At 37.3% G+C, this 72089-nt stretch overlaps 2 protein-coding genes across 2 annotated transcripts; one reads left to right on the top strand and one right to left on the bottom strand.

The window, feature by feature from the left end:
* Positions 1–17825: 17825 nt before the first annotated feature.
* Positions 17826–21849, top strand: LOC110877800 (probable pectate lyase 8). The gene is made up of 7 exons (XM_022126011.2): positions 17826–18055; positions 18577–18636; positions 19032–19103; positions 20117–20759; positions 20839–20942; positions 21021–21159; positions 21256–21849. Exons 1-7 carry the CDS (start codon positions 17937–17939, stop codon positions 21475–21477), a joined length of 1359 nt encoding a protein of 452 aa, XP_021981703.1. The 5' UTR covers positions 17826–17936; the 3' UTR covers positions 21478–21849.
* A 2328-nt stretch (positions 21850–24177) lies between these two features.
* Positions 24178–27972, bottom strand: LOC110877811 (inosine triphosphate pyrophosphatase). The gene is made up of 8 exons (XM_022126021.2): positions 27779–27972; positions 27630–27694; positions 27482–27545; positions 27386–27395; positions 25353–25384; positions 25151–25263; positions 24912–24988; positions 24178–24431 (listed from the first exon to the last, which is right to left on the bottom strand). Exons 1-8 carry the CDS (start codon positions 27918–27920, stop codon positions 24323–24325), a joined length of 612 nt encoding a protein of 203 aa, XP_021981713.1. The 5' UTR covers positions 27921–27972; the 3' UTR covers positions 24178–24322.
* Between the last annotated feature and the right edge of the window lie 44117 nt (positions 27973–72089).

Raw genomic sequence — 72089 nt, forward strand, 5'->3', positions numbered from 1 at the left:
AGCATCCTAGACTCGAGTATTCATCATCTTGAGTCTTGAAAAATACTCCTTGACTGCAACAAAGAGCACACTAAAACGTTGATGATTTTGGTTGAGGCACGTGTTCAACACGATTCCCTTAAAACAGATTTCGCGCATCTACTAAAGATGACGCGTCTGTCTCCCAGGGTACAACAGCCGAAGCAGTCTGTACTGCCGGAGATGGCTCACCGGCCCAAGGTTACATCCGGTAATTGTAGTGTTTGAACTCATGTGGTGGAAACAAGTAGAGAGTACTCATCTCTCTAGTTGGTGTTCAAGTGTTTATACTACTTCTAGTATTCTTCATGTATCAAGCAATACCCTATTCTTGTTGTAACAAAAAGAAGGGCACATAGCCTACTATTTGAACAAGACTAGTAAAAGGATTCACATAATTATTCATTTAATTAGTCACTTAATTAGAGACTTAAAACTCTAATAAAACTAATTAAATACTCAAGAGTCACCCTTTTATTTACCACATGAATATTCTAATTAATATTTATAATTTCATTAAATTATAAATATATTTAATATACATTCACCAAATTTCCAACAGGTATTTATAAGCGACCAAGAGCTTACTCTGTTCCAACTATAAATGGTTCGATTGTGTGGTTTCTAGCCTGACTATCCATGAAAATAGGCATGGTTCGTGTCAAATAACATAACGAAAAACAATTTACTAAAAATGGAGAACATGTCTATAGATTTACAAATGATGAAATGAACTATAAAACACGAAAAATCTTGATTAGTTTATAGAAATATAAAATATGTTTTATATAAAAAATAATGGTTAAGATTTTCTAACCTGATTAACAAGTAACATTAAATATTTCAAGCTATTGAAAAAGTTAAAATATAATGTTTACCAACTTGAAATTGTTATGGAGATGCACTTAATCAAAATTTGTTAATTCGGTTATGAAAAATTGTTTAACCCTAACCATAATTTGTTATGGAGATGCACTTAGTCATAACTGATTGATTTGATCGATTTTCTGCTAATTTTTTTCGGTTATTCGGTTCTTATGCACCTACTAATATGTCATGCAGAAAAAATTGAAGTTAGTGCAACATAATTAAATAATCTATAATATTTTTTTTTCCTTAAATTTGTCTTGACTTATTATAGCAACACATACCGCCCATTTATAAATTATTTTACCACCTCTAACTTAAAAAAATTGTTTAAAAACATATCGTTTTTCTTTATTTGGCATCTTTTTTTACCACCTCTAACTTAAAAATTATTGTTTAAAAACATATAGTTTTTCTTTATTTGGTATCTTTCTATTTGTTTCTGGGTTTGACCATATTGTTTGACTTGACTGATTTTTATCTTTAAATAAAGGTAAAACCAAAATAAGACCCGCCAAATTTGTTTGTTACCAAACACAACCCTACAAGATCTTTTCATTATGCGGAAGATGCAATTGAGTACAAGGTACAACATCCCATGCATAAAGTACAACATATCAATCATGCCCCACTCTTCTCTCTCTCCGACCAACCCATTGTTGCTTCAATTTAAAGGTAACATGAAAAAAGTCACTCCCAAAACAAAATAATGCAAACTCATGGGTAGTTAATCAAAAGCAAAAGCTTAGGAAGCTTGCACCTTTTCATCATTTACAGCCACAAGCATATTAGGTTTACTGCTCTTACTTTGAATAATTAGAAGCAAGTGGACTTGTTTAAAATGACAGTTTACGCCAATTAAAACCAATGGTCGAATAAAAAATGATCAGATATGTAAAATTACGACGATGGTTGTACTGGGTTGGAATGCATCAACTATAGGCAGACCTAGGTGCAGGATATGGGAGGTCTTCCGCACCCAATGAATTTTATTTTATTGTTTGTAGTATGTAGTACTTTATTGTTTATATAGCCAAGACACTAATATGTCATATTTTGTGTAGGATTTTAAATATCTCTTAATCATAAATAATAATCATATAAGTAACTTTCTCAAGCCCGGGAAGCAATCTCGGATGATAAACTAGTATAGTATATGCACGATTTAATACCGAGTGACCCTCAAGAAATTTTGATACCGACCCTCACAATTTTTTTATAACCAACGACATCAAAAGAATACAAATGTAACCCCATTATAATCTAATTACTTATATGGTTAATTGGAGTATTGGACCATTACCTATTTATCCTTTTACATTCACCAAACAAGATCCAATAAGGCATAACAATAACCATTTAACTTACTAATCATTTTTTTTACAATGGCTAACTCATACACTCACTAACCATACTCATAATCTACACTTTTTGTCTAATATGAAATTCAGTTTGATCCAAATAAATGTTGAATCCAAAACCTTAGATTTACACTCAATAACACAAACAAATTTGGCAATCTGACTCAAACCAGTAAAAAAATTTCAATGATCTGATCTGAAAACAAATCCTTCTTGATAGACATTCAAACATCAAAAATTATTGATTCCATGAAAAAATTTCCTAGTCCACTCCTATATGCATCGACGTATAATGTTTTGGCCTATTTTTTTATAAATAATAACCGAGATAAAAAAAATATTAGAAACACTATGTTATTAGTGATCAGCCTTTGGAATAAATGATTTATAAATCACTCATTTGACAAGTTATGTTATGTCCTTAAAGGGATAGCCTCGTGGTAAAGTCGTGTATTCTCCAACTAAATAGTTGTGGATCTAAATCATGCAAATGATATTTGTGGTAATTTTACTCGCTAAAAAAAACTGACAAATGCTTATTCTACTAGGTTTTTAACTTTAGCTACATTATAAGTAGAGTAAAGTACAGTTTCAGTCCCTGAGGTTTACACCCAATCACACTTTCAGCCCTTATTTAAAAAAAATTCAACAGTCCAGTCCCTGTGGTTGTTAATTGCTCGCAATCAAGTCCCCGATGTTAAGTGGCCATTTGAATTTATGTGAAAAGACTAAAATACCCTACAACTTTACTTACCATTTCAGTCCATGCAGTTATACCCAATATATTCCCTCCAATTTCAAAAGTAATTCCTAAATCTAGTAATTAAAGACAAATGGCAATTAATCCCCCTAATATGATTCCTAATGATGTTAATAATAACAGCAACTGAATCTAAATTTGAATTTAGGCTGGGTTTGACTTTTAGAAATTTAACTAGGTTTGACCTTTAGAAGTTGCATTAGGTTTGACTTATCGAACTTGAAGTAAACTAATCCTATGCTCCATGTACCCTAACCAAACAAACAATGTTTTATACAATAGACTAATCTTATGCTCCCTGCACCCTTAGCAAACACTTAAATTATATTATAAAACCAGCAAAAGGCTTATGTGCAGCAAACATCTCATGGTGAAATCCATGTACACTGATGTCATTTGATCCTAAGCATATCAAAGTCATAGTCAAATGTTTCAATTGGTCCTAATGTGCAAACATCATCAATCACGATTAGTATGAGCCTCAGGGGCCTCGTTCCATTAATAGAGTTGTTGTCCAAGGCCGCCACCTCCGCCTCATCGTCACTACCGAAGCCAGACATATACCATCCGAGGGAAAACAACCATCTTCCACGGAATCCATGCTTTAGGATCTCTTTTAGGGACCACGTCCGCCATAAGCTTCGCAACAGACGCGAGGTTGTCATTCTCATCACGTGAGTCAGGGGTAATAATAGAATTCATAGTCTGGGGTATTTTCGTTCTTGGCAAATATTCCATACAACATATATACAAATACATTATATATATAATCACTAAATCTCATGTTGTCTTTGTTCTCATGTTTCACATGTAAGCCTTAGTGTTTTCAAGTCTATTCCTTATAGACTAAACATGCATTGAACCATATCAGTTACTTATGATTGAGCCCGTGTGATAGATCCTCAGGTTATAGTGACACAATGAAAACCTTTTGTCATTTTGTCATACTTTTTGAAATCATCTTTGTAATTTTATCAACTTTGTTTTCATGTGAGAGCCCTTGGTGATTGTAGACCAAACTTTATAAAAGTTTGTCCCCGGTTCACTACAATCGGAGCTCTGATACCAATCTGTCACACCCTGCTAGTTGCGGAAGCGTGTTGCGTGTGACGTAAGAAAGGTAATCATTGCATCCAATCATGTATCACCGGCTCAAGACTTGTTTCCTGAAATACATGTAGTTTTAAAAAGTCAACAAAAGTTGAGCGAGTTCATGCGTTTTGTATGAGTTCCAATAAACTTGTAAACATTTGAGAGATTCCTTTGAAAACAAGTATGTAAAGCGTCTATGAATAGATCAATTAATGTTTTGCAAGGACATTAATATATGTGAAAACATAGGGAGTACCCAACCCAAGTGGGCTATTATTAGTGTCGAATCCCCTCTTACCTAATGTGCATCACTCAGTGTCATTTAATCCTAAGCACATTAAAGTCAAAGTCAAATGCTTCAATTGATCCTAATGTGCAGCAGTGAAAGTTAATTGATCCTAAGCATATCAAAGTCATTTGAACCTAAGCCAAGTGTTTAACATGATATTGACACCCAAACACAGTTAATCAAATGCTACAATTTATCCTTAACATGTCACACCCTAACCGATGGCGGAAACACCGGAGTGAGACGAAAACAAGATTGCTCGTAGCATCATAACGCTAATTATGACAATACTTAAATAATCAAAATTTCATAATTACTAAAATGGCATACATTGTTCAAAAACCAAATACAATCAAACTGTAGCAAACATGAAACATGAATAATTGTTTATTATTAAGGTGTGTATCTAAGTCCACCCTAAACTTGTTTCTTCATGTGGTCATCTATCAACCTGCAGCATGTATTAAAATATGATCAACAAAAATGTTGGCGAGTATACAAGTTTGAATACATAGCATAATAGTAAAAATGTTTAATGGTGCTCATATCCAACATGATAAAATGTATACAATGTTATTAACATACTACACAAGTGTAAGCTATATGTCAAACCAGAGTTTAACGCAATCGTGATTACCCAACATCCTCCAAACGAAGAAGGTGTAATGGTGTTTTACTTAACAATACCACAAGAATACGGGCGGGGCGTTAGTCTTATAACGCTATAATTGTTAAGCTAGGCTTGCAAAGTTAATGAGCATATAGACACGTGTAAACATAGCATGCGAGATTAACAAGTATAACAAGTCTCATGTTTAATAGCGGATAGAGTGTGATTTGTAAACATGTTTAATAGTGCTGCGGGTTTTGTATAGTTGTACATGTTGCACCCAAAGTGAATAAAATGAAAAAGGGATCGAGTATACTCACAGTTTTGCATAGATTTCCACGAAAACTGAGAGTGGATTAGACAGGAGCTGGTACACCGAAGTCACCCTGAAATCGGTAAATGAAGGTGTGAGTATTCTAATGTGAAAATGGTTCGGATCAGACTTTAAAATACGAAAAAGTACGAAACATATCAAGTAACAGATCCTTCGTGCGAATGGGGTCCTTTCGTGCGAAAGGCAGTAGCCTTTCATGCGAATGGGAGTCTATTCGTGCGACTGGTCTGTTTAAACGCGAATTCATGTGTAAAATTTAATTGTAAACTTTTTTAATATAACACAGTAACAGTATTTGTTATACAAAATGAAAAAAGAAAATAAAACGGCCAAGCAGTCATGTAAGGACAACCCAGGTGTGCCAACTCAACATAGAAGGTATGAACCAAGTGTTGGAGGCTGGACGGGGTTGACTTACTTTGTGACTAGCAAACTGTTTGGTGTTTATCCATGATACCGATGAACTAAAGTCGAACAAAAATGAAATCGAAAACAAAAACATGTGAAACAATCCCTTTCGTGCGAAAGGGATACCCATTCGTGCGAAAGGGATACCCATTTGTGCGAAAGGTGTCAGTTTTGTCGAAAATGTTTGTTTGATCTGTTCGAAACAGATCGGTTCTTGATGGAAATTAACCCTAATGCAAACCCACAACTATGAACTGAGTTGTGAGTCTGGTAGTACCAGATTCCATCAAGTTTGTAACAGAAAGTAAAACGAAATGTAAGAACATGTTCGTAAAAATTCAAGTTTGTAAATCTTGATTTGAATCTCATATGTGGTGAGGTTTCAACATCAGTTTGCCCAAGCAAACTCGTGAAAACCATCCATGAGGTTGTTCAATCAAGAGGATTTGTGAGAAAAGTTAAAGAAATGGAACAAAATGTAAGAAAATGCAATGGAAAATGAAAGGAAATGGGGGAAATATTACTAAAGTGTGTCTGGTCGCCAAGAGAGTTTCAAAGCGTATGAGAGTAAGTCTGAGCAACTGAGAGGGGGAAATGAGTGAAGTAGCGTGCTTATTTGTAGGTTTAGGGTGAGTTTGGGATGAGAAGGAGCGTTCGGGCGATAGGGAGTTTGGGGCGACAGGCCCCTTCGCACGAAAGGAGGTCCTTTCGTGCGAAGGGCACTTCCCTTCCTCTCGAAGGTCCAAGTTCGATTTTGTTGTGCGTTTTAGTCAGTTTTACGGGTAACAAACATAAACGTGTATTGTACAAATATGAAACATGTATAATGGTGTTTAAAACATCGATTTTGAGTATGAACATGCAACAAGTCTAATATGTATAACATAAATGTGAATAAAATGCTTAAATTTCATTATGATCAATAGTCTCGGATTACAAAGTGAAACGAAATAGAATACAATACAAGTACATGTTTCCAAAAATAGAAATTACACAATGTTTTCTAAATAAGGAAAGTAAAAATATGTGAATCGTTACATAACACATAAAAGTAATATTGATCCTAAACACTGTCAAGTAGCAGTCAAAGTAATATTGATCCTAAACACAATGCAGTAACAGTCAAAGGCAAAGTCATTTAATGCTAAAATTAGTTTAATAACTTCAAATAAAACACAGTTTAATAAGGCTCATTAACACTTAAATATCAACATTAAAGACCACCATTCATACATAATAGTTTAATATCATCCTAATGACCATACATACATAACAGTTAGATAACAATACAAGGGTAATCCTGATCATTAACTTCAAAAACCTAAAAAATGATCAGTTGCCAAAATAACCCTTTTACACTGTTATACATAAGCTAATAGTTAGGCATAGGGCTGTAAATGAACCTACCATGTTCGTGTTCATTTGTTAAGAAAATGCAGATGTTTGTGAACTATTCGCAAACACATGTGGAACAGAATTTTATGTTCGTGTTCATTTGTTAAGAAATTTTAGTTGTTCGTGAACACTAGTCACGAACACAAAGGAATATTAAACTTGAAATTAAAAAAAAACACACAATTACCTTAAACATTCGACACAAGTAATACAACCACTAAGTGATAAATCAAAAATTCAAGACACAAGAAATCTATACAAGCACCATACGATATATAAAGTTTAGCTAACTTAAGACATAATTATCTAAAAATGTCTTCAGTGTCCAACTTTAGATAACGATTTACATTTTACTATTTTTTTAAATATAATTATTAGCTAATGCATGGGAGAGAAATTAAAACTTAAGAGGAAAAGTGAAATATTAAAAAACATTAAACTTTTAACAAATTAACATAAAAAACGAACACGAACGAATATGAACGAATGTAAACATACATATTACCGAACGTTCACGAATGCAGTTGAACGAACGAGACCTTTGTCGTGTTCGTTCATTTAGTTCATCGAACGAAATATCTTGTTCTTGTTCGAACGAACATAAACGAACTTCTCGCTGAATGGTTCACGAATTGTTCGCTGAACGTTCGGTTCGTTTACAGCCCTAGTTAGGCCTCTTACGTACACCCATGCAAACCCCCCCCCCCCCCCCCCGAATCTTCATGCTCGATGTCTAAAACAGAGTTCAATCTTGAACCCCTTTCCCATCCTCAGTAGGACCCGATATTGGATCCGGACAAGGCGTCGGGTGACCTGCACCCTAATTCCAACTATAATTCCATGAAACAAATACCATATTTCAGATTATATACATGGCACATATAACGAAAATTAACAATTTAAGAAAAAAATTAATACAATGTCATACCAACAACGTGGAAAGTAAACAAAATGATAGCGTATTGGTGCATTTTCAAGACGGTCGCAGTTGGATGGCCGGAGAAGGAAGATAACCGGAGTTGTTGATGCCGTGGAGCGTTTGGGAGATAAGGGATTAAAATTTAGCTTCTAAAGGAATATGAGGAATTAAAAAGGTGTGAAAGGTGTCAACTTTGATGAAATGACCATATTTCCCTTCATACCGTTAAATAATTAACCGGTTAACTAATGGCAGTCTGCACTAGGGACTTGATTGCGAGCAATCAACAACCACAGGGGCCGGACTGTTGAATTTTATCACATGAGGACTGAAAGTGTGATTGGCTGTAAACCCGTATGACTGAAACTGTACTTAACTCTAATAAATATGTACAACTTGAGTACTTGACATTTAATCACTTCTAGACAAATAAATTGAAATTGTTGCTCTCTATGTAGAATAGGGATGGCAATGAGCCAAGTTCAGGCTGTGGATATTGATAAATCCATATTCATAGCCAGTTGTAAAATCGTGTCCCGTACCTAGCCCAATACTCATCGGGTATTTGTCGGGTAATTATTTGTCGGGGTTTGGGCATACCTGCGGGTATCAAATATACCCTTTAATTTGTTATAAGATACTAATTGAGATTTCTAAATATATTTCTTTTTTTACTATTATTAATTATTGTATAATTTTTAATTATACAACAATTATTATAAATTAAAATGTAGATTATATACATATAAGTTTTATCGTAAATAATTATTAACACTATAATTTTTATATAGTTTTATTTATATACTTCACAACACACAAAAATATAAATAATATTATCAAATACATATTAAAAAAATATTTTTTTCTTATAAAATGAACCTACTAAAATAAGTTACCAAAAGATAAGGGTTAAGGGAAAATATAAATATAAATAAAAAAATCCAGGTAAATGATCGAGTATGTAGTTCGGGTAAACAGGTATGTGATTTCGGGTAATCGAATCGGGCATCACCTAATCCCATACCTACGGATTTTTTTTAAATTAACCCCATACCCGACCCATACCCATTGGGCTTCGGATATACTCGTCTCATATGTATCATGTTTCAGCGAGCTCGGTTTTTTTTTTCTTTTTTTTTTGCCATCCCTAATGTACAACCATTGCTTTTCGACCTAAATTGCATCATTAGAATCTTTTAAGCCTAATGTCCGTGGGTTTGAAACACCCAATTGGTTACTAAGGTTGTGTGTTACGGGCAAAGACAACTCAATTATTTTAAGGGTTCTAGGGTCATTATTAATTTTTAAAAATAAAAAAATTAGGATTTAAGATGTAAATTTTAAGATTTAAATTCCTTATGAATGGAATAGACACTATGATTTCTTCTAATTGGTTAGTTATTAATCTTTTTCACAAATGTTGGTGATATTAAAGTTGCGCCTTCTTTTTTTTTTTTTAACAGAAAATTTCATTAACCACAAAAAACCACTCGAAACCGAGCGGCCAACCCCAAAACAACACCACCACAACTAAATTACATAATTACACCAATCCTTCCAAGAAATACCACTATCTTTCGCTCTATTTCTATACAACACAAAACCAAAAGATCTAATGTCACTGAAAACTTCGTTGATCCTGAAAGGCTTCCCCGAAAAAACCAGATTGTTCCTAGCTTTCCAAATCAGCCAGCAGGAAAGAATGGCAATACTTTGGAACACTTCCTTCCTTCGACCGTCTAAGCCGACCCACTTATGCACCTCAAGAATATCCCGAAACGAAAAAGCGAACAGATTAGGCGTCTTACACCAAGCCTGGATCTTCAGCCAGATAACCGAGGAGACCCCACACGAAGTAAAGAGATGATCGACCGACTCAACCCCCATGCTACAAAGCGGGCATCTAACGTCATCAATATGTATACCTCTTCTTTGCAACGCATCCCTCGTAGGAATCCTATCTTGTTCGGCCCGCCATGCAAAAATATTACACTTCCTCGGAAGCCATTTACACCAATCCCACACAAACCGAGAGCTAAAGTCATAATTCAAATCAAATAACCTCTTAACCGCCCCAACTGAGAAACCATTAGATCCGACGCCGAGCCACGACCACTTATCACTGCAATCCGAGAGGTTAACCGTAAGCAACAGACAACAAAGCCGACTCCACTCAGCTAACTCCACGTTAGTGCTAGGCACAGACTTCCACTCCCAACGACCAATCGGATTAGACACGGGACGCACTATCCGATCAATGACCTTACACTGCTTATGAGCCTCCAACCGGAACAGGCTGGGCAACTCATCTTTCAAAGGGTTCGGAAGCAACCAAGGATCCAACCAAAACAAAATCTCCCTCCCACTGCCTAAGGCACCGCGCATAAAACTCCAGAGAGAACGGTTATCCCCAACTTGATTCGAGCAAACCTTAACGATATTGCTCCAAACCCCATTCAGCGAAGACCTAATAGGCAGAAAATCCCAACTAAACTTATGCCAATGAATCGCGTTGATTACTTTAACCCAAAAACTGCTACTCTCATTTTTAAATCTCCACCCCCATTTCGCTAGAAGAGCATTGTTTATTCTCCAAAGACTGCACAAACCAAGCCCCCCTGCCCAAACCGGCGAAGCGACACGATCCCAAGCAACCCAATGGAGTTTTGCGCCCTCGCTAGAACCTCCCCACAGAAACCTTCTTATCAACTTCTCTAAATCCTTAATCACACGCACAGGCGCCTTATAAAGCGAGAAGAAATAATTCGGAAGACTTTCCAAGACCGCCTTTATTAACGTAACTCTCCCCCCAAGCGAAAGCATAGACGCTTTCCAAAGAGATAACCTAGATTCGAACACTTCGAACACCAGCCTCCAGTTGCAGATCCTATTCATATTAGCTCCCACGGTGATACCTAAATATTTGAATGGGAAGTCTCCAGCTAAACACCCAACCGAATTAGCCATCAACTCCACATCACTCCGATCCATCCCTATACCAAATAAGTTGGACTTCTTAACATTCATCTTTAAACCCGAACAAATATGGAAGCATCTTAAGACCCGAATAACGTTACACACATTTTCAACCGACCACTCGCCCATAATAATAGCATTATCAGCGTAGAAGAGATGAGAGACACAAGGCCCACCATTAGGAAGGTTGATCCCCTTCACAACCCCCAACCCTACCGCTTTCCCAACTAAAAAAGAAAGCGCCTCCATGACAACTAGAAAAAGAAAAGGAGACAACGGGTCCCCTTGCCTCATACCTTTAGAGCAAGGGAAATCGAACGTCGGGGAGCCATTCACAAGAACCGAAGCTCTAGCCGAAGATAAAATACCACGAACCCACATACACCATCTAGCCGGGAAACCTAACTGATCCAAAACTCCAATCAAAAAGTTCCAGTTCACGTTGTCGTAAGCCTTCTCGAAATCGATTTTAAGCACAAAAGCTTTGCTCTTACTTTTCTTCAACCAAGAGTGAATCTCGTTAACCACAAGAGGACCATCTAAGATAAATTTATCTTTCAAGAAGGCAGATTGAGACTCCGAAATCACCTTCCCAAGGGCAAACTTCATGCGATTAGCCAAAATCTTAGATATAACCTTATTAACAACCCCAACCAAGCTGATTGGCCTATAGTCTCCCAACCCACTAGGATCTTTACTTTTGGGAATAAGAGCAATAAATGAAGCCGCACAACCCCGATTAATACAACCCGTACGATGGAACTCCTCCAAAATTTTCACAAAGTCCGACTCGAATAACCTCCAAAAATGTTTAAGGAATCTGAAATTAAAGTCGTCAGGACCAGGGGCCTTATCCGCACCACACTCAAACACCGCCTTTTTAATTTCAACCTGACTAAATTCCTCAGTTAGAACTGCCCCGTCCTCGGCCGAGAGGGTCTTGCAATTATCCAAAAACATTTTTTATATTGTGGGTCTCGGGTGAGCATTGTAAGATGGCAATATTCCTTCAAAAACATTTTTTAAAACGTTCAAAAAATGTTCTCTCCTAATCTCTCCAATTTGGGAGGATGAATATATGATCATATTTGGTCATATTTTCTTCCCTTTTCCTTCCCCTCCCCCTGTTAAATGAAACTCGGGAACATGGTTTTTTATATTTTCATCTCTTTTCCCTCCCCTCCCCCTGTTAAATGAGTCTCGGGAACAGAGTGTTAGGTTGATGTGTCACCCCTTCGTTAAATAATCACTAACTCATTTTGTTTTTTAATCCTACGTTGCAAGGAACTTGTGAGGTGGACAGGCTACGTGGACTCACCATCATCTATCTCTGTAAACATAAATAAAAACCCTAAATCACTTGCCAGTTCAACCCAAACACAAATTGCAGAGAAAATCAATCGGAACTCCTACCACCACAACCACCTCCGTCAGGACCGTCACACACAACCCAACCGTCTCCGCCTCCTTTCAGATTGGAACGACGAACCCGAAAGAGAGAGAGATGGGAGAGAGGACATCACCGTTGCTAGCCAAGATTGAAGCACAATCTCACCGGAGATTTGGACCAAGCCGTCGCCGCCTCCCTTCAGGTCTGTTCTCGTTCGATGATAAAGAAGAACCGGAGATTTGGACTTGAGAAGCCATGGTATGTTCTCGTTTCAGATCTAGGAGACGAAGCCGCCGTCGTCCCTATTTCAGATCTGACATTCATTTGGTTGTGGGTTGGAGGGTGATGGCTGAAGGTGGTTGTTGGTGGTGGCTGGAGAGGTAGAGAGAGAAGAAAAGTTGGATTTGGCGGCTGCGGTTAGGGTTTTGAGGGTGGATAAGATGTTTTTGAAGGGGAGGCGTGTGATGGTGGTGTCGTCGTCGGAGTCAAAGTCTGCTCGTCGGCGTTTTCCCATTTTTTTCTATGTTCTGTGTGAAGTGAGTAATATTTATGTTGATAGTTTATGGTCTTAGGAGTGAAGATGGTGGAGATGTGTGTGGCTGTTGAGTGGATGAAGTTGGAGATGTTGTTTAGGTGGTGGTGGTGGTTGTGGTGACGGTGGTCAGTTGTGGTGGTCATCGGAAAGCTTTGTTGTTGTCGCCGGTGAGTTAGAGAGATTAGGTTTTATAAAGTGACTATACTGTGTTTATATATATTTATATTAATTATAATTAAAAAAAGCCACATCACCTTGTCACATCAGATAAAAAGCCACATCAGCAAAATAAACAAACAGAGTTAGTGTTTGGTTAACGTCGGGGTGACAGGTACACCAAAGTGTTAAGTAGAGGGTGGTGGGAGCCAACTTGAAAGTTGGGCGTGGTATTAACCAATTTTGCATAGTTTAAGATGATACAGTCCATTTCCCCTTTCTATAATCTTAAATAGTACCCAACAACAACTTTTAATTTAGAATTTGAGTAAATTATATGGATGGTAAGGTCAAATTTTTTTTTTTTGTTTTAAGTTTTCACAAACTATTATTTCGGTTCTAACTTTTTACTCATTCATAACCATTCTGGTTCATGGAATGAATGTAAAATCTTATTGTTAACTTTATGTAAATTTATCATTTTATCCTTATTATAAGAAAAAAAAAAAACACCAAAACTGAATAACACCTAAATATTAAAAAAAAAAGTTGAAACAAAACTTATTTGATTGCTTAGAACTTCCAACGACCAACCCCCTAAAGGATTGTTTCACCAAACCACCCACACAACAAAAGAAAACAACCCATTGTAACCAAATCCAGGAGTCTAACCCTATGTATCTCTCACTCTAATGATCCGCCATGGATTTTGCCAAACCCATTTTTCGGTCACATCCACAGACGACTAAACATCAAACCCATCTTCCAACAACCTCGAAGACCACTTCATACCCGTTGGAAGATCCATCATCCAACCATGTTTTAAAGTTTGGAATGTAGGCTGTCAATGACAAATTTTGATGAAAAGGTTCGATGTGAGAGTCAAAGCCTTAATCAATGCTGAGATTCATGACTAGTGGTAATTTAGGTCATCGAAAAAACGAGAAAATTTGTCATAAAAGAAAGGGGAGGGTGGTTGGTAATATATTTTTTTAACTAAAATACTAAATGATAAATAGTCATTTTAAAAAACTTAAGGGGCAAAGTGGTTACTTTGAAAAGTTGAAACAAAAAGTGAAAATTTTAGCTCATAATTCATAAATGTAATTTACTCATAGAATTTATATGAACCATCAGTCAATCAAGGACTTACAAAAATCTCCCATGTTACAATAATTTCTAAACCTAAAAGTAACTAGCATATATTAAATAAAAATTAAAATGCCAACGGAGCATTTGAAAAAAAAAAGTAGTAGCAAAGTGAAAACCCCTCAAAATTCCCATTGGAGCCCCTTTACGCTACATTGCCCTTACGCCACCATTGTGGTCATTGAATCCGAAAAATAGATGATTAGATGTGACAATGATAGCTTATTGAACAAGTAATATGTGATGACTGATAATCAATGTTGATGTTAGATGTAAATAAACTCCATGCAATATGGCGATTTTGGATTAGCAATGATCGAGTACTATGATGTAGTACGATTAATTACACGACCCATGATGGATCCATCTGATCATTCATTGCTTGAAAAACGTTGACTTGATATATAAACTTCTTACCATACATAAGGGTGAACGGGCGGTAGAGTGAACTCCATGTGGTGAAGGAGTTTGCCACAAGTGGATCCGCCGCCAACACCCAAATTCCATGCGGTGAACTCCAAAATCGGTAAGTTCGGTAAGTTGTTACCGCTTGCGGGAAGAGGAGAGAGGGGGTAGTGGTGGGCCCCACTCTCTTTCATTTTTTTTAAATGGTTTCCGTGAAATCACTCCTTGTGATTAAGGATAAGAGGGAAGTTGGAGAGGGGAATTGACATGACAAAAGATCATTAGTGAGAATTTACTCTCATGAGGACTGCACTCCTTTTACCCTAATATCCATGATTCAAATATATATACAATTATGGCCATGTTAACCATTCAATTTGCTTAAATAGCTCCTAAGGATGATTTAAGGGGGAGTAAAATAAAGTAAAGGCTTTAGACCTGCTTCTATAAGGCCCAAAATTCTAAGAGAAAAAAAGTTTATATGTGTACACAAAAATAGGATTAGGATCAAATACAAAGGATCCTTATTGTAAGAAGTGTAAGAAGGATTTATAAAGTGACAAGTGTCCAATAACCTAAAAAAACCCACTACACAAAAAATAAAATAAAATAAACATCCACCAAAAACCTAAACCCCCCTCCCCCATCACCCACCTTTTTTTTTACGGGGGTGGGGGGTGGGGGTTTAGGTTTTTGGGTGGGGGTGGGTGTTTAGTTTTTTTAGATTTTTTTTTAGGTTTTGGGGGGGGGGGTTAGGTTTTTAAAGGGTTTTTTTTGTGAGGTATAGTTTTTTTTTTTTTTTGCCCGGGGAGGGGGGGGGGGTTTAGGTTTTTGGGTGGTGGTGGGGTGGGGTGGGGGTGGGTGTTTAGGTTTTGGGTGGCGTTGTAGTAGGGCTGTAAACGAACCGAACGAACACGAACAAGGCCTTGTTCGTGTTCGTTCGTTAAGGAAATAAATGTGTTCACGAACGGTTCATGAACACTTACCAAACGGGATTTTATGTTCGTGTTCGTTCATTAAGGAAATGAGCGTGTTCGCGAACGGTTCATGAACACAAACGAACACAAATAAATTTGGCGAACGCGACGAAGGATAAAGATAGATGGCCCAGAGAGTAGCACTCGAACTTGAATCCCTTATTGTGGAACGGAGGTCGATTGTATTCGCGGATGTAAATAATGAGAAATGAAAGGGAAATGATGCATAAATAAGGTGAAAGTGGGTTGCCTAGTTTAACTGTTAGGGAGATAAAATAAATAAAAGTTTAATAATATAAAAAGTACAAATAAAATATAAGAAAGTACAAAGATCTTTAATTAAACACAAACATACGAACATAAACGAACGCAAATCAACGAATGTTCATCAACACGTTCACGAACACGTTCACGAACACCTTACCGAACGTTCACGAACACAATCGAACGAACGAGACCTATGTTCATGTTTGTTCATTTAAGTAACCGAACGAAATTTCTTGTTCATGTTCGTTTGTTTATTAAACGAACGAACATAAACGAACTTCCCCCCGAACGGTTCACGAACTGTTCGCTGAACGTTCGGTTTGTTTACAGCCCTACGTTGTAGTGTGTTTAGTTTAGGTTATTGGACACTTGTCACTCTATAAATCCTTCTTACACTTCTTACAACTAGAAGTTTTTGTAGAATAACTTAACCCCACCAAAATGATAATTGAATTATAAGAATGAAACAATTTTTGTGACAAAAAGACCTTTGTATTCAAAATTCGCTTTGAGCCCTCAATAAACTTGAGAGAGCCCTGATTATAACCCCTTGATTGAATATTCAACCTATTGATTCACAAAAGTGTTCATTCTCAGTAAAAATACATATATAGTGATTGAATCATATACAAACTTTATTTTGTGTAAAAACAAAATAAAAGATATTTGTTACACCTATGTTATAAAATAGTAATTAAAAATCTCTATATTCTTGGATTCTACACTTTGATGGGTGTATTTTTATTCATGTAATATCATGAAACATAAACATTATACATAAAATAAAACAAATTATTGACCTTTTACTCTTTTTTTTTTTGGGCAAACAAAAAATTAAGGGCGTGTGAAATGTAAAGTGAGCCTGAAAAATCCATCAATGATGGAGGCCGATTAATGTTGGGACCGGCTGGCAACCGATTATGGATCAAAATCATTTTAAAAAATTCATTACAGATTCTTGTTCCAAAAAAATATAAATTTTCATTATCGCAAGGTTTGTTACAAATATGCTTTAATTTTTAATGCGATGTAGGAATATATGAGTCCTTTCAAAAGAAACATATAAACAAAATATTAAGTTATGTTAACATTGCATAATAAGAAAGTTCTCGTGACTTAAAAAAAAAGTTATGTTAATAATATATTCATGTATTAAATTAAATTAAATTAAATTTTACTTAGATTTCGTTAACCCATATGAAAATGTGTGCATGTTAAAAAAAATCTTTAACATAAGTATAAAAATATTTAACATTTAACCGTTTGCCTTGTTCTTTTTAATGAGATCAGAACGTTAATAATATCCCAGCATCGATTTATTGAAAATATTTTATAAATATTTTTCAAATATTATCACTTGTTAAAGATTTTTTTTAAATATATATGTTACTTAAACGTAAATATATTTAAAAACAATAGCTCTTTAAAATAAATATCACACCCTATAGCTAATAGTGTCTTCCATTAAAAGTTTTTAAAACACAATTTTCTTTTTTATGAACTTAAAACATATTATATTTATCACGATAAATAGTTCACATTTTAAAGATATACAACTACAAACTAGATTATTTATAAGCTCCCACTATTCCTATATCTTATTCTCATACGAGAAGAAATTTGTGAATATTAACCCTCTTATTTATATTTTTTATAGTTATATATAATAACTTGTTTTCATTATAATGAAGCTTCTTATATTGAAAATATAATAAAAAGTTTATAAAAAACGCGTTTTCTTTTTCATTGTATAGATTATTTGCCATTACGAAAATATAATAAAAAGCTATATAAACTCAAGAAATAATTGTACATTTTAACGATGGAGAAAAAGCAAGCCACGTGGGTGCCGGTGAGTTAACGGGAATAAACATTTAACGGCCGTTAACTTTTAACAACTTCTGCTTCAAGTCTATAAATCGACTGCTTCTCTGACTTCCCGCTTCCTCCATCCCCACATTGTCAGACTCTGCACCGGAAAAACGCACAAACACACACACACACACACTGCGTGACTGGAGGCTGACAATGGCGGTACCTAACAAACTGTTCGCACTAACTTCATTTCTGCTTCTCATGCTGCTGCTTGCGACGGTGGTCGCCGCCGCCGTCGCCGTCGTGCACAAAAACGACGCCTCAAATCCTAGGTATCGGTTTCTGTTTACGAATAGTTACTGTTTCTTCGTTTTTGTTGAACTTACGGTGCGGAATTGCTAGTTTTAGGTCGGTTTGTGTAAGTTTTTATGAAAAATGTTGCAAATGAACGCGTATATAGTGAAATTTGACGTTTCTGAGCTAATTTCAGCTCGATTTTGTGAATTCGCAACGTATGTTTTCGATTTTTATGAGAAATGTTGCGAAACGAACGCATAACTGGTGAAATTTGACGTTTCTGAGCTGGATTTAGATCGAAGTTGCAGATTGTTGCTTTTTGTTAGATGTTAATTGCTAATTTCAGCTCGATTTTGTGTATTTGCAATGTATATTTTCTGTTTTTATGAAAAATATTGCAAAAATGAGCGCAAATCTGGTGAAATTTGACATTTCAGAGCTGATTTAGGTCGAGTTTGCAGATTTTTTTCTTTCGTTAGATGTGCTCATTAGGCTCAGAGTTGTTATTTAGATAAATAAGAAGCTTATATTCGAATGAAATGAATATATTATACAGCACTGCGGAAACGGAGAAGATGCAGAAACAGAGCATCTACAACTCATCAATGGAAGCAAGGTAAAAACAATCAACACTGACTCACTGAGTCGACTCGGTTTCCTGCTTTAAATGTACTGGTTATGCACTTTTTAACTCATGAACACACCTCAAACGAAACAAAATCACAACCGTTGAGATTCCAAATTTCTAGATCTGGACGGTTTATTTTCGTTGTTAATCTCGGATTCCTCTTATTCATTGAATCATTAGTTCATACCCTATTGCATTTCTCTTTGTTCAGATTCGGATAACCGTTTTCAGTTTGTTTTTTTTTTTTTTTTTTACTTTTCACTTTTTGACGGTTATAACTGTAGAAAAGTAACACCATTGTATTTCTCTCTCACACACTAAGAACACACACATCCTCATTGTTTTTGTTTTCAAAATATACATTGAGTTTTCTGTTAATGCAGATTAAAGGAGATTGAAGCTTTGAATGACAATGCTGTTCAAGATCCTGAAGAGATCGTCTCCCTCGTTGAAATGTAAGGATCTCTATGTATTAATCTGTTTACAAACGTGTAGAAATTTAGTGATCATTGGGATAAATGAATTTCTTTTTAAAATAATAAAATCACAACAAATTAGCCCGGATTCACTCGACAACATTATTAAGAATATTTAAAATTGGTTTTTAGTGACATGGGGATAGCAGCAGACCTAAGCAAATGATTTGAAGAATTGTCTTACTATTTTCGGCGTCACACATTACAAGATCTTTTGCTTAATTATATTATTTATCAGAAAAATAAAAAAAATAATTATTTGTTGGTAATGCTTAACTTATGGTAATGAAATACGTGTACAACATTTTTATATTTGTGTATCATGAGAAATGTTATCACATATAGATATAATTTTTTTAATGACAAGTTAAAAAGATTCACATATTTCATTGCTACCTAAGGTGAATAGGTGAAAACTTGTGTGACATGATTACCGGCATATATTAAGTTTATTTAAAGATAATAATTTTTATTTTTGTTATTTTCTGAAATACGTTTTTATTGGTTTTACCTATTTCCTAACCATATTTCTTTTATTGGGTATATATTGTTTAAACCAACCACTACTTTACCCCTTTGTCAAATTTGCCATAACAGAGGAATCAACCCATGTGACCCTACTCTTTATAAACTGTCTACATAACTTTACACATGGTTTGCTGATTGATTTTGACGTCTTTACAACCGGAGCTCCGAATAATATTACCCTTGCTCCGGTTAAACTTTAGTGTGTGTGTGTTAACAACTGATTTTACTTTTATCTATTAATCTATTTCCCAAGATATTCGTTTCGTATGCTATATGCATTCCTCCATGTGAAATTGTTTTCATTTAAGTTATCCAAAATCTCCAATAATTTGGCATGTGACACACCATTCCCCCATGTGCTTCTAAATAGTGATGGCACAGTGATAAAACATGTTTAAAAATCTTGACAAAAATCTATATAGTTATAAAAGTTATATTATTTTAACACTAATGATGTTGTTTAGGAGCATGAGGAACAATACTGAGAGGAGGAAGCTAGGGTATTTCTCATGTGGGACCGGTAACCCTATCGATGACTGTTGGCGATGCGACCCGAATTGGCATCGCAACCGTAAGCGCCTTGCCAATTGCGGTATTGGGTTCGGGCGGAACGCGATAGGAGGCCGTGACGGTCGGTTTTACGTGGTGACTGATTCCCGAGACGATGACCCAGTCAACCCGCGACCTGGCACCCTGCGTCACGCTGTCATACAAACCGCTCCACTCTGGATCGTGTTCAAACGTGACATGGTGATCCAACTAAAGCAAGAACTTATCATGAACAGTTTTAAAACCATCGATGCGCGTGGAGTAAACGTCCACATAGCTAATGGAGCTTGCTTAACTCTTCAGTTCATTACTAATGTTATTATCCATGGTTTACATATTCATGACTGTAAGCCCACCGGTAACGCGCTGGTTAGAAGCTCACCATCCCACTACGGTTGGAGATCAATGGCTGATGGTGATGCCATTTCAATATTCGGCTCGAGCCATATTTGGATCGACCACAACTCTCTTTCTAACTGTGCCGATGGACTCGTTGACGCAGTCATGGGCTCAACCGCTATCACCATTTCCAACAACCACTTTGCTCATCACAACGAGGTCCGTAAATTTTATATATAATTTTTTTATAAAACTAGTCTACAGTTAAAGAGTTGTAATAATTAGTTTTGTAAAACAGGTGATGTTATTGGGCCATAGTGACTCGTACGTAAGAGACAAGATGATGCAAGTGACTATTGCGTATAACCATTTTGGTAAAGGTTTAATTCAGAGAATGCCAAGGTATTAATACCAAATGACCTATTTAATTCACTGTTTGTATACAATGAGAATTTGATCTGACACGTGTCAATTTTGCAGATGTAGACACGGGTATTTCCATGTAGTGAACAATGACTACACTCATTGGGAGATGTATGCCATTGGTGGAAGTGCAAACCCCACAATCAACAGTCAAGGAAACAGATATCTTGCACCTGTTAATCCTTTTGCAAAAGAGGTATCATACTCTACTCTAGTTCTATGTAACACTTAGTTTTTATGGGGTGTTTGGATGTTAATTTTGGAATGGGAATGGGAATGGGTATGGGTATAGGTTACAAAGAGGGTGAATACAGATGCAAGTAAATGGCATGGATGGAACTGGAGGTCAGAAGGTGATTTACTTCTCAACGGGGCGTATTTCACCCCATCGGGGGCTGGTGCATCGGCAAGCTACGCCAGAGCCTCGAGTTTAGGGGCGAAATCGTCTAACATGGTTGCTTCCATTACTGCCAATGCTGGTGTTCTTAGCTGTCGTAGGGGTCGCCAATGCTAGCCTCTTGTCATTTCTTTTTTTTTTTTTTTTTTTTTTTTTTTATGTTTTTAGTGTGTTGGTTTCACTTTCCACATATCTGTCCGTTTTGATCCATTTCCGTTGCCATATTACGGGCAAGTTTACGAGGAGTGTGTTTTATTCACACACTCCTTTCGTCACCATGTTGTTGTGTGTCGTGCAACCTCGGCCAAGACCGAAGTGTTGTTCACAGTGTGGTTTGTGTTTTAGATCTAACTAGCCACTAGGTATATTGGTTTTAGGTCACAAAATTGGATTTCTTCGGCTTTCTTTTTATTTTTTCAAGTGTAATTTTGGGTTCTTGAGTCAGATACAAGTTGTAATGTCGAAGCTACTTGGTTCACTAAATGGAAAGACAGGTTTTACTTTTTATGATTTGGAATTTAGAGACGCGCTCAATACAAAAGCAGTTTTTAAGCAGTGAACTGCGAGAACCATATAAATAATTAATTATTCGTAGTGTATGAAAGAAATTACCTATACTGAGACATAAATGGAATCCGCTAAAACCCCGTATCATATATCACATTTAAAATTTAGAGCATTATATATAGAAACTATTGCCAAGTAAATAGAGGGGAAAAACATAAGCATTACAAAATGATGGAAGCGTTGGCTTGTCGTGTGCCAAGACAAGAATCGTCTTGTTCCAGCTTTTCCTCTTTGAAACAGAGGTTGGTGTGGTCATGATTTTGGTTTCTTGAATAATCATGTCTTCTTTACTACCACCAAAAGGGTTCAAACACTTCTATTAATTTATATATTATTACTTTTTTTTTGTCAAAACTTGTAATGATCTTGTCTCAAAAACATTAAAGAGCATTGGATCCTCCTTCCAGGTTTTGTAATTTAAATAGTAGCCACTTTAATACTTTATAGTACAAAGTTCTCCCTCCAAAAATCTGAGTGGGTCAACAAGAATTTTAACCCCAAACTGTTTTTACATGTTATTCTACTTGTCGGTGAGACTTGTATATCCAGCCAATTCTCCGCATAGATCTTGAAAAGAAACTTGAAAGTACTATTATTTTAAAACAATTGTACATGAGTGTTTGGTATTTCGAATATGTGAAGTCAATTAGTTTTAGATCGAGTTTCAAGGTATGAGAATCACAACTCAATTTTTAACCATCTAACCTATAAAGGGGGATCTCCAATACATTAGCGAAATCAGCGAACCGAACAAGTTTACATAATCAAGCACTCCTGCCAATGGTTGTAAAAATCCCAACTACCCTCCGATTAGTCGCTGATTAATCGCTAGTCCTAGGTTCACCGAGTAATTTTTATCTAATCGGTCGATTAATCAGTAGGCGGTCAACAGTGGTCAAATACACTCCTAATTGGTCAAAAATCGGTGATAGTTTAGCGATTCCGGCCAAATTCTTGACCAAACCCTGTAAATTCCGGCAATTAATCCTATATACTTGAAAGTATGTGTCAAATAAGGTGTTAAAACATGTCAACTTAAAAAATACATAAAAATGTGTGTATATACATATAAAATCCCAATCCGATAATCGGTATCTCACCGGCTGACCGGCGCCAAGTGATTCTTACAACCTTGCTCTTGCCTCGACAGGCATTATATTTAAGAAAAAGCCATCCCTAAATTGGTGTGCAAGGAAAATTCCAATACCAATTCCTAAATCCGTAGTCATTTTTGGCAACAAACCAAACACCATATGATAATAGACTGCTCACATGAATTTCCAATGGGGTGTTACTATGAATGAAATAAGGTGTGGCCCTCCATGTGAAGTTTCTCATGATTTAGGCCTTCTGACTTTAGGGTGTTTACATTTAACATATAAACAGTCCATCTGCCCCATTGAACAACTCACTCATGCACAAGGTACTAGTCGAACTGATCCAGATGCCAATCACAACCAGTGGCGGATTTAAAAAAATCTTTACAAGGGCAACGTTTCATATAAAAAGGGATAACGAAATCGAAAAAACGTCAAAATTTTCCAAAATTTATACTACCGTACCGCCGGAGCGTCAAGGGGTAGCGGGGGCTACCCCTAGTAACATGCTAGGTCCGCCCTTGATCACAACCACAAATGTGGCTCAAAATGTGACTCTAAAGACTAGTACAACACAGTTAATTTTAGTCCTTTGGGTGCCTAGAAGATATAGACAAAGTTGCAACTTTGTCCAGCCAATGTACAACTCACCAATGATAAGGTGCCAAATGAGTCACACCAAAACCGGGGTGTCGGTGGTATATAATTATGACAATATAATAATATATATTAAGCTATATATAAATATAATAAATAATAAGTCAAGCTCGACTTTGTAAAATTAGTCACATTTGTAAAAATTACACACGAGCCAAGCTCAAGGTTAGTCTAGCTCAGGTCCGGCTCGGCTCTTCAAAGACTGTTGCATGTTTCTTTTTACTAACGGCAATTTCAACTTAGGTTATCCTTTGATTCTAACAGCTCGATTACAAGAAACTAAAAACACTAGCTACGACATCGAAAGTATTCAAAATGTATAAAAAACCTCATGGTGTTATTTCAGTTTTCACACACACGATTAATATTGTAATAATACGGTTATCTTATTATATATAAAGCATCAAGGGTTTTTTTTTTTTTTTTTTTTTTTTTTTAAATTTTTTTTTTTTTTTTTTTTTTTTTGAAATTTAAGAAAAGAGAAGGCAAAGTCAGGTGTTTCCAAAGTAACATATTAAAATCTTTCAACTTCAGGTAATGCAAATTGATAAGAGACACCCACAAACTACCATCTAGAGTTACAATGTTAAATGTAGAATATGAATCCAAAATGAGATACACCGATCGATATAACTTCTGACTTATATATCGAACACATACCCGGCCTCTGCAAAGTGGGATTTTACCAATGCAAGAGCTCTTGAGCGATGAGATATCTTATTCTTTTCTTCCTTGGGCATTTCAGCATAACTGAAACAACAAACGGCATAATATTAATTCAATATTCGGTCATATGATCAATAATTATGCATGCAAGCAGAAATATCATGGGATTAGAGGTGGCAATATGCCCAAGTAAAGCAAGCTGGCTAACGGGTCAAAACAGGCTCTAGTTCAAATGGACCTTTTTTAGTATGGGTCAAAAGTCGTAACAGTCCATGCCATGTTTCCTGCAAACAACTTCGTACATTTTTTAAAAATTTATAAACGATATACGTGTTAATTATGCTTGCAAAAACTGTATTATTACATGAAATTATCTATATCTATAAACAAAAACAATTTAGGAGGTTGTACGCATTACAAATAGAGTCAGAGTGTCTTTCAACTTATTTGACATGTTTGAAATGACAAAAACAACAGAAACCAACCCGTTGATAAGTAAATTGGTCAATATTGCCAACTCCAATGAAGATTATACTTTAAAAATAAACACAGATACGGGATTACGTTTGTTCGTAGCCATCAGGTTGGAAGACGGGATCCCATCCAAAGTCGTTCGGTCCTCTTGCAGGAACAATCTTCCCCTAAAAGAGTACAAAAGTGCGTTAAATTATGTAAAATACGAATCAAGTGACAACACCTACAAGGACCATTCATAAATATACGTAAATCGCATTTCAAACCACAAAAGATCAATTAAAACTGTCTAATACCGTAAAACACAACATGAATAAAATTAACCGTACCGGGGTCTTTCCCACAAATGTAAGGGGTTCAGAATCCGGCCCTATAGCAAGAGAAAATATACAGAGAGCATACGCAGATTTATCTTCATAAGCCATCAACATATTGTTTAGACCTACAAAAGCGATTAAAGTATATAGCAAACATGATATTAATAGAGCTCAAGAATGAGATTTAATTTGGAATAAAAGTTAGTTCAAGTACCTTCGTGACCAAGCTTTTGGAGAAACCATTTGCTATGGATCGGCCGTAACACCAGCAACAAAGTATAAACGTTAATGAAAGAATGGTCCAAATTTGATCAAAATCTAGAGATTTTGTATAAATACATAAAAAATCACTTATCTTAACAAAAATCTTAAATATATAATTTTCATAATTACTTTAATCTTCTAATGATGAATGATGAGTCCTTCTAAATAGCATGTAAATTGTGAAGGATGATAGTTCAAAACGCCGCGAGAAAACAAATTACCAACGACCCAAAAAATGTAAAAGCCAAAGGTACAATAATTATTGTCTTAGTAAGTCAAAACTCTAAATGCCTTGGTCGTAGGAAATTAAAAAAAACAAACCAAGTAACATAATATTACATCCATAGTTATTAAAGGCGTTAGGCGCACTCAAGGCGCATAGGTCTCGCCTATGGCCTAGGCGCAAGGCGCAAAAAAAGCGCGGGCCTGAGAAAAAAAAAAGCGCACAACAAAAAAACTTAAAATATTTTTATATAATAGAAAGTTAATACTATTCTTCAAATAAAATAAAACTAAAGCTATTATATAACATTTTATATCGTCTATTTAGTACCCAAAGTTATAAATGCTTGTTTATAAGTGTAGAAAAATAGTTTTCGTTAGATAAAAGTAGGAAATCTAGCTGGAATCTTGCCAGAATTTAAAGAATTTGGCTAGAAACTCTCTAGAATCTAGGAATCTCACTGGAATATGCGCATGAACCATCACTTGGAGAATTAAAGCGCAATTGCCTTGACTTAAGGCGCAATCGCCTCGCCTTGCTAGGAAATTGGGCCTAGGCGCAAGAGGCGTTGGCTTTTAATAACTATGATTACATCAATAATCTACTTTAAGAAGTAACTGGATTGTAGGTTAACATAATTGATCATTTATTACATCATTGTTTGGTTAGTGCTTGTTATTTATCATTATAGTTCTCTTGTTTATCCATCCATTAGGGTTGGCTCAAATTGTGATTTTGTTCATTTTTTTAGAATCTTAGCGACATATTTCTAGGGACATCAAGCAATCAAGAGCAAAGAAATCTAGAGTATTTAGGGAACTTTCATTTATTAAACGTAACTAGTTATTTATTAAAGTCTTTTGGTTTTCTTTGGATGTTTTAGTTGTTGAACCTTACGGAGTTATTCATGGATTATTTATTCTTTTCTTCAACTATTCAAAGCATTTCTCTCGTTCCAAAAACATTCCAACCTTTACCTTAGCAATTGCATAATGGGTAAGGTGATCAGGGGCGTAGGTTAGAAGGGGGCGGGGGGGCGCCCGACCCCCCGAACTTTTCGCTTAGTAGTGTTATGTATGTAGCTTTTATATAGAATTTTTTGGGTATATACGTTTTCGACCCCCCGGTTCTATATAGAAATAGGTCCCGGAGCCAAGAGCCCAAGGTTAGATGTAAAGGTACTTGCCTCACGTACGTGAAAGAGAAAGAACACAGAATCTCACTCTATGTTGTCAAAAGCACACAAGGCACGCGCCTAGGCGCAGAAGCGCAGTGCGGCACAGCAAATGGGTTGCGCAAGAAAGGCGCAGATTCAGGCCAAAAGTTGTCTAAAACCCCTAAATAAGCCTGAAGTCAACCTAAAACATCCTAAACTATCCGTTAAAAGCCTAAACCCTAAAAATGGTATTTTATACTATGCACCTGGTTTAAAAAACCCAAGCGCCTAGGCTCCGGACTCGGCCCATGTGCCTTGGGCTTTTGACAACATAGATCACACTATGTGCTTTGGTTTTCTATCAATCTACACGCGCCTCCGTCTGAATGCTTCAAGGCTCATAGCCTCATGTACAGATCTCATCCCTTCGCCTTGGCACGCTTTTTACAACACAGAATTGGTCAAACCCAAAAAAATCTCAACTACATAATCGATGGGATTATGATTTATGTCTTAACGCTTTTATAAACGACAGGAAGCCATAAAACATCTCACCTTAAGAAGAACCAAAACAAATAAACAAGTGCAGCCAATGGAGACTTACATGTAAGGCCCTGCAAACAAACAAAACAACAAATGATATTTTATCAGTTAATTGATCTTCAGATCAACTCTAATAATTTGAATGTATGTAACTAACCAGGGAGTCCCTTAAGAGCATTAAAACAAAGACAAGTGTCCTCAACCAGCACTGGCCCTTTCACCTACAAACACACACACATTCCATATTATAAAAACTAAAACTTTGATGAATAATTATTAATAGAAATTATAGAATAAGAGTGGACCTGATTAGCAGCCAAACGAGCTTTCTCTTTGGCAATATCTTCTGGGTCGCCTTGCAATTCCGGCACTGTTATCAATCAACCATAACATAAACAAAAAATGTTGGGTTGGGTTGGGTTGGGTGATGATTATAAGTGAACAATATACGTACAGTCGAGTTTAAGGGACTGAAAGGGGATTGATTGCCCTAAAATAACTTTAACTTCTTCGAGCTTTTTGGCGTTTCCGGTCACGAAAGTCACCGGAGGTAACTTCACCAGTCCACTCCCCGCCACCACACGCGCCGCAGCCATTTTCCGGTCACCCTACAGCCCTTTACAATTGACGATTTCTCAGAGAAAGAGTCGGTCCCGAAAGCTTCTTTTGATTGCAAATTATGGGCCTAAAATTCTGAACTGCTTGTTTAGGCTAAGCCCATAATGTACTGGGTCAAGGTCGCATAAACATGTTGGCATATTGAGTCCAAAATTGCATTATAGATTTATAGGAATTAAATAACTCAAAGTGTTTATTTATAAAAAAAGAGGGGGGGGGGGGGGGGTCTATTAATTTATATAGTTAATTCAGATTTTGTTATCTTTCAACAAATGGACTTCAATAACAAAATAATCAATTGGTTTTCTAAATGTTCACCATGAACATGTGCTACTACTTACACAGAGGGTCAAATCAATTAAAAAGCTGATTTTCTCTAACTAGGATAAAAATGAATCTTATAATCTTCCATTTTTTAAATCAATGGTTAAGATAAAAATATAGGAAAAAAAAGATGGGTGTAAGACTATTTTTGTAATAGCAGACTTTCTCTCTACACATGCAAGACATATGCATATTCCTCTTATTTTTTTAAACATTCATAACTTTTTCATACAACATTATTTTTACAAAGAAAATTGCACTATTAAATCAAACATCTTTTTATCTTTAACTTGAGCACCATATTGCTATATAAATATAAGATCTAAAAAAACCAAAAAAATGCCCTAGATTCCTATGTTGTATAACATTTTTGTGCTACATTTTTGGGGTATTGGATTTTAATAATCCTAAGTTTCACTAATTGGCCGGTAATAATCCCAACTTCAAAAATTGCATACAACAGTCCCAACTTGTAAGATTTTGGCCACCAATGATCCTTGTCTAACTGGGTTATAACCTTGTTGGGCTGGTGACCTGCAACTTATTCCGGCGACCCGTTTTACCTCTGAAACCACCAAATGAGACCACCACCAATCATCCCCGACCTCCTGTAATCTTCTCCGCTTCTCAAAAGTTTAAAATTTCCACCATCTACGCAACTCCGGTGACCTGCAACTTATTCCGACGACCTTCTTTACCCCTGAAACCACCAAAGGAGACCACCACTTGTCATCTCCAACCTCTAGTGACCTTCTCCGCCGCTCAAAACTTCAAAAAACTAACTGGGTTATAACCCAGTTAGACAAAGATCATTGGTGGCTAAAATCTTATAAGTTGGGACTGTTGTAGGCAATTTTTGAAGTTGGGATTATTACCGGCCAATCAGTGAAACTTGGGATTATTAAAATCCAATACCCCTACATTTTTTTGTGTTAAATTTTTTATACTGATTTTTTGTGCTATATTTTTTGAGCTGGGTTTATTTTGTGCTTTATTTTTTGTACTGGATTTTTTTTTTTTTTTTGCTAATATTTTTGTACTAAATTTCTATGCTAATATTTTTTGTACAATTTATTTTGAGAAAACAAAAGGGTGGTAGTTTGCGTTTTAGGATCAAAATACTCTTTCATTCTATCTATAAGGAGTGTCACATGTTATCTCCACAATCATTTTTATGCTACTTAACCCCTACTTACACTTAAAGAAATATGTCTGTTAGACCATGCGTAGTCATTGAGGTGAATAATGCCCCACCTTAGGGCGTTTTGCGCCATGTGGCAGCCCAGTCAGCAATGGAGCATTATTGGGTGTTTTTACAAAAGGGGTGTAGTGGGGCATTATGTTTGTAATAAAATAAAATAAAAAAAACATTTAAAAAATCTTATTGGCAAAAAAAGGAAGCTCAAATATGATTGGCCAAGAAAAAGCCCCACCAGCATGATTTATAACACGCCATAACAAAAAAATCGCCAAACACGCCCATACGTAGTGGCCCTTTGGCGTGATTGGGCAATATTGAGCACAAAAAACCCCTTTTAGGCATCCATTACGGGTGGTCTTATAATGTATCCATAGGATGCTTGCACATCATCCCTTGCACCTGATAAAAACTACGTCGGTAAAATTGTTTTTTATGTTCCATATAAGCCTTACACTATATAATATATATTTTCATCATTTTACATATAATTTAAAAGAACTTCATAAAAACTTTTTTTTGATAAGCTGTAACTCAAAAATATCATTCTCATTATAAATTATTAAGATAAAGATTTTAAAATAAATAATGTTTTACTCGGCCAGGTAGACGACGGTTTAGGGCCAAAAACCTAAGGAAACACAAAATTTCTAAATTTTATATTAAAAAAGCTGTATATTTAGTTTTAACTAGCCAATATTTTGTAATATTTGGATATAAAACCATTTTCTAAGACCCAAAATTTAAACCCAAATTAAATAACTAATAGTAAAATGACTCACTTAATTTTAAAAGGTTCAAACTTCAAACAATCAAACACAAATTAAGTATTATGGGTTTTTACTTTTTTTTATCTCGTCAGGGGGCTCAAATTTTTTTAACATTCTTGAATATAGAGCTAATGTTTTTGTTTTATGATATTAATCTATTTAAAAATTACAATAAATCAATTTTAACTTAAACCAATTTTTTTAGAGATAATATGATATTGACACGTGACATTCTTTGGAATCATTTAGTAAAAAATTACAATAAATCAATTTTAACTTAAACCAATTTTTTGAGAGATTATATGATATTGACACATGACTTTCTTTGGAACCATTTAGTATAATAACGATTAGGATTAAGATTATTATGAGCTTGAATATATTGATGCATGACATTCTTTAGAATCATTTATGTAGGATCGGTTCGTGACCCAAACGAGTCGTTCAGAGAAGTTTTAATCTGTTTCAGAGGCGGAAACTATGAAACAGACTTCGAAACAGCTTGCAAATCACTTTAAACTTCTATCTGATTGATATAACACTGATTACAATCACAGGATAAACCGGCAGCACCACGGTATCCAAATTCTCAAAACATTACAACTGATTTCGCTTGAATGACCTATTTATAGAGTTGGGATTCCGCTTGACCATGCTTCAAGCGGAATAAGAATTGTTGTGATTCCGCTTGAAAGTGACAAATGTCATTTCAAGTGAAATTACTTCCTTCAAGCAAAATCACCTTTAAATCACACTTAAATCTCCTATTTTCTCGAACAATGTGCCCTGATCTAACACTCTAGTACAAGACTCGATACAAGACGAAGTCGACATATGTATGCACCAACAGACTCCCCCCCAGATGTTGACGAGTTTTCAGTGTCGAGTCTTCTCATCTTCAATCTTTATCAGTCTTTGGGTTTAACTCTTTCAATCAGCACCAACATGCTCCCTTCGATCTAATCTTTCTCTCGAATGACTTCAGACTCCCCCTTTCGATGTGCTAGCATCATCAGCTTCAGGATCATAATCTGGTTCTCATTATACTCAGGTATCGAAACCTGGCTCTCTTCAATCACAAGCTTCTCAGGATCGATTAACCCAGCTCTTACTCAAACCTGCACAGTCTCTTCCATAAACATAAGTTCCATAAATTTTAACAATTTAATATTAAGATGTATGCACCAACACAGACTCTCCTATTCAAAACAACTAGAATATCTGTGACCACTTGCAGAAGAATATTCAAACATTTTTAGATTTAAACAGACTCCCCCTCACAAAATAGTCATCATGTTTAGCACTTGGAATTTTGAAAATCAGCTTTTCAATATCAGCTGTCGAAAATCTTTTTAAATTTTACAAAATTTATGCTAAAACACACTGAAAATCTTTTTGGATTTTTGAGTTTAACTGAAATGCAGTAAAGAAAATATTTACAGACAATATTTTTGTGAGTTTGTGTAAGAGGATCATATCAGTTTATGAGACAAATCATCAACACCGTTAAGCTTCATTTCATTTTAAGTTCTAAACAATTCACTTAGATTGTCAGTATACTGGTCCACTTAAATTTTCACAAAAGTTTAACTATTTCGAGATACGATATTAATGTTTTAATGACTTAAACTTATCCACGTGTCCCACCACTTGAATATACTCCCGTATCCAGATCCCAATATTCAGTCTTACAGGTGAGTATACCTAGATGATATATGTAAGGGGTTAGGTGCGAAACCCTGAGAGCTCAGGTCAGAACTTCCGTTCAGCAGAGAGATGATGGTTCGACTTTTGGTGTGTCCCCTTTAGAGGATCTTTTCTTCAACAACACATGATTAGTATTTTTCAATGTTTCATCATTTTTTTATGCTGAGGGCGACGCTATATTTCAAGCAATTTCAGAAAGTATTGTACGGGGACTAGGCCATTGCTTCCGCAAAATCAGAAGTCCCGGAATAATACCCCAGATATCACTGAGTATAAAGACCTAGTATCTCAGAAAGAGGGACCTTTTAAACAAGATTTCAGGGGTTACCCATATATCCAAGAAATGTTACCCACGAGATAAGCAAGTTTGAATTTAGGTTTATATCTCGTCACAATCTACTAAATGTGCAAAAGCCTACTTGCATATCATCAGTGAGACCGTTTATCACATTTTAACTATCCAATTCTTTAGCATGTTGTGATAGTCCACTGATGTACTATCATTTCCTCTTTTGTACAACAAAACTCATTTTGAATTTTATCATGTTTTTGGATTTTTCAAATTTTCTAATGTTTTTGGATTTTCTGAAATTTCTTACTCCCCCTAAAATGCAAACACATTTAAAGAAATTTGAAAACAAACTATACAAAAAATATGACAACTGATATCGAATCGCTTCAATTCGCCATCCACTTGGCATAAACAATCAGAACTCCCCTTTTCAACAAACTATTTTCCCATTTAGATTTCAAAACACTTAAGTTTGTTTTAATCAAAATGGTTTTTATGAGCTGGATTTAGATCGAAGTTGCAAAACACTTAAATAATTACCTACGCAGAGGTTTATAGAGAAACAAGTCCACGCAGGGACCAATACAAGATAGATGTCCGCGCAGGGACTAAAAGATAAGTCCACGTAGGGACTGAAATACGATAAATGTCCACGCAGGGACTAAATTGTAATAGTAATACAACAATACATCAGGAGACTAATGATCTCGTTTCTTCCTCCCTTTTAGCAGGTTCACTAGTCCCTTGAGAAATCCACGATTACTCTTTCGTTTTTGTTCGAAGTCTCGTTCCACACGATTTAAACGGTGGAGTATTGCTTCTTGCTCCGGTGGAGAAAAACGTGGCTGCTGCGACGGTTGTTGAACCGGAGCCTAGGAGGTATTAGATACCCATGAGCTGAGTAATCTGGTCTCCAAGAGGTTCCATGAAGAGCATTGTAATTAGCCACTACCACATATGGATCGGCATCATAATTATAGTTGTAGTGCGTGTGAGTCGGCTGCTCAAACAGATTGTACGCCGTGGAAGCGTCGTACGCTGGTATCGGATTGTCATATCCGAATGGTGGCGGAGGTGGTGCAACTGGTGTAGAATTCACCTCTGCAGGGTGACCAGAAGGTTCCCCTAAATGTGGTTCTTCTTCAGGTACTGACGGAAAGTGACTAGCACTCGAGTGGCGGGGAGCGCTGAAATGGAATTCCCCTCCTCGGGTAGACATCCGTGCGCCTGATCTTCTACGCCTTGGCGGATCTGGAATTACTGGTTGAACCGGTGGCGGCGGCGGTGGCGTGACTGCCACGAACCGCGAATCCTCAGAAGGATCTTGTTGTTGCTGTTGCTGATGTTGTGATGTCTGATGGGAGGGCGTAAAGTACCACTCATGCTGGTTGAATAACGCCTGGAAGCTATCTAGTCCTTGATAAGGTGTACCATGAAAAGAAGATCCATCAGAGATCTCGATAGGGTGCGTGGGAGTACCGCGCGCAGGCTCTATGGGATCCGTATCCTCGTCCATATCTTCTGCATTATCCTCGGAGAAGTGATCTCCTGGCCCCAACGGGTTAAAGCCCGCTGGTTCTTGAATATAGTCAGCCGGGTTGAACTGACCCTGGAAGTAAGGAGTAGGATTGCCAAAGGCACGGTGCGATACCGAACGCTGGAGAGGTATATAGGAAGGTTGAGGGTTATTGGGGTTATTTTCCGAATCTGGTCCAAATGAATGACGGTATGAGGGTGTTGAGCTATGCGAGGTAGAATGTCTCGCAGGCTCAAAGAGGTTTCTTCTTCGTCTCTGTGGTTCTTCACTCCTTGTACTGGAAGGAGCCTGCATGTTCGAAGGTCCAGCCTCGTGATCATTGTGAGTAATGATCGTCCCCTTTCCTCTTCCTCCTCTTCCTCGTCTGATTGCAGGTGGCATATTCCTGCTTTCAAAACTTTAAATAACAATAAACAATAAAAAGACAAACTGGAATAACAAATTCGAATTTGTCCTATGTTCTTTTCTAGACTCAAGTATGTACAATTGTGTAACTGAGATTAAACACAAAGGCTAGTGTTTAATTCACTCAGTGTTGGCTCTGATACCAACCTGTCACACCCCGATTTCCATGTGTCTCACCGGTGGGCCCGGTGGGGGATTATCATGACGTAGTTGGCAACAAAATAGTCAAACCACACAATTATATGAATGCACAGCGGAAGCATAAAGATAAATATATTTCAACATTTATTGTAATATCGAAGTATCACCATTGTTGAAATAAAATCCACAGGGGATCAATAATAATAATAAAAGTATTGTTCGACAGACGAAGGCATCCTTAAGCTTGCGAGACTCTTTAAGATGCTAAGGAGACATAGCCAGCCAATTACGTTTAGTACCTGCATTTAATCTTTTTGGGAAAATACGTCAGTTTACACTGGTAAATACATTCAACCGACACTTTGGTAAAATGTTTAATAAAATTGATTTGAATGCACAAGGCACAAACTCTTTATAACTTGGGATAATTTATAATTAAATCTTGTAAAGAATTACATGTTTACTATGCGTTTGGTCGCCCGGGTCGTGCCGGGTTAAAGTTTAATAGACACACCACATAGTATAAAACCGTGGCGGGAAAACCAACAGCTATACCTTTATAGTCATGGACATAATGCCGGGTGTACGCCTACACCCGGATGTCGGGGTCATGGCCATTTCGTAAAATGCTGCCAAGGATATCCAGGACATGGTCATTAAGCCCCCAAAGGCGTAAAGCCAACAAAACAAATTTTTAAACGGGTCACATTGATAATACCCAACTACTAACGAGTTGGGGTCAATTGCCCGACCAAGCGGTATTTTAAATACCGTAACCCAAGCCCGTATAACGGAAAATAAGTCAAAAGTATTTACCTGAGCAAAGTATATATCACAATAAGCAAATTGCAAGTAGCTTTTACTGGTCCTCCTAATCTGGAACGAAGGTTTTTATAATAACCTATTAGAATCCTAACGGGTCTTTAATTAAGCTTAAGCTTAGACCGGCTAGTTTCAAAGATACGGTTCGTACGCACGATTAAGCGAAGACCGGATAGAATGTGATTTAGACCCGACAAGTTTGAAGACTTGTTCAATATGGGTTTATTATTCACATTCTGGATTTTGAGACAAAACGTTAAGGGTTGACCCGTCTCGGCCAATTTATGTAAACTTGTTACATAACCCGAACCGTACGCGTAATAAGCGTGAAAGGTATTCATGAGAGCTATAGACAGGTCTCCTAAGTTAATTATGCATTAAATATGTTGTGACATCAGTAAGATGCCTTTCATTATGGCCGAAACGTGTTTAAACACCAACTAGGCCCCGTAGGGGTATTTTGGTAATTTCACATAAGCCGAAAAGCTCAAAACTGGAGTCTGAGTTTATCAACCTTTGCTTACTGTTAAAATATTATAATTTGCTTCTTATATCAGTAGGTATTAACCCGGGTATGTCCAACATAATTTTGTCACATACTTTGCGTTAAAAACGCTTAATAAGGCGATTTAAGGCCATTTTCCGGGTTCTATACTTAAATCTGATATTTTTATATTTCCAGAAGGCTTAAAATAATCTATTTATCATATGTGATTAGTAGCAAAAGGTTTGAAGTCGTTTAGATATGTAAAACTCATTTTATGGTCCGTAAGGGCAAAACCGACAATTATCGGATTAAGCCTACGACTACTAGTTATGCTCAGTCTAAAATTAATTAAAAATATTTAAAAATCCCAAAATAATATATTACATCAGTGGGTATTAAGTTTGATACCAAAAAGTAGGCTTAACTAGGCTATACGCTAATTACGCCATTTTATTAACATAAAACATTCATTTTGCGATGATGAGCATAACTCTTAATCTACAATTCAAATTGATGTAAAACTTTGCATACACGTTTATATATCAGTAATTAAAGTTTCTACTCTTTTACATTTCCAAAAATCATGTTTTAAGGCAATAAGGGCATAATGGTCAACATATGGGTAATTAACGGAAATCATGCATTTTAATTGGATAACTCATGATCCGAGGTGTATAATCACAGAGGGTTATACTAGCATGTAATCTGGTCCAAATAAGGCTCTACGGTATTTTTGAAACATACCATAACGGGTCAGAACTGAAAGTCCAACTAAGTGACTTTCGGTTCCGAACCGGGTCCTTATAATAAATTGTCGAGCTGAACATGTTTAGACATGTCCTTACACTAATTACCAAGTTATATTAATGATAAAACAGGTTATAAGTGTTCTACATTGTTAATCTTGCATAAATCGTATTTTAAACTTCCTGTTGACTTTTTAAGTACACGTTTGACTCGACTTTTGACCTAGTTAGTGTGGTGATCAGGGGGAAACCCTTTTAAGGGTTTATTACCCACATAAATACCAACTTATAACTACTTTTAGTTCGAGATATGACTGAGCCATTGTTGACTAGTCTCGAAGTCAAACCGTAATTACGACGGTTTGATTTTTAGCTAAATAACTAAGCCAAACTCAATTTAGAAAGGATTAGAACACTTACTGAAGTCCTAAGCTTGATTAGGGAACACTTGAGAGGAAGTTGAGCTCCAGAAGTGGTCCTCAAATGCAGATGAAGGTGTGTGGAATACTTGTTGCACAATGTGGCCTTTTATAGGCAATGAAGATCATTAAGATCATCACAACAAGGTCTACAAGGGCTCCTTGATGATCAACAACTGTCCCTTAGTTCTAGGAGATGATTAGGGGTCGCCCATATCTTTGGAAAGATCCTTACATTAATGTTTTACCGTTTACAACAGCCAACAGCCAACTTTCTGTCGCTGGGCGTCGCTTACGGACCGTATGGCATGGCCCTTGCGGTCTGTAAGCCTATGGCGGAAACATTTTTACCCCTTCACCCCCTTACGGTCCGTAAGGCAGGACCCTTACAGTCCGTAAGCGCTTAACAGTGGCAAAAAAAATAACCTTTCAAGGATTGAATGGTCAACTTGCATTATATAATTTCTGAGGCTTGCCTTTAACCCATACTTGATCAGATGTCTACCCCATTATGCAGTGTAAAGAGATTGATCAAGGGTAGGATACATGAACCTAGATTTAAATTGTATTATTTTCTTAGGATCCAATATTAGTAAACTTGGGCATCCATTATTATTAGTAATTACCGGATTAAGATATATTAGATGCTTATTAATTTTTGCTTAGGGTCTTGGGATTTAAAATGACGAAGTCGCTCAGAGGTATAAAATTAACATGTCGACATATTCGAAAATCCTATCGTATATCTTTAATTAAATCCGGGTTTACAATACTTTTGTCGTATGCGACACGTGTCATTTATTTATTGGACACAAAATTTCGAGGTGTTACAGCCATCCACTTGGCATAAACAATCAGAACTCCCCTTTTCAACAAACTATTTTCCCATTTAGATTTCAAAACACTTAAGTTTGTTTTAATCAAAATGGTTTTTCCGGGAAAAAAAACTTTGTTTTAACAACTTGTAGGTTCGGGGATCAATTCATCACCTTGTTTTTCAACCACTTATATGAGGATTACATCAAGTTCAAATTAATGACCTTGAGTAATCACTTTGTCAGAACAAACCTCTGTACCACTTGTAAGAAAATTAAGTACAAATTAATGTCCCTGATTTACCACTTGCAGGAATACCACATCTAAACAAAATCATTTTACCAATAAAGATGCGATTCCTGCTTCACACTTATCAACCTGGAAGCTCCGGCAAATCAGATTTTTTAAGGGAAAAGAATTTCCACCCAAGTCTGACCAACCTTGGGTGATTTCAACTCTGATTCAATTGGGTTATAAGTTGCTTTCTTTGTAGCATAAAAATCTTTAACCCCTTTGGCCTTTCCCTCGACCATTTTCTCAAAAATCTTTTTCACATTGCCATTAAAAGCTTTCTCAACATCAAATTCCTTCTTATCATAATAGAATTGATTTGAGATCTCAACCTTACCAAGTTTTTGTTTAACATTTTCATCCTTCAAAGATGGAAAATTAACATCATCTACTGAAGGCAATGAATTCTCTTCTTTAATCTCAACTTGTGGCTCTTCTGGCTTTGTGGAACCAGAATCACTGCCAGTTTTCTCATCAAACTTCTTAACAACCCACATTTGGTTGTCCTTGGCTCTCTTTTTGTAAAAAATTTTCTTGGAACACTGACCAACTTCATAGGTTGAATTTTCAAAAATTTTGAACCTTTCAGTTGGTGGTTCAACATCGACAATTTTTTCTTTTAGTTTTTCAGAGACTCCCTGTTTTATCTTTGTAGCTTAAGTGCAGTTCCATGCAATGTGACCAACTTCATTGCACTTGTAACAGGTTCTAGTCTCCTTTCGATGAAAAACTCCAGTCCCTATTCTCTTCTTCTCAGCAAGAAACTCCTGGTTCGATTGTCTACAGAATGGTTTCTTCTGTTCTTCGTCAGCATTTCCTCCTGAAACAAATTTTGTATTTGTTTTAGAAATTTTTCCATTTTTATCATTTTCTGATGGAATAAAACCAAGACCTTTCTTTTTGAAATTACCATTATGGTTTGGTTTCTTTTGAAAACCAGAACCAGAATTGTAACCCTTTTTCTTGTTTAATCGTTGTTGAACCCTTGAAGTATATTTTTTAGGTTTTCCAGTAAGATTTAAATCTTTTATTTCAGAAATATTGATTTCTGTCATTTTGAAAACCTTTTTGATCATTTCAAATCTAACACTTCTTATTGGAAACTCTTTGTCAGAATATAATTTGTCAGAATCATTCAAAGTATATGCTACTTCGAATGTTTCATCATTCAAATTTGATTTTGATAACAAAAAATCTTTACTGTAAGCCCGTTTAACCGACGATTTTGGACTGTTGACTGACGAACTTGAACCTCCAGACTCAGACTTTGACTCAGACACCTCATCTGTATCTAACACCTGATCGACCACCTTTTTTATTAACTCAGACTCATGACCAGTGTCAGACGATGTGAAAGTGACATCAATGTTTTCTGGTAATTCATCGGTTATATCAGACTTCAGTTTTATATTGACTGCCTTTTGAACTTGCTCCTCATTTGGTTTTCTGGGAGAATAACCTTCCCATATCGGAGGCGGACACTTGTTATAGCTAACACTCGGTTTCTTACCAGTATCCTTCTTCTTTGGCTTTTCATCCTGAAATGCTTCGAAACCTGCAACAGTTGGATAAATTCGATCAATAAGATAATCATAACTAGAATAACTCTGTAATAATCGTCTGATTCTCTCATTCTCAATTTTCTTAGTCTCCAACTCTTGTTTCAGCTTGGCACATTCCTCAATGTAATAGTTTATAGCTTTTTGCTTCGTCATCATTGTTGCATTCTTCATTGTCAAAGCGTCTTCTCTCTCAGAATTTGTTTTTTGAAGACCAGTTACTGTTCTATTCAATACATCATAAGATTCCTTCACGTAATTGAGATTGAACAGTAATTGTTCCTTCATCTTTTCAAGCTCAGCCAACTTTTCATCTTTAGCTGCACATTCTTTGCAAGATTCTAGACACTTTGAGCAAGGCTTGATGACTTCCACAATTTTTCCTGCTTCACTGATTTTCTCAGCTTCAATCACCTTCTCAGCTTCAACAATCTCCTTAGTGACAATTTTAACTTCTTCATTTTGAACAGTACTTTCAGACTTCATTTGCTTTTGTTCTTTTGCTACTCGTCTCTCCTTCAGCTTCTCCAAGCGATCTGCAAAATAAAAATGAAAAATTTCAGGAGAGAGATGAGCTTTTGCAACATTAATATGTTTTTCTTCTTCATCATCACCACTGTCATCAATTGGTGATTGATCAAACTTTATTGACTTATCAGAACTATCATCTGAAAAACTAGAATCAGATGGTGTTTGATCAAAAACAGTTTCTCTTTCTGAACTTTCATCTGAACTTAGTGAGCTTTCATCTGATGAGACAGATTTTTCTTCTTCATTCTTCACACTAATACCAATAGCTTTCACCACTCGGTAAACATATCTGGTTCTTTCACAATTTTAGCAATGAAAGCTTTAAATTCTCCTTTTTCATCCACAAACATATCCCAGCTAAAACCTTCAGGTAACCTTTCATCATCTTGATTGATTAGGCATGCTTTGTTGTCAGATGAAATGTATTTATCCCAGCTAAAATTTTCTTGATTCATTAAACATGCTCTCTTTGAAGAATCTTCTATCACTTTTCTACCATGAGCCACTTGTGGTTCTTATTGTTGTTGTTGACCAACTTGTTGATATATGGCTTTCCGGTAGTAATCATCTTTTCCAAATGGATTCTTTGCTTCATTTGCTTCTCTATTCTTGCATTCCCTCTTGAAATGACCTTTCTCCCTGCATCGAAAACAAGTAACTTTAGATTTATCAAAACCTAAAGTAGAAACATGTGCATCAAGAAAATCATTTCTTCCTGTAATCATCTTGAATTTTTCAGCTCTTCTCAGGACACTAGCTAGACACCATTTGATGTCCATGAGCTCCATCTCTTCAGCGTCTATCTGATCGTAATCCTCCTTTGTCAGCATAGGATTTCTGATCCTCCCTGCAACCAAACCTTCATAAGATTGTAGCACAGTTGCAAGTAAAGACATGTGATCTTTTGCAATTTCTTCAGAGAAACTTTGACCCTCTGGAAGATTCAAAGCTATATTGCACTGTATCACACAACCACCACTTTTTGTACTTTGAGAATGGAAACTTGATGATGAACTCTTGGGATTAACACTCAGATATGAAGAAAATCCACTGCTGTTGTTTGAACCTTGATCAACATTTTCAGATGAATTTCCAGCACTAAACGCAGTTTGAATCTTCGGACTTCTTTCAACCTCTTGAACATTGCCTTTGTAGTACATTTTCACATCTTGTTGACCACTTGGATTACTCATCCTTGCAATCTTTTGCTGTTCCAGATCTTGACCCTCAATCTTCTCGATAAACTGAGAAATCGTCAAACCATCATATACTCCAGTGTTCTTTAAGATCATCAAGTAAGTACCCCACTCCTTTTGAGGTGAAGCATCAGCTAACTTGTCGACCCATTCTTCACGATCTTTGGTTATGCTTAACATTGACATGGATCTCACTAAATGGCAATATCTTTCAATTAATTTCTTTGTATCTTCCCCGGGCAAACTGGTGAAGAGATCAAATTCTTTCTTAAGTAATGCCTTTTTACTTTTAATAATCTTTTCACTTCCCTCAAATTTGATTTTAAGAGCATCCCAAATTGATTTTGAAGTTTTGTCATATTGAAGCAACACAAAGATGTCTTCTTTGATGGCTTGCTGAAGTAGACTAATCATCATCTTTTCAGCTTTGTACATGTCACGTTCTTTATCATTGAATTCCGAGATTTCTTTTTCAACTTGCAAATCTGTACGTGGTAGAACATACTTCTTCAAAATACACTCCCATGATCTCAGATGGTTAGCTTGAACCCAGTTTTCAAACCTATCTTTCCATCCGTAATATTCCTCAATGCTCATTAGCTTCGGGGGTTTTTGCATTTTCCAGTCTCATTTTCCAAATTCATGTTTTGAGCAATGGAAGTCGGAGTAGTCGGAGATGTGGCGAATGCGTAATAAAATTCTTCATTCGTGATTCGGTAACACGTTTTTCAAAAACAGCACTTTTCAAGCGAAATTACTAATCAAGCGGAATAGCAAATTCAAGCGAAATCACCAACTTGCAGATTCAAGCGAAATAACCAATTTCAAGCGGAATACCCACTCAAACGGAATCACTCAAGCGAGATTACGATTTCAAGCCAAATCACCAGCAACTTTCAAACGGAATCAGACTTGAAGCGAAATCACTGATTTCGATTGAAAATCTCAAGCGGAATAACGACTTTGAAGCGGAATCAGGCTATTTCAAGCGGAATTAGCCAAGCGAAATCACAAGCTCGAGCGGAATCAAATATGTTCGTTCAAGCGGAATCAGAACTTTGGTCCATTTTAGTCATTTTTAATCCGAATTTTAGCCTGAAACTCTCAAGGATTTGTTATAACACAGTTTTACACAATATATGAGAAAATTAGCCGATTTTAACCGTAAAAACTTGTTAATTTTGAAAAGAAGGTGTAGAAAACAGAAATTTTGAGCTGAATCGGCAAGAACTCCTCTTCCTGAGCTCTGATACCACTTGTAGGATCGGTTCGTGACCCAAGCGAGTCGTTCAGAGAAGTTTTAATCTGTTTCAGAGGCGGAAACTAAGAAACAGACTTCGAAACAGCTTGCAAATCACTTTAAACTTCTATCTGATTGATATAACACTGATTACAATCACAGGATAAACCGGCAGCACCTCGGTATCCAAATTCTCAAAACATTACAACTGATTTCGCTTGAATGACCTATTTATAGAGTTGGGATTCCGCTTGAACATGCTTCAAGCGGAATAAGAATTGTTGTGATTCCGCTTGAAAGTGACAAATGTCATTTCAAGCGAAATTACTTCCTTCAAGCGAAATCACCTTTAAATCACACTTAAATCTCCTATTTTCTCGAACAATGTGCCCTGATCTAACACTCTAGTACAAGACTCGATACAAATCGAAGTCGACAGATGTATGCACCAACAATTTAGTATAATAACGGTTAGGGCTAGGATTATTATGAGCTTGAATTATTATTTGGACCGACCTCGTTTAATGTATTGGATCCAAAGGCGGACCCAAGTGAAGGCTTGGGTGGACAGGCACCCCACTTGAAAGAAAATTAGTGTATTTTTGAGGTAAATTCTCAATCACACTAATTGAAAGTTTAATTAAACCACTTGTTTGTACCATCCAAAATAATTCTTTGGTCCATCATTGTTAGGATGAGTGGCATTTAAATAATTCTTTGGTCCATCATTATTTGGATGAGTGGCATTTAAACATATTGGGCCATGTTCAAATGATCTAGTAAAATATATGAAGAATAGGAAAATATCTTTTAGTTGAAAATAAAGAGCCGACAATTATTATTTGGGCTAAGCCCGTATAATGTATTGGGTCAAGGTAGATCCCGCCTCCTAGCCCAGTTGGGTATCCCCACTTGGGTTAAGTTGGGCCGGCTTCCTCCTTGGAGGTCGCCGGTTCGACTCCCGGCTGCGGCATACAGGGGATGGGAGTCCCAATGATGGATCGTTCCTACCGAGGCATGGTGCGGTCCTGAGGGCAACCCGGTTTTACCCAGTTGTTACCCCAGCGAGTCTCTCGTGTGGGGGCAGTATGGTTTCCAGGCGGAAGTTAGCTTGCGCAACGGCCGGGGCCCGATCGAACATTGCGTCCGTAAGAGCGGGGCTGACGGGGGAATATCTTTGACATGACCCCGGAAACCAAGTCGGTCTTGTACAGAGAAAGTTTCCTTCCAAAAAAAATGTATTGGGTCAAGGTCGTTTAACTCATTGGATCCAAGTCCAAATTCTCTGGTAAAATATATGAAGAAATGAAGAATAATCATATCAGTTTTCTTTTAATTGAAAATTACGAGAATGTATTCTTATTTGGGTTAAGCTCATATGATGTATTGGGACAAGGTCATATAAATATTTTGGACCTAAGTGCAATTTATCTAGTAAAGTATATGAAGAATAAAGAGAATATCAGTTTTAAATTACCAGTTTAAGTCTTGTGTATTATACAGATGTTCTCACAATAAATTATATTATTTAGCACTCTTGAAAGAAATGTTTACATAACATTTTAAATGAAAGAAATGTTCCATTACTAATTTTGATTTTAATGTTAATGAATGATTATGTTTATTAAATCAAAATTGGTTTAAACTTATTTAGTTAAATAAAATTTGGTTTAAACTTATTATTAGTTACTAAATTTTGATTTAAATTAAACTCGAAAATGATTTCTTGTTATATACAATTTGATAAAAAAAAATATAAGGACATACTTACGTATTTTAAATTAAATTTTGTAACAAGGAAATGATTAATTACGGAATTTGAATTAGAGTCGAAAAAATTGTTATTATATTTGATTTTAATGTTAACGTTAATGAGACTATTACGTTTTTAATATCAAATTTTAGTTCATAATTAAGGAAAAATTTAAATAAATATTCAAGATTCAGTGAGTAAATACTTAAACCATGTGTAGTGATGAAACCCTTGTGTTTTCTCTCCTATACACAATAACAATGGATTAAGAGGTTGCTATGTTGCACTTCATAGTCTAAGTGAACGCCAAGTGGCCAAAGTTTGTTTTTATTTATCATAATGTATAGATATAGATGAGCCTGTTTATATATTTCGGCTAACCTATTTATATATACTACATATCACATGGTGGGAATAGTGTCAGGCAGCTGCCTGACACTTCCCCATTGGTTCAGTCAAATTACGATTCTGTTCCGTTTAAATTTACAGTTTTGCCATTGATTTTGTTTTTTTTTCTCCCAGCCAAATTACGATTTTGCCCCCAGTTTAAATTTACAATTTTTCTGTCGTTTTTGTTTTTTTCTTTGTCAAAATACAATTTTGCCCTTAGTGTAAAATTATAGTCATGACATCGTTATTATTTTTTTTTTACAAAACTATGGTGATGTTTTGTTTCAGTTGGTTGACTCCATGTAATTTTTATTTGTGTCAGGCGACTGCCTGGAACACGCTCATTTGTCTTGAAAAATTACAATTTTGCTCCAAGTTTAAAATTATAGTCTTTCTATCATTTTAGTTTTTTTTTTTTTAGTAAAAGTATGGTAGTGTTTTGTTTTTATTCGATGTATTTTTTAAGATTGTGTTATGACTAGTACTTGTATGTACAAGTAACCGAACACACAGACGTACGTGTTATGAGAGATAAATATTCAGCTTAGTGCCCCGCAACACGGGTGGGGCTATAATATATTCAAAAGATTTTTAAAAGTATTGGGCCCAAGTCCAAATTATCTGCTTGTTTATATGAAGAATAGAGAGAAAATCTGTTTTTTTTTTTTTTTTTTTTTTTTTTTTTGTTAGGCCCATTTAGGGTATTGGGCAAGGTAGTTTAAACAAGTTGGACCCAGAGTCTTAAGTTATTTAGTAAATAATATGAAGTATGTGTATTGGGCAAGGTAGTTTAAACAAGTTGGACCCAGAGTCTTAAGTTATTTAGTAAATAATATGAAGTATGAACAGATTAAATATATATGACTTTAGCTACAATGCATTGGGTCAAGATCGTCTAACACTCTTAACATATGCTTGAATCGAATAAATATGAGGGGGGATGATAAAGAAAATAATCATATATCAATTGTAACTAATTCATAATAGTCGTATGTAACTCATGTGCTATAAAGTTAACAAATTAGATAGCTAGCCTAATTGCATGAAGTGGCATCTCACTTTGTTAGGCCTTTTATGAGTAAAAGCATGTGTTTATCTTCATGGTATATACCAAAAATACAGGATATGATATTATAAGTGTATTTTTTACAGATGTTTGTGCAACACATTTACTTACATATACAAATAACATGGCGGCAATATTTCTGCCACCTTATTGGTGGAAAATGGGCGGTTGCCCCATCTTTTTTTTTTTTTTTTTTCATTTTTAATATAATTTTCCTCCGGTTCAAAATAAGGGTATACGGGGCATCATGTGGGGAGTGGGGCAGTGACCCAAGTCCCCGAACAGGAACACCGTCGCCATCTCTGCGGTGAGGCAAATCGGGGAGGGGGATCGGGGAGGGTTCACCGCATAGAAAGAGAGGAGAGAGAGAGAGAGAGAAGATTGGGTGAGAGATAGAGGGGAGTTGATGAGGGAGAGAAGATGATGAGAGAGATTAAGAGAGGAGTGCCGTCATCAAATTGAGGGTGTGAGGGGAGTTTAAGAGGGGAGTTGACGTGGCATAACCTGATTGGGTGTGTGTAAGAGAGGGGACTCCCCTAAGAGGGGAGTGCCCCTCTCACCCTAAACTTATGCTTTTACCTTCAACTTAAAATTACGAATTTGCCCTCGGTTTAAAATTATACGTGTGCTCTCATTTAAAAAATGACAATTTTGCCCCAGTTAAAATTTGTAGTCTTTTCATCGTTTTAGTTTTTTCTCAAGCTCAAAATTACGATTTCGCTCTCAGTTGAAAAATATGATTTTGCCCCCTTTTCAAAAATTACGATTTCGCCATAAGTTTAAAATTACGCTTTTGCCCTCAGTTCAAAATAAAATTATGCTTTTGTCCCCAGCTAAAATTTATGATTTTGCCACAGTTCAAAACAATATTTTGGTTTTGCCCTCTTTTGAAAAACTTTTGATTTTGCCCGCAGTTAAAATCTGTAGTCTTGCCATCGTTTTTTTTTTTTTTGCAAAACTATAGTAGTTTTTATTTTACTTGGTTGACTCAATCTAACTTTTTTGTCAACCAGGTGTCTAACACTCGCTCATTGTTTCTGATAATTTACTATTTTGCCCCCAGCTCAGGCTTGCCATTTTTTTAGCAAAACTATGGCAGTGTTTTGGTTTAATTGGTTGACTCGATGTAATTTTTTTGAGATCGTGTTATGAGTAATATGCACAAGTAACTAAAATGCATGCGTACATATTATGAAACTAAGAAATATTCGGCTTAACGCCCCGCAAGACGGGCAAGGCATCCAACTATTTTATATGTTTTCGAAAGAAGATGAATAGTAATTTTAAATTTAAAATAACATATAGCTTTTTAATATTTTATTATACTAATATATATATATATATATATATATATATATATATATATATATTTTATATTTATTTTTAACTTTTAACATATTTTCATTTTTTATATTTACTTTTAACTTTATATATATGTAGAGGATCCTGTACATTAATTCAGAAGTGTGAGAAATGTATTACAACACTATATATAACACTATATAACACCATATACACCGTATAACAATATGTAACACCATATAACACTATGTAACACTATATAACACTATATAACAAATATAACACTATAGTTTGTCTAATAGCATGTCTATGATAGATGTATAGTGTTATATATTGTTATATAGTGTCATATAGTGTTACATAGTGTTATATAGTGTTATATGGTGTTACATAGTGTATACGGTGTTTATATGGTGTTATATAGTGTTATAATACACTTCTCACATTTCTGGATTAATGTATAGGATCCCTACCCTTATATATATAGTTTTATGCCTATGTTTTTTAGCGTTGGCAAAGCGCACAATTCCGGTTGGCAAAAATATAAAAACGGGAAAATAAAAGACAACGAATCAAGAACAACCAAAACTACAAATTTAATTCCCATTCCATATCCTTAACCTTCGCCCTATGCCCCTATGTTTCATCCAAAAGTATGCATCTTCCTTAACCAATCGAGCAACTTCAGCATTGGAATCTCCTTTCCATCGAAGACCATCTCATTTTTTGCCAATAGGGCTGTAAACGAGCCGAGCCGAGCTAGACCCAGCTCGAGCTCGGCTCGAACTCGATTCGAGCTGGCTCGGCTCGAGCTCGAATTTCAAATCGAGCTGAGATTTGAGGCTCGAGCTCGACTCGATTAGAATTCGAGCTAGCTCGGCTCGGCTCGATCTAGCTCGAACTAACAAAAAACCGCACAATTTTCTACTTAAAAAGCCCTTAGAAATTAATTTCTTCATAGACTAAGGGACATAATTGCCATTTAATTTAACCATATGGCTAAATATGCAAGTATAAATAGTTAACTCAATTTGTACATTGCCTTTACCTTCTTTTATAGGGGAAATACTCCCTTAGTTTTTGTTTTCTAAGCGATGTGGGACAAAAAAAATGAAGGATGTAAACCTTATCGAGCCAGCTCGCGAGCTCACGAGCCGAGCCAGACCAAGCTCGAGCTCGGCTCGTTTACAAACCGAGCCGAGCCGAGCTGGTTCGTTAAAAACCGAGCCAATTTCGAGCCGAGCTTTCTTCGAGCTTTTTTCGAGCGAGTTTCGAACGAGCTGCGAGCCACGAGTTTTCTGAAACGGTGAGGTGAACATCTACTGTCATCTATAGTCTCTCACTTTATCACTTTATTCTATGTATCTTTCGAACACATACATACATACTTTCCCTCTCAAGATCAAAGAAGACACACTAGTTATAATAATAATCTAGTATATCAATATTGATATATGTAAAATGTCGTCAATGTGTGTGCCTGTCACCAAATACGTCCTCGTATAGATATAGATATAACTTCTTTCTTGTTACATGTAACACCCCAAAAGTCGAATAATGAAATTCGTTAGTAGGTTACCATGTGTAATTAAATAAAATACAACAACTAAGTAAATAAACCTAGTTAAATACCTAATAATAGGTTAGGGAATGAATCTTGTGGCAACTAAGAAAGTATGGTAAACTTGAGGGGCTAAGATGGCCAAAAAGGAAACTTAATATATTAAAACAAAAATAACACACACACAAGGTTGTGTGTGTGCGTACGGTCGCACAAGAGAAAGGGGGAAGAAGGGGTGTGAACCCTAACCACAAGAAAATCCAGCAATTGAAGGTGTTATGGAGCAAGAATCGAACGCATGAACTCGTTTTCTTGATGATCTAGCCCTAGCAAACATGTGGTAAGTTGTATTTTATGATTTGATGATCTTGCTATGAAGTGGGTTATGGACAATCCATGAAATTGTATGAAATTGATCATGTAGATGTGTTAGAATCACAATATAGAACATGAACTATGCAAGATTCTAAGTAATTTGATGATTTTGGATGAAACCCACTTGTAGTAGTGAAGATGATGATATGGATAATCATGCATGTTCATTAGTTGTGTAAGATTGATGTACGATGTTGTATGTAACGAGTAATTGTCAGTTAATATGGGTATAGTATGAAAATTACATGATTCTAGTGGAATTTGATGATCTTGATATGAGTTAGTAAGAATATGCAAAGAATGCTTGTACATAATGTTTAGTTAGCAATACACCCGCCAAGTGTTTGATAAAATGCCTAAGAGAGCAAAATTGTGAAATTTTATGAAGGTTGTGGGTAATTATGTATAGAAGGTGCTTATGGTGTAGCCGTTAGCAAAATGAAAAGTTAAGTACGCTTAAGGTGGAGTCCATATGAGAATTCGGATTTGAATGTATGGTTTGGTAAAAAAATTATGCATTGGGAACTTGTACCTTATGCTCCAATGATGCGATGCTCGCCATGTAATTGATGCGCTTGATTTATGGTGATTAAGAGTGAATGTGTACGAATGTGAAATGCGTAGTTTATTGATAAGTGATAATGTTGGAGTTATGTCGTGTACTTATGTAAGATGATAATTTTGAGTGTGTGAATGTTCAACAATGCGATTGTCGAATGTAGAGTTATGAAAGCATAAGTATGTGTAAATTGGTTGTGTATATTGTGTATGTGACTAGGTGATCATGTAGTTGTATGTGTTATACAACATTATGTATGAAATTAATATGATGTCGTTAATATGGTCTAAGTGGTTGACAAATCATGTCGTATGCGTGCTAGTGAAAGTCAATGTAGATAAGAGTTGGAAAAACGAATATTAGTATGAATGAGCAAATATGCTAATTATAATGTGATTGTGATGACATGAAAGGATAGGAATCACATTAGCATGGACTCAAGAACGGAAGGTTAACGGGTCAAGCGGAGGCGAGGAATCAAGCATGAACATTAACGCTTAAGGTAAGTGACTTCTGACTCACTTCTTAGTATACATAAGGACTTTCTTGTCTATAAATGAAGGGAAGCTATGTATGGTATGAAATGATTGAATGTATTAAGATAAGTATTGATATAGATAGTCAAAGGTAGTTTGTGGACCCAACGGGTCGAATAAATAAGAATAAGTGAGGTAACGGTAATAAAACTAGTAATGATTAAGGACCCGGGATGAGGATTCTTAGTCTAATACGTAAGGACTTGTTTTACGGATGTTTAGGAACAGGTTTCAAGTGAAACGGATGCAAAACGAACGAGTTATGCGAGTTTTAGTATTTAAAATGGGGGCTGAACTGGGCATCACCGTAGCTTACGGTGCCCACCGTAAGCTACGGTGGGTGCTGGGAATTCTGTTTCTGCCGTAAGGCAGTTTGAAGCTACCGTAGGCTTTTGGGGGCCACCGTAGCTTACGGTGGAGGTCAAAAACAAATGTAAAGTTTGTAAATTCTTTGTTTTTCCTTCGAATTCGAACCCCGTGGACCCATTCTAAGCCTTGTTAAGTCTTCATAATGTTCCTCAACCCTACCGAAAGGCTTGGTAAGTCACGGATGAGTTTGGAACTCATTCTTAAGATCCGAATCATACCCGAAGGGCATTTAAAAAGTGTTTATGACGTGTGGGTAAGACCGGGTTGTGGGAGCGAGTATGCGGGGTAATGAACTAAGTATGTGGGTATGTATGTATTGATTTAACTTCTTCCAAATACGCTTAAGCTAATAAGTAATCATGAATACGAGTCAGTACGTATGTACGAATGTGTTATTGTAATTAAGTAAATACATGTACGTGTGATTGAAGGTATGCACGTGTGTAATTATGATCCGTTTTATGAAGGTATGTTTGTATGTAGTCATGTATGCATGTATGTATGTATGTGAGATGGTATGTTTGTATGTAGTCATCTATGTATGTATGTATGTATGTATGTATGTATGTATGTATGTATGTATGTATGTATGTATGTATGTATGTATGTATGTATGTATGTATGTTTGTATGTATGTATGTATGTATGTATGTATGTGAGATGGTACGTTTGTATGTGGTCATCTATGTATGTATGTATGTGAGAAGGTATGTTTGTATGCAGTTAAGTATGTATGTATGTATGTGAGAAGGTATGTTTGTATGTAGTTAAGTATGTATGTATGTATGTGAGTATGTATGTTGTGGGTAGTTATGTGTGTACGTATGTATGTGAGAAGGTATGTTTATATGTAGTTATGTATGTAAGTTTGTATGTGAGTAGGGATGTATGTACACAATTATGTATGTAATGCATACGTGGTTTCAATACACTTAAGTATTGATGTTATTAACAATATGCCTCGAGAATGAATGTAGTGCAGGTGCTATATTGAAGTTTGACAAAGATTAGACACTCGGATGGAATGAATAGTTCTAGAAGGATGATGTGATGGAAAGTAGATGTGGATAGAACGTTACGAGGTTACATGATTAAGAATCTTGCTCGTATATAACGTATACTAACGTTGTGAATATATGTGGTGGGTGCAGGTTGTACAAATCGCAGATTATCACCATGAGGCGTAGCGATCAAAGACCGAGTCACGAGATAGATTGTACGGGAATGTTGATTATGTAAAATGATAGTTATAAGTTATGCTTTTATTATGTAAATGAGTACAAAAGATGCATATAATGTAAGAAAGTGTTTCATAATGAACTTGCTAGTAGGTCAAAACGTTTTTAATGAAAGAAAATTTTATGGTACGAATTTCCGCTGCGTCTTTTCAGTTAAAGCGTGTTAGGGTGTTTCAAGTTGGTATCAGAGCCCTAGTTTGAGAGAATCAAGTAGAAGGAGGTAACTACTTGAACTCAAACCGGTGTGCTCTCGTGACCAAGGACCCGTACAATCCGAGACTCGATCAAGATCTAAGGGTAGGTGCCAAGGTAAGTATGTGCTTAAGTATGTATGTGAAGATAACTAACAGTATGTTATGTGTAAGGTCGGCATGATTGCTTGGAAAGGATGATCTGTAAATGCGGTCTAACGCTGGCACCAAGGTATGTAATATGACATATTGACCGAGGTACGTAGATTTAGCTTATTGGTGCATGAAATGGTATAATTAAGCAGGTAAAAGAAAATTTTAAATGAAATATAATGACAGAGTAAGGAAGTTTTGAAAATGTTACATGTGCCGAAACTTAATTATGCGGACATAAGGTGGCGATTATGTGTAACAACTGTCACTAAAATTCATAATTAGGATGGTAATTAGGTCATAAGGAAACCCTAATTGAAAAACCCACGTGATTCTGCATAAACCCTAAAATTTTCATAACAATCAGAATCAGGATCAGGGCCCCTAAAACTTAGGGGGGGATAAACCCTAGTTGGTAATATCTTAATAACTTTTACGTGGGAGCTAAGTTTCGGTGAACGTCGATTCAGCAGGCCTATACCCACACCAAGGCTACTCTAGGCTAGATGGGTTTCCCAGGCGAGTAGCGGAAGAATCCCTGTCATCTTCCGCGACACGCGGGAGATGCCAAATTCACGTATAAATACTAGGCATTGGGACTTGAATTCTGTCTTTGGAACGACGTAAAATCGAGTTACGTAGATCAAGTTATCACAGAAACAGTCCAACACACACACACTAATCACGAGGTGCTGCCACAATCAGGATAATAACTCGATCGCTATTACGATTCAACGTCCGATCGATTATAACTATCCAACGATAGTCCGGGTGCTGCTCAATTGAGCTTGTACTTTGATTATTTGTCGTGATTTCGACTTGAATATTTGAGTGCTGTTCGAATTCGGACTATGCTCTGTTATTCGTTGTGAATCCGACTGAATTATCGAGTATTGCACTGATTAATCGTTGTGAGGGTTTAATCTCGTGAATTGACGTAACTGCTGTATTAGTTACTAACCTGTCTGTGTGTGCATTGTGTTAAACTAGGTGTAATCAAGGCTAATCAGTAGGCTTATATCTATTGCTCGTTAATCTGCAATGTGAGTCATTCTTCTTTTTAACTGTTTTCTCACAGTTTGTGAGTAAATATTACAATACCTCAAATTATTTTCAAAGGTTATAATTACAGGGATTAAGTCTTTGTAATCACCAAATTACAGCTGGTATGTGGGGTATTGGGCACATTACTATTTTTATCACTCTATGTGAGTGAATATTACTCTATGTGAATAAATATTACTCTGTGTGAGTACACCGTCACTATTAGGGCAACGGGACCCAATAGTGGTATGACCACAGTCACAGAAATGAATCGAGTGACAAATACCCATTCTTGATAATTGGTTGATAGAAACATTGTAATCGCTCTTAATACTGCAAATTATAACTAACGGGTCGTTTTAGAAAACAGAATGATTCACTCAGTATTTCCCCGCTGACAAAACCTTTTTCAAACATGTTTCAGGTGATCTGTGTGATCCAGGAAAAGTGCAGTAAAGCACTATCAAGCTCAGAAAAGTGGCTCAGTGTAAATAAAACAATAAAACGTGTTTTGACAAATAAAGATTTCTGTGTGAAATCAACTTATTGTAAATTATGGGATTATCCCTTAAACATTGTGTAATATATTAAACGAGCATTTTCCGGTGAAAAGATCCTGTTGTAAAAAGACTTCCGCTGTCGCATAAATTAAATACCACGGGTACCACTGAAATCTGCATCGCGGGCCCCGACTCCGTCCAGGGTGGGTCGGGGGTCGCGACATTATGCGAAGGCACGAAACTAGTATGTGGATTGTGTACCTGGCCAGTACACAAGAAACGTATGACGTTCGTGAGACCGTGATAATTGTTACAGGTATGTCCGTTAGAATTAGGTAGTAGGTGGACGTGGGGGTGAAAAGAAATGTAAGACTTTCAGGAATGAAAGTATGAATGATATGTTGGAATCCGCGAGATGGATTCGATGCATGAAAGGAATGAAGTATTAATGATCTGTTGAATCCGCGAGACGGATTCAACACGTGTAAGGAATGAAAGATATGGATGGATTGTTTGAATCCACGAGACGGATTCAAGGAATGAAATGCAGAAATGATATACTTGAATCTGCGAGACGGATTCAAATCGTAGAAGGAAGAAAATGTATGAATGGTAGGTTAGAAACCGCTAGAAGGATTCAAAATATAGAAGTAGTAAAAGGTATGGATGTTACATTTGAATCCGCAAGATGGGTTTAAAACATATAAAATATAAAATTTACCCACATCAGAATTGTGTCAATAATTGACCGCAGTTATGTCAAACGAGTTCTATGAGTAAATGCAAAGTAAATGAACAAGAGAATGATCGTAATGGACACACACAAACCTAAGTTTTAAAATGAAAGAAAGAAGTTTTACAACCCGTTATGTGTAAATGTGTTAGTAATCGATCCGTAGGAGTCATAATGTAAGGCGGGCTACTACCCGGACAATGATTTAAGTATGAATGAGAAGGGTAAGCTTGGTCATGAGTACCAAAATAACGTAATGAATGATTTTGCAAGTAAGCATGAATGGAAAGAAGTACGAACGTATACCTCGATCCATATACGATAAATAAGAAATGTTAGTTGGCCTTGAAAGATCAACTTATGAAGGTTGGCGAACTAAGTAACTAGAATGAAAAAGTTTCGTGTGAGAAATGAAAAGTACTAACTGTTAAATTTCTTGATAATAATGTTAGAATCTTTGATGTGATGAAACCAACAGAATTGGTGAAAGAATGCGTTCGAGTGGAGGCACATTACATGGATGAATGGAATCTAGCCTGGTATGGCTTGTCACACCCCCAAAATCCACACGAGGAGTACCACCGCTTGGGAGCGTGACTGACCAGGACCAAGCCACCAATCATATTGAACAAAGCATATAGTAATTAAAGTAGTTCATAAAAATCCAACTCAATACAATTGATGTTTAAACCAAATGTAGTTTTAGTAGCGGAAGCATAATATGAAAACTCAATGTATGTAATAAGTTCAAGTGTTATAAAGTTTAGCATGGCATCCACGATCCATGCTCCACAACGACCTGCTCCTCCCTATGCAAGCTCCAAATGTACCTAAGGTCCTGCAAGGCATGCAGCAGAGAGTCAACAACTAGTTGAGCGAGTTCACAGAAAGTAAGTATGTAATGGTAATTCGTATGCTCATTAACGAGGGCTTCCCATGTATGTATGTATGTACTACTAGTGGGGGCTTCCCGTGGTTACAGTTATCACTAATGGGGGCTTCCCATATTTATCCTTACTAGACTATTTGCAACCATGAGTGTTCTTCTTAACCCGAGAACAGGAATACGTACAAGGTCACGTAGGTTTTACGTGAGTGCCCTTACCCGAGGACAGTGGTACGCGTGGGGTTTATGTAGGTTTTACGTAAGTGTCCTTCCGACCCGGAAGACAGTAGTAGGTATGAGTTTACATAGGTTTTACGTAAGTGTCCTCCCGACCCGGGAGACAGTGGTAGATACTAGTTTACGTAGGTTTTACGTAAGTGTCCTGACTAACCTGAGGACGATGGTATATAGTCTAGCAATAGCGTAAGTACGAGTAATTATCCAATTCAAATCTTCCAACCCAATTCCCAACCCGGGAATCCCATGCCTTGGCTGTGTGAACTCACCTTGGTTTGCTCGGTATGCTAAGTTATGTGCTCGTAAACAATCAATCAATCAATCAAGGCCTAAGGTAATGCATTGACACACAGTCAGTTCAGCATCGCATTGATTCGCATGCAATATATATCACGAGGTATGTTTAAGCAATCATCGTCAAGTAACACATAACAGTTATCTCGCGTTCATCCAATAACTTACGGTATCATTCAATCATATACAAGTCATATACAGCAGCATACAGTAGCATGTTGTTCTTCATACAAGACCGTAAAACATTCCATCAAAACTCAGACAACAGATTATTTATGAAACTCAGACAAGGTATCATGTTGAGCATGTAAAAGTCGGATTAGTATCATCTTCACACATTCGGACTACATTCTTTGTATATCAAAAATCGGACAATCATGCATCATAAACAAAAGTCGGAACATCACCAAGTTACATATTCGGACAAGGCACCTCAAAGTAAATCGATACAAGGGGCATCCCACAACAAAACTCGGACATCAATCCCCCATTTAAAACTCGGACTCCCCCTTGCCTTATGTAAAACTCGGACACACACTACCTTGGCAAAAAGTCGGACCAAGGGGGCTTCCCCTTCACAAAAGTCGGACAAGGCTCTCTCTCTCCTTGTCAAAAGGTCGGACATCACCAACCCCTAAAAGAACTCAGACTGCTTGTGATGTATAAAAGAATTCGGACCTTGTTACACCATACAAAAGTTCGGACCCTCTATCTTATTAAAAGTCGGACTCCTTTAAGTCTTTCAAAAAGTCGGATTCCTTGCTTTATTAATAAAATTCGGACAAAGTTACGTCACAAAAAGTCAGACAAGATTTCATGGATTAAAACTCGGAGCTACATGTTACATGATCAAAGTTCGGACTATATTCAAGCAACAAGATCGGACCATATGCAAGCCATATAAAAGTTCGGACAAACAACAATCAAATCATGTGAGCATTCAACTTTCATTGTAACAGTTACGTTTTTGATTTCACGATCAGATAACCCTAATTCATTCATATGCAATCCAATCATCATTCAGCGATTCTAACATATTATGTATCTTAACATCAGGCAATTGTTACACACTAATCAACATCATCTCACAGCAATCAGAATTTAATCAGTAAATACAGAACTAGTATGTGAAGAGCTAGGGTTTACATGAATCATATAATCAAGAATTGATAACAACAAACAATCATTAAACAATTACCTTGGATTGATTCTAGATGTACTGGAAAATCAAACTTGATGCAAAAGAACTTGTGAAGCCAAGAATGATGAGAAGATTGTTGTAGGAGAGGAGAGGAGAATGTGAAAGTACGTGTGATGATTCTTGTGAATGATTAGTGAAAGGGATTAGGGTTAAGAATGATTAGAATTTCACTAATGACTCTATACATCCCTAAGTATCATCTTTTACATAAAACACCCATCACAATATAATTTTACAGTTTCATCACCAAGTTCATGTATTTCTCACACTTAACACATAACCATGCACAATTACAATACACTTTATTAAATCAAAACTTGTATAGTTACAAAGCAACAAATTGTGCAAGTAAACAACTAAACAAACAGTGAACGTGCAATAAATGCGAAAGTAGAATCTCGGAAATTCGAGTTGTCACATTATCCCCAACTTGAAAGAAATTTCATCCCGAAATTTAGCATGCGGTTACTGAGGAAGCTAGGTAGTATCGTTTACTGGTTTTCCTGGGGTGTCACATCATCCCCCCGTTGATTTGGAATTTCGTCCCGAAATTCTGCAGTAGTAGCTTCAGCCTCAGTAGTGGTTGCACGGTTTTTGAATAACCGGGGATACTTGAGTTTCATTTGATCTTCACACTCCCAGGTGAACTCTGGGCCGCGACGGGAGTTCCAACGAACTCGAACAAGAGGGATTCTCGTGTTCTTGAGGACCTTAACATCCTGGTCCGTGATTTCAACAGGTTCCTCGACGAACTGCAACCGCTCGTCGATAGTGAGCTCCTTTAAAGGAACTACGAGGGTCTCATCTGACAGGCACTTCTTCAGATTCGACACGTGAAAAACATTGTGAACTGCACCGAGTTCAGCTGGTAAGTTTAGTCTGTAGGCCACTTTGCCTATTCTTTCTGCGATTTCGAACGGTCCGACATACTACGGATTGAGTTTGCCCCGTTTCCTAAAACGAACCACACCCTTCCAGGGTGAGGCTTTGAGTAAAACCCGGTCCCCGACCTGAAATTCCAATGGCTTCCTACGCTTATCCGTGTAGCTTTTCTAACGGTCGCGAGCTGCCGCCATACGTTGTCGTATTTGTGAAATCTTTTCCGTGGTGTCCACTATAAGTTCCGGACCCGTGATCTGACTATCCCCCACCTCTGCCCAACAGAGAGGTGACCGGCATTTACGCCCATACAATGCCTCGAATGGAGCGGCTTGTATGCTGGTATGATAACTGTTGTTGTATGAGAACTCCACCAAAGGGAGATGCTTTTCCCAGCTGTTGCCGAAATCGATGACACATGCCCGAAGCATGTCTTCTAGAGTTTGAATCGTGCGCTCAGACTGCCCATCCGTCTGAGGGTGATATGCTGTGCTCATGTCTAGCCGCGAGCCAAATGCCTTGTGCATTGCTTGCCATAGTTCTGACGTGAATCGTGCATCGCGATCCGAAATGATAGAGGTGGGCACCCCGTGCCTTGAGACTACTTCTTTCAAGTATATGTCTGCTAGTGTGGAAAACTTGTCTGTTTCTTTGATTGCCAGGAAATGAGCAGACTTGGTGAGTCGATCCACGATCACCCAAATAGTATCGTTCCCACGCTGAGATCTAGGTAGGCTTGTAACAAAATCCATGGAAATTTCCTCCCATTTCCACTGTGGTATCTTTGGTTGCTGAAGTAGGCCCGCTGGTTTCTGATACTCCGCCTTGACTCTTGCACAAGTCAAGCATTTGCTGACATAGGTAGCGATAGGGGCCTTCATGCTAGGCCACCAATAAGTAGTTCTGATGTCGTGGTACATTTTATCCGACCCTGGATGTACCGAGTAGCGAGACTTGTGAGCTTCATCCATTACCAGCTCGCGTAAGTTTCCATAAAGTGGGACCCAAATACGCCCTGTTACATAGTAAGCGCCGTCTTCCTTCTGTTCCAACCGCTGCCTTGAGCCACGTAAGGCTTCAGCCCTGACGTTTTCTGGTTTTAATGCTTCTACCTGAGCATCTCGTATCTGTGCAGGAAGACTAGATTGGATAGTGAGCTGCAATGCTCGTACACGCTTAGGTGTAGTGTCTTTCCGACTGAGGGCGTCAGCCACAACATTGGCTTTGCCTGGATGGTACTTGATGGCGCATTCATAATCATTCAAAAGTTCGACCCATCTTCGTTGACGCATGTTCAAATCCTTTTGCTTAAGGATATGCTCAAGACTCCAGTGATCGGTGTAAATAGTGCACTTGGTACCGTACAAGTAGTGTCGCCATATCTTAAGCGCGAAAACAATAACTCCCAGCTCTAAATCGTGCATCGTGTAATTCCGTTCGTGAACCTTGAGTTGGCGCGAAGCATAAGCAATAACTTTATCCCGTTGCATCAATACACAACCCAAACCCTGTATCGATGCGTCACAATAGACCACAAAATCGTCTGTGCCCTCTGGCAACGAGAGAATAGGTGCGCTGCAAAGTCTATCCTTTAGATATTGAAAAGCCGTTTCTTGTGTATTACCCCAACGATAGGTAACACCTTTCTGCGTTAGTAATGTAAGCGGCTGTGCGATCTTGGAGAAATCTTTGATGAAGCGTCTGTAGTAACCCGCCAAACCCAAGAATTGGCGTATTTCCGTTGGTGTACGCGGTGCAGGCCAATTCCTGATCGAATCTACCTTGGATGGATCGACATGAATCCCCTCCTTGTTTACCACATGGCCTAAGAAATTGACTTCACGAAGCCAGAAGTCGCATTTTGAAAACTTGGCGTACAGTTGTTCCTTTCGAAGAAGTTCCAAGATAAGACGTAAGTGCTGCTCGTGTTCCTCCTGGCTCTTGGAGTAGATCAGAATGTCGTCGATGAAGACAATCACAAACTTGTCTAAGTACGGCTTGCACACCCTGTTCATCAGATCCATAAATACGGCAGGCGCGTTCGTTAACCCGAATGGCATAACTAGAAACTCGTAGTGACCGTAACGAGTTCTGAATGCGGTTTTAGAGACGTCCTCATCCCGGACTCTCAGCTGATGATACCCTGACCTCAGATCAATCTTGGAGTAGTAGCTCGACCCTTGCAACTGGTCGAATAAGTCGTCAATACGAGGAAGAGGGTAGCGGTTCTTCACTGTCACCTTGTTCAATTCACGGTAGTCGATGCACATCCTGAAGGTACCGTCCTTCTTTTTCACGAATAATACTGGAGCTCCCTAAGGCGAAGAGCTTGGACGAATAAAGCCTTTTTCCAAGAGCTCTTGTAGCTGCTTTGACAGTTCTTCCAGTTCAGTTGGAGCCAAACGATATGGTGCTCGAGCTATGGGTGCTGCTCCTGGAGCGAGCTCGATTTGAAATTCGACCTGACGATGAGGCGGTAGTCCATGTAAATCTTCAGGAAACACCTGAGGAAAGTCACGTACAACTGGAATATCCTCCAACTTCTTTTCTTTTGCTGATGCATCAGTGACAAGCGCCAAAATGGCGGTGTGCCCCTTTCGTAACCATTTCTGAGCCTTCAAGAAGGAAATGATGCCAACCACAGCACCACTCTTGTCGCCTTGAACTTCGAGAGGTTCCTTGCCAGAACGAGGAATGCGAACTATCTTCTCCTTGCATAAGGTTTCTGCCTGGTGTTGGGATAACCAATCCATCCCAATAACGATATCGAAGCTTCCCAAGACCATGGGAATAAGATTGATGGAGAAAGCTTGGCCGGCTAAGACAATATTACAACCCCTGACTATATGCGTGGCTTCTAGACTCTTACCATCAGCTAACTCTACGACATGTTTGGTGGTTAAGAGTGTTGGTGTACGTTTTAACAATTTACTCACTTTCAAAGATATATAACTTGTATCAGCACCCGAATCAAATAAGACAGTAACATAAATATCATCGAGAAGAAACTTACCCATAACCACATTGGGATCATTCCTTGCGTCGCCCCGACCCAGCACAAAAGCACGACCCCTAGCTTCATTGCCGTTATTGTTCCCACCGTTGTTGTTACCATTGCCTTGGTTGTTGTTGTCGTTGCGATTCTGGTCCTGGTTTAACTGGGGGCAATCACGTTTGAAATGACCTTCGACCCCACACTGAAAACATCCCCTGTTGCCCCGCTGTTGCTGCTGATGCGGGTTTTGTGGAGCTAGTAATTGCAGTTGCTGGTTCTGATTCGCAGGCCGTGGACTCCTACAGTCTTTGGCCTCGTGACCCATCTTGAGGCACCTCTGACAACGACCCTTGTTGCACTGGCCGCTGTGATGCCTGTTACAGTTGTGACACTTGGGGTGAAATCCTTGATACCTTTTCTGCCTATGACCACCAGAAGATTGCTGACTAGGACTCTGGTAGTGGTCAGTCTTCTGTTGCTGAGCTTGCGACTGAACTGTTGCTGAACCTTTGCTAGAATCCCCCTCCCACTTTCTTTTGTTGTCACTGGGGGTAGTAGGAGTAGCAGCTGGAGTGGTAGCACTGATGCGTTTGAGCAACTTGTTTTGTTCCACCGCCTGATCGGTGAGGCGATGAGCAAGACGCTGGATGTCTTGGATGTTATCGAGGTTAGCCGATGTCACATGGCTCTGAATCTCTGAGGCTAGACCCTTGAGGTACAACTCAATGCGCTTGATTGGAGGGTCCACCATGGTTGGACACAAGATGGCCAGTTCGTTCGACCGTTTCATGTAAGCTTCGATTTCCGACCCCGTCATTTTCAAATGATAAAGCTCCACTTCCAACTTGTGGATGTCATCACGTGTGCAGTATTCCCTTTTTATCAATTCCTTGAAATCGTTCCAAGGGGTGGCGTTAGCAGCCACCAGCCCTAGAATCTGTACTTGCGCATTCCACCAGGTTAGCGCAATCCCTTCCAAAGTACCAGTGGCGTATTTCACCCTGTGAGCCTCAGGGCATTCACACATTTCGAACACAGACTCGAGCTTTTCGAACCAATGGAGGAGTCCAACCGCTCCTTCAGTGCCACTAAACGTGCTTGGACGACAGTCCATGAAGTTCTTGAAAGTACAGACAGGTTGTGGGGCGTGTTGACCTATTGTGTACAAATAGGACAAAGTTAAACACAAGAGTTAATGTAGGATCTAAAGATCCTAGTGTGAATCACATCCGCAGGGTATACTACCTGCTTGTGCAGCTGCAAGTGCCGCAGCTACTTGTTCATTGATAAGAGCCGTCAACTGGGCTTGAGTCATGTTCACACGTCCAGACATGATCTTCATAGTAAAAGTAGAATAAGTGAGAATGGTTCGCAAGTAGTGCGATGACAGAAGAGTGTAAGCACATAGGTGTTCTCATGTAATGACGCATAGTAGGCAATGTAATCTAAGCATACTGCGAGCAAAGTTCTATGTAATTCTAGCATGTAGGCGATACACATAAACCTTATTACCTAGGATGTTGAGTCTTGCACGTGGAGCGAAGCGTCGTTGTGGATCGTTGAGAGCACTGTTCTGGTTATAGTCTGGTTTTAATAAAAACGTTTTTCCCATATTAAAACGAAGTTCTCTATAACCAATGGCTCTAATACCAATCTGTCACACCCCCAAAATCCACACGCGGAGTACCACCGCTTGGGAGCGTGACTGACCAGGACCAAGCCACCAATCATATTGAACATAGCTTATAGTAATTAAAGTAGTTCATAAAAATCCAACTCAATACAATTGATGTTCAAACCAAACGTAGTTTTAGTAGCGGAAGCATAATATGAAAACTCAATGTATGTAATAAGTTCAAGTGTTATAAAGTTTAGCATGGCATCCACGATCCATGCTCCACACCGACCTGCTCCTCCGTGTGCAAGCTCCAAATGTACCTAAGGTCCTGCAAGGCATGCAGCAGAGAGTCAACAACTAGTTGAGCGAGTTCACAGAAAGTAAGTACGTAATGGTAATTTGTATGCTCATTAACGGGGGCTTCCCATGTATGTATGTATGTACTACTAGTGGGGGCTTCCCATGGTTACAGTTATCACTAATGGGGGCTTCCCATATTTATCCTTACTAGACTATTTGCAACCATGAGTGTTCTTCTTAACCCGAGAACAGGAATACGTACAAGGTCACGTAGGTTTTACGTGAGTGCCCTTCCCCGAGGCCAGTGGTACGCGTGGGGTTTACGTAGGTTTTACGTAAGTGTCCTTCCGACCCGGAAGATAGTAGTAGGCATGAGTTTACGTAGGTTTTACGTAAGTGTCCTCCCGACCTGGGAGACAGTTGTAGATACTAGTTTACGTAGGTTTTACGTAAGTGTCCTGACTAACCTGAGGACGATGGTATATAGTCTAGCAATAGCGTAAGTACGAGTAATTATCCAATTCAAATCTTCCAACCCAATTCCCAACCCGGGAATCCCATGCCTTGGCTGTGTGAACTCACCTTGGTTTGCTCGGTATGCTAAGTTATGTGCTCGTAAACAATCAATCAATCAAGGCCTAAGGTAATGCATTGACACACAGTCAGTTCAGCATCGCATTGATTCGCATGCAATATATATCACGAGGTGTGTTTAAGCAATCATCGTCAAGTAACACATAACAGTTATCTCGCGTTCATCCAATAACTTACGGTATCATTCAATCATATACAAGTCATATACAACAGCATACAGTAGCGTGTTGTTCTTCATACAAGACCGTAAAACATTCCATCAAAACTCAGACAATAGATTATTCATGAAACTCAGACAAGGTATCATGTTGAGCATGTAAAAGTCGGATTAGTATCATCTTCACACATTCGGACTACATTCTTTGTATATCAAAAATCGGACAATCATGCATCATAAACAAAAGTCGGAACATCACCAAGTTACATATTCGGACATGGCACCTCAAAGTAAATCGATACAAGGGGCATCCCACAACAAAACTCGGACATCAATCCCCCATTTAAAACTCGGACCCCCCCTGCCTTATGTAAAACTCGGACACACACAACCTTGGCAAAAAGTCGGACCAAGGGGGCTTCCCCTTCACAAAAGTCGGACAAGGCTCTCTCTCTCCTTGTCAAAAGGTCAGACATCACCAACCCCTAAAAGAACTCGGACTCCTTGTGATGTATAAAAGAATTCGGACCTTGTTACACCATACAAAAGTTCGGACCCTCTATCTTATTAAAAGTCGGACTCCTTTAAGTCTTTCAAAAAGTCGGATTCCTTGCTTTATTAATAAAATTCGGACAAAGTTACATCACAAAAAGTCAGACAAGATTTCATGGATTAAAACTCGGAGCTACATGTTACATGATCAAAGTTCGGACTATATTCAAGCAACAAGATCGGACCATATGCAAGCCATATAAAAGTTCGGACAAACAACAATCAAATCATGCGAGCATTCAACTTTCATTGTAACAGTTGCGTTTTTGATTTCACGATCAGATAACCCTAATACATTCATATGCAATCCAATCATCATTCAGCGATTCTAACATATTATGTATCTTAACATCAGGCAATTGTTACACACTAATCAACATCATCTCACAGCAATCAGAATTTAATCAGTAAATACAGAACTAGTATGTGAAGAGCTAGGGTTTACATGAATCATATAATCAAGAATTGATAACAACAAACAATCATTAAACAATTACCTTGGATTGATTCTAGATGGATTGGAAAATCAAACTTGATGCAAAAGAACTTGTGAAGCCAAGAATGATGAGAAGATTGTTGTAGGAGAGGAGAGGAGAATGTGAAAGTACGTGTGATGATTCTTGTGAATGATTAGTGAAAGGGATTAGGGTTAAGAATGATTAGAATTTCACTAATGACTCTATACATCCCTAAGTATCATCTTTTACATAAAACACCCATCACAATATAATTTTACAGTTTCATCACCAAGTTCATGTATTTGTCACACTTAACACATAACCATGCACAATTACAATACACTTTATTAAATCAAAACTTGTATAGTTACAAAGCAACAAATTGTGCAAGTAAACAACTAAACAAACAGTGAACGTGCAATAAATGCGAAAGTAGAATCTCAGAAATTCAAGTTGCCACATGGCTAGTACTCGTGAAGAATGTGGACAGATCTGATTTACGGATCGTTGTAGTATGGAATGAAATCGAGGTAAGTAAAGTGTTTTAATTTATGACGGATAAGTATGAATTAGTAAATTGAAATCGCCCTGCAAATTGAGTGGTGAAATGAGTATGGTATAGTATGGAATGGTTAATTCCTTATAATTAACATAAGGAGAGAACCATGTCATTGAGAATTACGTTTTATAAGTTATGAGCGAAACCTTCGGGTATGGGTTAGACTCTCGTATGAAGAACCTGTATGATGCGCTTGTTTAGGCAACTTTAATGAATAATCATGAATTGAGAATGGATAGTTATTTAGCACTACGACGTATCTATCAAAATTAAACGTAGATGTGCATGTATAAATTACGAATTTAGATCGTATAGTCAACGAAGATAATATGAGATTTGAAATAAACAGGAAGGAATGCTATTATTAGGAAGTTGGAATCGTTTCGAGCAAACAATTGGTATATTGCATAGGATATACAAATAATAGAATGATGAATGAACCATAAGCTAAGAAATGTGTTGGAAGCTATCGCTATTAGTGAAAGCGACACTAATAAAAACTCCGAGATGGGTTCTTGAAAATAGAAGGTTGTTACTAAGATGGGCCAGTGGTCGTGTTGATAGGGTGGAGTCCATATGAGAATTCGGATATGAAGGTTGTGGGTAATTATGTATAGAAGGTGCTTATGGTGTAGCCGTTAGCAAAATGATAAGTTAAGTACGCTTAAGGTGGAGTCCATATGAGAATTCGGATTTGAATGTATGGTTTGGTAAAAAAAAATTATGCATTGGGAACTTGTACCTTATGCTCCAATGATGTGATGCTCGCCATGTAATTGATGCGCTTGATTTATGGTGATTAAGAGTGAATGTGTACGAATGTGAAATGCGTAGTTTATTGATAAGTGATAATGTTGGAGTTATGTCGTGCACTTATGTAAGATGATAATTTTGAGTGTGTGAATGTTGAACAATGCGATTGTCGAATGTAGAGTTATGAAAGCATAAGTATGTGTAAATTGGTTGTGTATATTGTGTATGTGACTAGGTGATCATGTAGTTGTATGTGTTATACAACATTATGTATGAAATTAATATGATGTCGTTAATATGGTCTAAGTGGTTGACAAATCATGTCGTATGCGTGCTAGTGAAAGTCAATGTAGATAAGAGTTGGAAAAACGAATATTAGTATGAATGAGCAAATATGCTAATTATAATGTGATTGTGATGACATGAAAGGATAGGAATCACATTAGCATGGACTTAAGAACGGAAGGTTAACGGGTCAAGCGGAGGCGAGGAATCAAGCATGAACACTAACGCTTAAGGTAAGTGACTTCTGACTCACTTCTTAGTATACATAAGGACTTTCTTGTCTATAAATGAAGGGAAGCTATGTATGGTATGAAATGATTGAAAGTATTAAGATAAGTATTGATATAGATAGTCAAAGGTAGTTTGTGGACCCAACGGGTCGAATAAATAAGAATAAGTGAGGTAACGGTAATAAAACTAGTAATGATTAAGGACCCGGGATGAGGATTCTTAGTCTAATACGTAAGGACTTGTTTTACGGATGTTTAGGAACAGGTTTCAAGTGAAATGGATGCAAAACGAACGAGTTATGCGAGTTTTAGTATTTAAAATGTGGGCTGAACTGGGCATCACCGTAGCTTACGGTGCCCACCGTAAGCTGGGAATTCTGTTTCTGCCGTAAGGCAGTTTGAAGCTACCGTAGGCTTTTGGGGGCCACCGTAAGCTACGGTAGCCACCGTAGCTTACGGTGGAGGTCAGAAACAAATGTAAAGTTTGTAAATTCTTTGTTTGTCCTTCGAATTCGGACCCCGTGGACCCATTCTAAGCCTTGTTAAGTCTTCATAATGTTCCTCAACCCTACCGAAAGGCTTGGTAAGTCACGGATGAGTTTGGAACTCATTCTTAAGATCCGAATCATACCCGAAGGGCATTTAAAAAGTGTTTATGACGTGTGGGTAAGACCGGGTTGTGGGAGCGAGTATGCGGGGTAATGAACTAAGTATGTGGGTATGTATGTATTGATTTAACTTCTTCCAAATACGCTTAAGCTAATAAGTAATCATGAATACGAGTCAGTACGTATGTACGAATGTGTTATTGTAATTAAGTAAATACATGTACGTGTGATTGAAGGTATGCACGTGTGTAATTATGATCCGTTTTATGAAGGTATGTTTGTTTGTAGTCATGTATGCATGTATGTATGTATGTGAGATGGTATGTTTGTATGTAGTCATCTATGTATGTATGTATGTATGTGAGATGGTACGTTTGTATGTGGTCATCTATGTATGTATGTATGTATGTGAGAAGGTATGTTTGTATGCAGTTATGTATGTATGTATGTATGTATGTGAGAAGGTATGTTTGTATGTAGTTAAGTATGTATGTATGTATGTGAGTATGTATGTTGTGGGTAGTTATGTGTGTACGTATGTATGTGAGAAGGTATGTTTATATGTAGTTATGTATGTAAGTTTGTATGTGAGTAGGGATGTATGTACATAATTATGTATGTAATGCATACGTGGTTTCAATACACTTAAGTATTGATGTTATTAACAATATGCCTCGAGAATGAGTGTAGTGCAGGTGCTATATTGAAGTTTGTCAAAGATTAGACACTCGGATGGAATGAATAGTTCTAGAAGGATGATGTGATGGAAAGTAGATGTGGATAGAACGTTACGAGGTTACATGATTAAGAATCTTGCTCGTATATAACGTATACTAACGTTGTGAATATATGTGGTGGGTGCAGGTTGTACAAATCGCAGATTATCACCATGAGGCGTAGCGATCAAAGACCGAGTCACGAGATAGATTGTACGGGAATGTTGATTATGTAAAATGATAGTTATAAGTTATGCTATGTAAATGAGTACAAAAGATGCATATAATGTAAGAAAGTGTTTCATAATGAACTTGCTAGTAGGTCAAAACGTTTTTAATGAAAGAAAATTTTATGGTACGAATTTCCGCTGCGTCTTTTCAGTTAAAGCGTGTTAGGGTGTTTCATTACATCTATCAATATTGATATATGTAAAATGTCGTCAATGTGTGTGCATGTCACCAAATACTTCCTCTTATAAATATAGATATAACTTAACTTATACTTCTTTCTTGTTACACCTTGAACGCAGTTACCAATCTATAAGGTTTACAATGCTTAAATTATATCAAATCCAACTTCGACAGGCTCAAACCCTTGACCTAAAAGGGAGCAACACCTTAACTCTAAGGTAGTGTTCGCTCCATGGAATGTAATGAAATTGGAATTTGCATAAGAATTGGATTTGAAATTTAAGTATTCCAATAAGAATTGGAATCTGATGGAATTAGAATCTCAATTCCATTCTTGATATGTTCGTTTGGCAAATGAATTGGAATCTACTGATCTCTTCCCGCTGACCGGGTGAGCTAGTTTGGGTTGTTAACAAGCCAATTCGGGTCGAGATGCTTCGGGTCCTTAACAGGCCAGGGAGGGTCAAGACGTTTCAGATCGTTAATGAACAAGATCGGATTAAGACGTTTCGGGTCGTTAACGTGTCGGGTTAATTCGATACGTTTCGAGCCAAATCGAGACGTTTCGGCCGGTAACGGGTTAGGACGTTTTTGGCCGCTAAAGGGGCCAGGTCAGGTCCGGATGTTTTAGATCGTTAATGGGTCGGGTCTAGACGTGTCCGGTCGATGTTATGTCGTAGGGATGACATTTAGTACCGAGTACCGGTATCGTACCAACCATTTTCAGTACAGGTACCTGTTTTTCCCATTTTCGGTATTGGTACCAGCATTTTGATTGATTTACTGGTACATACCGGTACGGTACCGGTACCCGTTTTTCGATATGTACCCGTACTTGTTAATCCTACTATGTGGGGTCGCGTCGGGCCGTTGCGGGTCGGCAAGGGCTAATAGGGTTGAATTTTTATGGGTAGGCGGCGGGCCAGGTTGGGGTGAGGCGTTGCATGTTGGCGACGGACGAGTTCAGGTTGATACATTTTAGACATTGGATAGGTTAAAGATTCCAATGACTTTATTTGAATTCCTTCAAAATTTGGAAGGATTTTGAACTCCTTTAGATTAAGGAATTTGAAGTTTGGAAGGATTTTGAACTCCTTTAGTTTAAGGAATTTGAAGGAATTCATTTCAATTTCAGTTTGAATTCTAATTTCACTTGCTAACCGAACACGATCAATAATGGAATTGAGATTCCGATTCCTTCCTTTGTTGAAGCAAACAACATAAGAAATTAAAACTAAATTTCAAATTCAATTCCATCCAAATTCCATTTTATTTTGTGAAACGAACATTACCTAATAATTTTGTCGATTGGACCCAATCACCACCCAGGGAACCTCTTTTTATTTAACACGTTTTATGTTGGAAACTTTTACCTATCAACGATTTATTTTAATAACAAATTTAAGTTGTGTTGTTTTTATAATTTACATTTTCAAATGATTATGTAAAAGTTTGTTACGTTTTGTCTCGATCACAACACCTTCATAAGATTTGAAGAAAGTTTTTCTTAAATAAAATATTTTGTTTAAATCAAAGATTTGTTGGGTTAAGTTCATGTCTAACAAGCTTCTGTAGGTCAATCAAAGATTTGTTGGGTTAAGTTCATGTCTAACAAGCTTCTGTAGGTCTATTTTTGAAATTAACACCTTCGTCTACATGGTGATTCTTCTTATTTCATCTCCCCATGATATTTGTTTATTATTTTCTATTATCGATTGTTTGTTTGTTTTACATAGGATATGTCAAAAAGATTTGTGTTCTTGAAAAGATATCAATTGATTATTATAATTATTCATTACCGTTTGCATGTCTTTTGAAAGATACGTCGATTACTATTATTTGTTTATTTAAGGTTATTTAGTCAATTTCATAAATTTGAACATTCTGCTGGAATATGTTTGAATTCCTTGTGAATCCAATTAGTTCCTTACGGCTTACACGGTCTACCAAAAAAGTTTTTGTAAATTAAATTCCTTCAAATTTATGAACCAAACAAAACCTAATTTAACCACTAAGCCTTCTCCTTGAGTGATAAGCCAAAGATTTTTCAGATAAGAAGTCATGTGTTTGAGTCTCATTTGAGGTAAATTTCCTAGTTGTGGGTTTGCTCATGAGAGGATGAGTCAGGTCACCACGTTCTATTTTTTCGGGTGAAAGGGTGATCCATTTGCTAGGGTAATCCCAGAAGTCCGGGCCTTTGCTGTTAAAAAAAAGGGGGCCTAATTCCTAATTCATGCATTGTCATTTCGAAATTGGATTTTTAATTAGGTTTTGTTAAGAGAACCCTTGATTTTGTTTAGGCTATGGGGTACGGGGCTTGGGTTGGGGCGTGGGTTGGGGGAAAACGTTCAAGCCATCACCCCGGGTGGGCTTGGGTTGGGGCGTGGCCCTTGGGGCTTGGGTTTCAAGCCGGGCGTGGGGCGGCATGGACATGCTAGCTGGCTGCCTCCCATTCGCTCACCCCGCCATGTCATAGCGGCCTTTTCAAATTTTGAATTTTAAATTCAAACGGTTTGGGGGAAACCAAACCGCCACCCGGGTCTCCCAACAACCCCTATAAAATGTAACCCCCAACCCACTGGTCCCCCCATCCCACGAACCCAACCCCACCGGCTACCCACTTCTCTCGAACCCGCTAACCCACTGGTCCCCCATCCCACGAAGAACATGGCATCTTGGACTCACGAGGAAGAATTGACTCTCGTCACAAGCGTCGTTGACGCTATGAAGGGGCGGCCACCGGGCCAAACAAAATATTGGCCGGAAGCATTCGCAACCTACTGACATAACGTCGGTAACGACCGCCACAACCTCAACGCATGCCAACACAAATGGCGCGAGCTACGGCCCAAGCTCGATCGTTTCAAGGCTTACTATAAAGCCGTTCCGAGCGGCGAGTTAAGCCACGAGGACCGGGTGGCGGTGGCAAACATAGAGTTTCGAGGCAAAGAGCGAAAGGCGTTCGACAAGATCGCCCTTTTTGAAATTTATCTAACGTTCCAGGTTTGTTATTTTGTAATTTTTAGAAATTATGTAATTTTTAGGATTATGTAATTTTTAAAATTTTAATGAAGTTGTAGGTTTTTTATAAATGGTGTGTGAATTTTATAAATTTTTTGTATTTTTTTTAACAATCTGCCACGCGGTGCACCCAACCCAAGCCCAACCCACGCCCCGCCATACCCCGCGGACACGTCACTAGGCGGTGGGGGGCTCCCATTCCACGTGTCAACAAATGCCCCAACCCAAGCCCAACCATACCCCACGGTCTTAATTTTCATTAAAATAAAATATGGAATTAAATTAGAAAAATAATAACTAAGTTGTTTTATGTACACATTATTTGAGGAGCACACAAATTATTAGTTGCACTACCCATTTTGATGTTTTTACTTTAAAGAGTTGATTGACATTTTCGAATCTTTAACGTAACGTATTTGGATGATGATATTAAGTTTTATACAGTATCCTTATTTAAATATGGTATTATATTATAATATTTATAATATTTATAATATAATACTATAAATACAATAAAGTTAAAAATAGTAATATAAAAAAGATTCGAAAGTGGGTTGAGGCCCTGAGGGGTTTTAGGTTTCCGAGAAGACGACCCTTAAAATTCGGGCTATGCCTTTGTCGTGCTCCGCCGTTGCCTTTTCTCTTTTTTCAAATTTGGCCCCACTAGTTTATATTATTTTATAATACACCCCCTTACTTACTTCACCGATAGTTTAACTACAATACTTTTATGCCTTATTTAAGGTGTAAACACGACAAATCACTCGTGTGGTACGTAAGATTGGTTTGTTATATTCTCAAAATTGAAGAGAGCATGAACAAGTTCGAATTTAAACTCGCTAAATAATAAGCATGTCTAATGAACGGGTTCAAACCCGAGATTCTTGTATCATATTTGACTGTGTTTGTGAGAATAGACGATCTTAGATAGATTAAACTAGAATAAAGCCCCGCCAACAATGTTAATTTTCCAACAACAAAAATCTACATTATTCGTTTGAGTGTAACATGCGTAAAGCACGTTTATTTAACTTTGGAGCTTGGAATGTTTCTTAAGTATTTGTGGAGGACTACTCTACAAATTCACTATGAATTTTGTTCACACTAATATGGTCGCTAACTTTCAGCGTAACGAAGCAAAC

The sequence above is a fragment of the Helianthus annuus genome, chromosome 1, assembly GCF_002127325.2.
Source record: "Helianthus annuus cultivar XRQ/B chromosome 1, HanXRQr2.0-SUNRISE, whole genome shotgun sequence".
Classification (NCBI taxonomy): domain Eukaryota; kingdom Viridiplantae; phylum Streptophyta; class Magnoliopsida; order Asterales; family Asteraceae; genus Helianthus; species Helianthus annuus.

Excerpts from the sequence above, each read along its gene's own strand:
- LOC110877811 (XM_022126021.2), bottom strand. The coding sequence starts at position 27,920 with ATGGCTGCGGCGCGTGTGGTGGCGGGGAGTGGACTGGTGAAGTTACCT. Across the intron at positions 27,546-27,629 it reads CTCGTTTGGCTGCTAATCAG|GTGAAAGGGCCAGTGCTGGT; the intron begins GTCCACTCTTAT and ends GTGTGTTTGTAG. Across the intron at positions 25,264-25,352 it reads CCAAAAGCTTGGTCACGAAG|GTCTAAACAATATGTTGATG; the intron begins GTACTTGAACTA and ends TCGCTTTTGTAG.
- LOC110877800 (XM_022126011.2), top strand. The coding sequence starts at position 17,937 with ATGGCGGTACCTAACAAACTGTTCGCACTAACTTCATTTCTGCTTCTC. Across the intron at positions 18,056-18,576 it reads AACGACGCCTCAAATCCTAG|CACTGCGGAAACGGAGAAGA; the intron begins GTATCGGTTTCT and ends TATATTATACAG. Across the intron at positions 20,760-20,838 it reads ACTTTGCTCATCACAACGAG|GTGATGTTATTGGGCCATAG; the intron begins GTCCGTAAATTT and ends TTTGTAAAACAG.